General features: G+C 43.5%; 1 protein-coding gene and 8 long non-coding RNA genes across 9 annotated transcripts in view; 5 read left to right on the top strand and 4 right to left on the bottom strand.

The window, feature by feature from the left end:
• Positions 1-5,177, bottom strand: part of STK32A (serine/threonine kinase 32A) — a 110,611-nt gene extending 105,434 nt beyond the window's left edge. Inside the window, exons 1-2 of the mRNA XM_069954894.1 lie at positions 5,073-5,177; positions 1,519-1,678 (exon numbers count right to left, since the gene is read on the bottom strand). Coding sequence (XP_069810995.1) covers positions 1,519-1,573 — 55 coding nt within the window. The 5' untranslated portion in view covers positions 1,574-1,678; positions 5,073-5,177. The remainder of the gene's footprint in view (positions 1-1,518; positions 1,679-5,072) is intronic.
• A 13,190-nt stretch (positions 5,178-18,367) lies between these two features.
• Positions 18,368-19,172, top strand: LOC138774204 (uncharacterized). Its single transcript, XR_011360265.1, has 2 exons — positions 18,368-18,853; positions 18,968-19,172. It is a non-coding gene; the product is annotated as an uncharacterized lncRNA (long non-coding RNA).
• Positions 19,173-25,728: 6,556 nt separating this feature from the next.
• LOC138774202 (uncharacterized) lies at positions 25,729-26,456 on the top strand. The gene is made up of 2 exons (XR_011360264.1): positions 25,729-26,136; positions 26,252-26,456. It is a non-coding gene; the product is annotated as an uncharacterized lncRNA (long non-coding RNA).
• Positions 26,457-34,973: 8,517 nt separating this feature from the next.
• On the bottom strand, positions 34,974-35,671 carry LOC138774197 (uncharacterized). Its single transcript, XR_011360262.1, has 2 exons — positions 35,290-35,671; positions 34,974-35,175 (listed from the first exon to the last, which is right to left on the bottom strand). It is a non-coding gene; the product is annotated as an uncharacterized lncRNA (long non-coding RNA).
• LOC138774199 (uncharacterized) lies at positions 35,596-36,314 on the top strand. The gene is made up of 2 exons (XR_011360263.1): positions 35,596-35,996; positions 36,111-36,314. It is a non-coding gene; the product is annotated as an uncharacterized lncRNA (long non-coding RNA).
• Positions 36,315-47,707: 11,393 nt separating this feature from the next.
• LOC138774193 (uncharacterized) lies at positions 47,708-48,477 on the bottom strand. The gene is made up of 2 exons (XR_011360261.1): positions 48,027-48,477; positions 47,708-47,912 (listed from the first exon to the last, which is right to left on the bottom strand). It is a non-coding gene; the product is annotated as an uncharacterized lncRNA (long non-coding RNA).
• LOC138774187 (uncharacterized) lies at positions 48,340-49,045 on the top strand. Its single transcript, XR_011360260.1, has 2 exons — positions 48,340-48,728; positions 48,844-49,045. It is a non-coding gene; the product is annotated as an uncharacterized lncRNA (long non-coding RNA).
• A 5,940-nt stretch (positions 49,046-54,985) lies between these two features.
• On the bottom strand, positions 54,986-55,688 carry LOC138774183 (uncharacterized). The gene is made up of 2 exons (XR_011360258.1): positions 55,302-55,688; positions 54,986-55,187 (listed from the first exon to the last, which is right to left on the bottom strand). It is a non-coding gene; the product is annotated as an uncharacterized lncRNA (long non-coding RNA).
• On the top strand, positions 55,575-56,313 carry LOC138774177 (uncharacterized). Its single transcript, XR_011360257.1, has 2 exons — positions 55,575-55,993; positions 56,109-56,313. It is a non-coding gene; the product is annotated as an uncharacterized lncRNA (long non-coding RNA).
• The last annotated feature ends 15,776 nt before the right edge of the window (positions 56,314-72,089 follow it).

Here is a 72,089-nt window from a genome sequence, read left to right as displayed (position 1 = left end):
TCAAAACCACACTTCCACTGACACCAATGGGTGTGGATTAATCATTTATTTTACTTATGGTTTAAATATGGTTGTAGGTTATAGCTTTTGGTTTAAAGCATTTTCTCAATATACAGCCCCGTATTCTCCAGCTCCAGCTTTTCCAAATACATAAGCCTGCTGAATATATTGTGCCTCAAAACCCCAAAGTTCAGTCTTGAATCTATTGTTTTAATGTTCATTTTTCAGTACTTAAAAAAGAACTATAAAAGGCTTAAAGGGACACTTCAGAAAATACTTCAGGTTTTAATTAACTGTTGTCAGAAAGTTATACAGATTTGTAAAAGACTAACATTTCAAAATCAGCTGCTGTAGCCCTGCAGGAAGCAGGGTGCTCTGTCCAGTCTGACACAGTCCTCTCTCTGCCACCTCTGTCCCCGTCAGGAACTGTTTAGAGCAGGAAAGGTTTTCTAGGGGGATTTGCTACTGCTCTGGACAGTTCCTGACATGGACAGAGGTAGCAGCAGAGAGAACTGTGTCAGACTGGATAGAAAACATCACCTCATGCAGCAGCTGATAATTACTGAAAGGCTTTATTTTATTTTTTTTCTAGGAAGGGGAGAAGTAACTTACAAATTTGTATAGATTTGAGAACAATTTTTTCCAGTGTACCCCATTACATAAGATTAAAGCTTTATGAAACAAATACAGTCATTGACCTTAACATATACAGTATATATATATATATATATATATATATATATATATATGTGATTTCCTTCAAACATTATATATATATATATATATATATATATATATATATATATATATATATATATACTCTGAAACAAAATGGCACCCAGTTAGCAAGACTTTGAATATCCTCTAATTGTATTCTACCATCTACTCCCCCAACGTTAAGTCAAATGAGTAATATGCCCTATGGCTATGTTCCCACTACGTCATAAAAAGATGTCTGGTATTACCTTGATTTAATAGGTTTCACTGCAATGCATTGAAGTCAATGGAATGGCGGACTTCCAATACACACAATGTATTAAATAATGGACATTCTCTGCGCGGACGTCAAAATAAAAATCATGTCAATTTGTTTTACACATCTATTGCAAACAGCGGACGTTATTTTTTAGTTGTTCACACACAGCTCTTCTGTTTTAACATACGGTCTTTACTATTATATTGAATAGACTTTTCAATTAAAGACACAAAGGCAAATTAGGAACCCAAACTAGAATAATGTACCAACATCTGTCATTGCACTGGTGACCAAACAGCAAAGTGACAGACGTAATTTTTTTCTTTTCAAAAACGGAGAGGAAAATATGTAGTGGGGACATTGCCTATATATAAGGCAGTCTATAAAGCTATTGAAGCACAGAGATAGATAATTCAGGAAGTAGACACAAAAAGCTCACCAAACTCACTCCAAATTATGAAAACAAGAAACTATCTGAATATACTGGTGATAATAGTCAAACTGTTTTAGATACAAGTGTAATTCAGCCATTCATCCCTTACCTTCCTCATTGTCATCACACACAGGGGTTTTGCTTGAGTTGTTGGCTCCCATCATCACTTGTGCAAGGCTCCAAGTCCAGTAGTTACATCCTCATGAGATCCACAGTGCTGGCTGCTCTCATATACCTAGCAGGAAAACCTGTGACTTGTCTTGTTCATCCTGCATAAAAATGAAACACTCATTAGCAAAATAGGGATCCAGCATCTGTATAGTGTATATGTTCTCCTAATGTTTGCCTAGGTTTCCTCCAAATGTCTTGGTTCCAACCTACACTTGAAAAACTTTTTGGGTATGCATGTCTGAAACAGGAAAGTGTACATATACTGTAACATTGGTATATTAAAGGGGTTATTCGGTGTTACTAAAACATAGCCACTTTCTTCTAGAGACAGCACCACTCTTGTCTGCAGTTCAGGTGTGGATTGCAATTAAGGTCCATTAACTTCAATGGAACTAATATGAAAATTCCCACCCAAAATGTCCATGTTTTTGTAGCGCTGGAAAACCCTTTTAATAATATCTTTTATGGTCACCCATTATAACAATGATATATGTCAAATGTTTCAATTATTAAACTTATGAGTTTAAACACAAATCAGAGACTGAAGCACAGAACATGTCTGGCATGGAGGCTTAGTATGATGCCTCCACTCACATAACATATGCCCAGAAACATTCCCCCATACACAAAATAATTTTGTGCAGCTCTGTATAAAACTGGATCTCTATAGCCCCATACAAAAGGTACAGTAACTGTAATAAGCATGTGCATGGACCCTAATGGCTATGCAAAAATAGTTTTGCATCAAATCATTACTTTTCTGACTATTAGTGCCTGGATCTGAAACGCAGTCTTAGGGCCCTATTCCACCAGACGATTATCGTTTGCATAATCGTTAACGATTAACGATCTCAAACAACTGCTATTGCGAAAGACCTGAAAACGTTCACTAATTTCCATGGAACGATAATCGTTTCTTATGATCGTAATTGCGATTGTTTTTCTTTGCTATTTATTCCCTATTGCGTTCGTATCTATTGCGAACGACCGCACTTATTCAATGCGAACGATTTGCGAACGTTTTGCGAACGAGCAACGATAAAAATAGGTCCAGGTCTTATAAAGCGATCAACGATTTCTCGTTCGGTTGTTAATCGTTAACTGCATTTCAACCAAACAATTATTGTTTAGATTAGAACGATTTAACGATAATCTGAACGATAATCGTCCGGTGGAATAGGGCCCTTAGTTTGGCAGAGAACTATACGGTTAGTACATTGAAGCCAATATAACTAGGCATAAATAGGCATTATATAGAGACAGCAGGCTAGATTTCTGTTCTCTAGGAGATCCAGAGGTGGGATAGGTCATTGAAAAATTTGAGCAATTAAATCTATACAGGACTAGTTTTTGATCACAAACGACCCCCATCCTGGCTCCATTATGACTGTAACCCATTATGCTAATTTGGACATGGCCTTGCTAGGCTACTGAGATGGATCCTTGGTCCAGCTTCAATCCAGTGGAAATATTTGGGGTTCAGAAGGTAAGAGATGTGGTAACGTCTGTTCTTTTTTTTGTCTTCCTCTCGATCATCATTTGACAGTAAAACAATGAACTATGGAGGCTTGTATCTTTTTAACCTTTCTATATTGGTTTACGCCTATATTTCAAAACAAAGTAGACCTTTAGACCATATACACATGGCACTAGGGCAGTACAAAGATTCCTTCAGTGCCTTTTTATTACAAAGTGCACATTCAAATATTTGCCCCTCAATGTAAGCCATGTTCATGGCAGGTGCCCTTTCCAGTGGCTCTCTGTTATGGTTACATATACATACCACACAAGCAAAAAGTCCAATATAATACAAAATAATATAAATATATCTCTAAATATAGATACTATATAAAATCCAAAAACAAAGTACAAAAGTTGGTTCATCATATTGTCAGGCACTTTTTATTTAAAGAGACTCTGTCACCTTCAACTCTCCCTCCTCGAAACCGTAAACTAAAGTCATCTGTAAAGGATGCTGTAGTTTGTAGCTTTCTACTCCTTTGTATTACACTGTAGTAAGTCTACAAACTGGGCATGCTGATGCATAGAGAGGGCAACTTAACTCAATAATATAACGGAGAATACTACTTAAACTCCATCATTTGTGGCCTATAGCAAAGGAACGCAAAGATAAAAACTGCACATGTAGAATCAGCATTGTATACTCTACTATGTATAATCCACTAATAACTTTAGCAGGTGTTTGGAGGTGACAGAGTCCCTTTAAGGAGACAAAGAAAAAAAACAATGGTACTACATATAAAATATCACATATTACCCATGCATTTGGATAAAAAGACAAAATAAATGACACACCTAGCTCACATTTTCTTTATACTTGTATTAACAATATCCAGATAGATGGTAACACATCCCAATCTAATGTAACCCCTGATTATATTGCAGATACCTATTATATCACAGATTACCATCAACCATACAGAGATAATTTAATTTCACAGGCCAAATACAGGCACAGCTAAAATCATTGTATGCTCCACTGGATACTGTATTATGGAGGCATTCTCCTTTCTCTGCAATGTGTTGCTGTACAGAGGCACCAAATAACAGTATCTAGAGAGCCTGTGATCCAGCAGTATAGAGAGTCGTAGGTTGTAAAGGAATAAGAAAATGCAACCCATTGTTTAAATGCATTTCTTGATCATCATATTACATGAGTTTCCTAAAATTGCCTACTATAGTGGAGAGTTGGGGTATTTTTCTTGACATTTAACACTTCATAATAACTTGTGGCCTAAACTTTACTTCCTACTTAGTAAACATATTGCAAGCTACAAAGCCTGATGTGTAGAAATAACATAATGTATAGACACGGCAGAGTTGTATTTGGCACAATTCATAGTAATATCACACTGCAGTAAAACCTACTGCATTGTCTTCCTACTGGTCTACACCAGGAACCTTTGCAGTGCAACTGTTGCTGGACACTTGCGGAATAGGAATACACTATATGCACATCTAGGAAACTTTTCAATGAACAGTTATCATGTTATGGAAAAGCTTAAAAAGTTATCCGAGAACTGCAGGACAGTACTAATAAAACTGTAGCCCTGGCATTCTGATGATTCACAATGTGGCGAGTTCATGAGTGCCATATGTGCATAGGGGTATATAGTAGCTATAGTTATTTACAATTAGCAAGACACTGGGATATAACAATATCACACTAATGTATCACAGAAAACTGCAAGAAAAAATAGACTTTCTCTGATATTGTATGAAGCTCATTCAGTGGAGAAAAACATTAATGCTGTATGGAGTATCGGTATAATACAGTGAAGGGTTAAAATGCTGATAGGGATAGATGCTCAATAACCATAACAATAGTAATAACATTAGTATAACAATGAATCATTATTGGTAATAACAATGTAGACACTTATTAAAGTGCTGAAGTCAGGGGGAATAGAAGTAACCCTAAGAGGAGCTCACACTTAGAGCAGCACTGGCAGGCACAGCAGGCAGTCTTACCTTGCTTCTTGGTTAGGATGAAAAAGAATTGTGGCTGGAAGACAAGTGACTCCTAAGAAGATGCTGGAGGAGGCAACAGAGGGACACTGGATGCCAGTCATACAGGCTGCTCCTTCTCATCAGCACAAGTTCACTACAAAGGGAAGTCCCTGGGATGTTACTTTGCTTACAGCTGGCTGAAAGCTTTGGTGCCCTCTAGAGGACACTAAGGAAAAATATATTGTAGAATAAAAAATACAGTGGTACCTCAGTTCTCAAAGGCAGTTTGAGAAAGGAACAGTGTCTTCCCATAGGAACTAATGTAAATGGGTTTATTGGTTCCAGCACCCACCAATAATAACCTACAGTACCCATATATTACATTGAAAAGAGCCCAGTTTAATCACTACACGGCATTACAGAACAGCACTATATACTGTATAGTACATTACAGAACAGCACTATATACTGTACAGGACATTACAGAGCAGCACTATATACTGTACAGTACATTACAGAACAGCTCTATACTGTACAGTACATTACAGAACAGCACTATATACTGTACAGGACATTACAGAACAGCACTATATACTGTACAGGACATTACAGAACAACACTATATTGTACAGGACATTACAGAGCAGCACTATATACTGTACAGTACATTACAGAGCAGCACTATATACTGTACAGGACATTACAGAGCAGCACTATACTGTACAGGACATTACAGAGCAGCACTATATACTGTACAGTACATTACAGAGCAGCACTATATACTGTACAGGACATTACAGAGCAGCACTATACTGTACAGGACATTACAGAGCAGCACTATATACTGTACAGGACATTAAAGAGCAGCACTATATACTGTACAGGACATTACAGAGCAGCACTATACTGTACAGTACATTACAGAACAGCACTATACTGTACAATACATTACAGAACAGCACTATACTGTACAGTACATTACAGAGCAGCACTATATACTGTACAGGACATTACAGAACAGCACTATATACTGTACAGGACATTACAGAGCAGCACTATATACTGTACAGTACATTACAGAACAGCACTATACAGTACATTACAGAGCAGCACCATACTGTACAGTACAGGACAGAACAGCACTATACTGTACAGTACATTACAGAACAGCACTATACTGTACAGTACATTACAGAGCAGCACTATACTGTACAGGACATTACAGAGCAGCACTATATACTGTACAGTACATTACAGAACAGCACTATACTGTACAGTACATTACAGAACAGCACTATATACTGTACAGTACATTACAGAGCAGCACTATATACTGTACAGTACATTACAGAACAGCACTATACTGTACAGTACATTACAGAACAGCACTATATACTGTACAGTACATTACAGAGCAGCACTATATACTGTACAGTACATTACAGAACAGCACTATACTGTACAGGACATTATAGAGCAGCACTATATACTGTACAGTACATTACAGAACAGCACTATATACTGTACAGGACATTACAGAGCAGCACTATACTGTACAGGACATTACAGAGCAGCACTATATACTGTACAATACATTACAGAGCAGCACTATACTGTACAGTACATTACAGAACAGCACTATATACTGTACAGTACATTACAGAGCAGCACTATACAGTACAGGACATCACAGAACAGCACTATATACTGTACAGGACATTACAGAACAGCAGTATATACTGTACAGTACATTACAGAGCAGCACTATACTGTACAATATATTACAGAACAGCACTATATACTGTACAGGACATTACAGAGCAGCACTATATACTGTACAGTACATTACAGAACAGCGCTATATACTGTACAGGACATTATAGAGCAGCACTATACTGTACAGGACATTACAAAACAGCACTATACTGTACAGTACATTACAGAACAGCACTATACTGTACAGTACATTACAGAACAGCAGTATATACTGTACAGTACATTACAGAGCAGCACTATACTGTACAATATATTACAGAACAGCACTATACTGTACAGTACATTACAGAACAGCACTATATACTGTACAGGACATTACAGAACAGCGCTATACTGTACAGTACATTACAGAACAGCACTATATACTGTACAGGACATTACAGAGCAGCACTATACTGTACAGTACATTACAGAACAGCACTATACTGTACAGGACATTACAGAGCAGCATTATATACTGTACAGGACATTACAGAACAGCACTATATACTGTACAGGACATTACAGAGCAGTACTATATACTGTACAGTACATTACAGAACAGCACTATACTGTACAGGACATTACAGAGCAGCACTATATACTGTACAGTACATTACAGAACAGCACTATACAGTACATTACAGAGCAGCACCATACTGTACAGTACAGGACAGAACAGCACTATATACTGTACAGTACATTACAGAGCAGCACTATATACTGTACAGTACATTACAGAACAGCACTATATACTGTACAGGACATTACAGAACAGCACTATATACTGTACAGGACATTACAGAGCAGCACTATACTGTACAGTACATTACAGAACAGCACTATATACTGTACAGGACATTACAGAACAGCACTATACTGTACAGTACATTACAGAGCAGCACTATATACTGTACAGGACATTACAGAACAGCACTATACTGTACAGGACATTACAGAGCAGCACTATACTGTACAGGACATTACAGGACAGCACTATACTGTACATTATAGAGCAGCACTGTACTGTACAGGACATTACAGGACAGCACTATACTGTACAGTACATTACAGAACAGTACTATATACTGTACAGTACATTACAGAGCAGCACTATACTGTACAATATATTACAGAACAGCACTATACAGTACAGGAGATTACAGAACAGCACTATACTGTACAGTACATTACAGAGCAGCACTATATACTGTACAGGACATTACAGAACAGCACTATATACTGTACAGTACATTACAGAGCAGCACTATATACTGTACAGGACATTACAGAACAGCACTATATACTGTACAGGACATTACAGAGCAGCACTATATACTGTACAGGACATTACAGGACAGCACTATATACTGTACAGGACATTACAGAACAGCACTATACTGTACGGGACATTACAGAACAGCACTATACTGTACATTATAGAGCAGCACTATATACTGTACAGGACATTACAGAACAGCACTATATACTGTACAGTACATTACAGAACAGCACTATACTGTACAATATATTACAGAACAGCACTATACTGTACAGTACATTACAGAACAGCAGTATATACTGTACAGTACATTACAGAGCAGCACTATACTGTACAATATATTACAGAACAGCACTATACTGTACAGTACATTACAGAACAGCACTATATACTGTACAGGACATTACAGAACAGCGCTATACTGTACAGTACATTACAGAACAGCACTATATACTGTACAGGACATTACAGAGCAGCACTATACTGTACAGTACATTACAGAACAGCACTATACTGTACAGGACATTACAGAGCAGCACTATATACTGTACAGGACATTACAGAACAGCACTATATACTGTACAGGACATTACAGAGCAGTACTATATACTGTACAGTACATTACAGAACAGCACTATACTGTACAGGACATTACAGAGCAGAACTATATACTGTACAGTACATTACAGAACAGCACTATACAGTACATTACAGAGCAGCACCATACTGTACAGTACAGGACAGAACAGCACTATATACTGTACAGTACATTACAGAACAGCACTATACTGTACAGTACATTACAGAACAGCACTATATACTGTACAGTACATTACAGAACAGCACTATACTGTACAGGACATTACAGAGCAGCACTATATACTGTACAGTACATTACAGAACAGCACTATATACTGTACAGGACATTACAGAACAGCACTATATACTGTACAGGACATTACAGAGCAGCACTATACTGTACAGTACATTACAGAACAGCACTATATACTGTACAGGACATTACAGAACAGCACTATACTGTACAGTACATTACAGAGCAGCACTATATACTGTACAGGACATTACAGAACAGCACTATACTGTACAGGACATTACAGAGCAGCACTATACTGTACAGGACATTACAGGACAGCACTATACTGTACATTATAGAGCAGCACTGTACTGTACAGGACATTACAGGACAGCACTATACTGTACAGTACATTACAGAACAGTACTATATACTGTACAGTACATTACAGAGCAGCACTATACTGTACAATATATTACAGAACAGCACTATACAGTACAGGAGATTACAGAACAGCACTATACTGTACAGTACATTACAGAGCAGCACTATATACTGTACAGGACATTACAGAACAGCACTATATACTGTACAGTACATTACAGAGCAGCACTATATACTGTACAGGACATTACAGAACAGCACTATATACTGTACAGGACATTACAGAGCAGCACTATATACTGTACAGGACATTACAGGACAGCACTATATACTGTACAGGACATTACAGAACAGCACTATACTGTACGGGACATTACAGAACAGCACTATACTGTACATTATAGAGCAGCACTATATACTGTACAGGACATTACAGAACAGCACTATACTGTAAGGGACATTACAGAGCAGCACTATATACTGTACAGTACATTACAGAACAGCACTATACTGTACAGGACATTACAGAACAGCACTATACTGTACAGTACATTACAGAACAGCACTATATACTGTACAGTACATTACAGAGCAGCACTATACTGTACAGTACATTACAGAACAGCACTATATACTGTACAGTACATTACAGAGCAGCACTATACTGTACAATATATTACAGAACAGCACTATACTGTACAGTACATTACAGAACAGCAGTATATACTGTACAGTACATTACAGAGCAGCACTATACTGTACAATATATTACAGAACAGCTCTATATACTGTACAGTACATTACAGAACAACGCTATACTGTACAGTACATTACAGAACAGCACTATACTGTACAGGACATTGCAGAACAGCACTATATACTGTACAGGACATTACAGAACAGCACTATACTGTACAATACATTACAGAACAGCACTATACTGTACAGTACATTACAGAGCAGCACTATACTGTACAGTACATTACAGAGCAGCACTATATACTGTACAGGACATTACAGAACAGCACTATACTGTACAGTACATTACAGAACAGCACTATACTGTACAATATATTACAGAACAGCACTATACTGTACAGTACATTACAGAACAGCAGTATATACTGTACAGTACATTACAGAGCAGCACTATACTGTACAATATATTACAGAACAGCACTATACTGTACAGTACATTACAGAACAGCACTATATACTGTACAGGACATTACAGAACAGCGCTATACTGTACAGTACATTACAGAACAGCACTATATACTGTACAGGACATTACAGAGCAGCACTATACTGTACAGTACATTACAGAACAGCACTATACTGTACAGGACATTACAGAGCAGCACTATATACTGTACAGGACATTACAGAACAGCACTATATACTGTACAGGACATTACAGAGCAGTACTATATACTGTACAGTACATTACAGAACAGCACTATACTGTACAGGACATTACAGAGCAGCACTATATACTGTACAGTACATTACAGAACAGCACTATACAGTACATTACAGAGCAGCACCATACTGTACAGTACAGGACAGAACAGCACTATATACTGTACAGTACATTACAGAACAGCACTATACTGTACAGGACATTACAGAACAGCACTATATACTGTACAGGACATTACAGAACAGCACTATATACTGTACAGTACATTACAGAACAGCACTATATACTGTACAGGACATTACAGAACAGCACTATATACTGTACAGGACATTACAGAACAGCACTATACTGTACAGTACATTACAGAGCAGCACTATACTGTACAGTACATTACAGAACAGCACTATATACTGTACAGTACATTACAGAACAGCACTATACTGTACAGGACATTACAGAGCAGCACTATATACTGTACAGTACATTACAGAACAGCACTATATACTGTACAGGACATTACAGAACAGCACTATATACTGTACAGGACATTACAGAGCAGCACTATACTGTACAGTACATTACAGAACAGCACTATATACTGTACAGGACATTACAGAACAGCACTATACTGTACAGTACATTACAGAGCAGCACTATATACTGTACAGGACATTACAGAACAGCACTATACTGTACAGGACATTACAGAGCAGCACTATACTGTACAGGACATTACAGGACAGCACTATACTGTACATTATAGAGCAGCACTGTACTGTACAGGACATTACAGGACAGCACTATACTGTACAGTACATTACAGAACAGTACTATATACTGTACAGTACATTACAGAGCAGCACTATACTGTACAATATATTACAGAACAGCACTATACAGTACAGGAGATTACAGAACAGCACTATACTGTACAGTACATTACAGAGCAGCACTATATACTGTACAGGACATTACAGAACAGCACTATATACTGTACAGTACATTACAGAGCAGCACTATATACTGTACAGGACATTACAGAACAGCACTATATACTGTACAGGACATTACAGAGCAGCACTATATACTGTACAGGACATTACAGGACAGCACTATATACTGTACAGGACATTACAGAACAGCACTATACTGTACGGGACATTACAGAACAGCACTATACTGTACATTATAGAGCAGCACTATATACTGTACAGGACATTACAGAACAGCACTATACTGTAAGGGACATTACAGAGCAGCACTATATACTGTACAGTACATTACAGAACAGCACTATACTGTACAGGACATTACAGAACAGCACTATACTGTACAGTACATTACAGAACAGCACTATATACTGTACAGTACATTACAGAGCAGCACTATACTGTACAGTACATTACAGAACAGCACTATATACTGTACAGTACATTACAGAGCAGCACTATACTGTACAATATATTACAGAACAGCACTATACTGTACAGTACATTACAGAACAGCAGTATATACTGTACAGTACATTACAGAGCAGCACTATACTGTACAATATATTACAGAACAGCTCTATATACTGTACAGTACATTACAGAACAACGCTATACTGTACAGTACATTACAGAACAGCACTATACTGTACAGGACATTGCAGAACAGCACTATATACTGTACAGGACATTACAGAACAGCACTATACTGTACAATACATTACAGAACAGCACTATACTGTACAGTACATTACAGAGCAGCACTATACTGTACAGTACATTACAGAGCAGCACTATATACTGTACAGGACATTACAGAACAGCACTATACTGTACAGGACATTACAGAGCAGCACTATATACTGTACAGTACATTACAGAACAGCACTATATACTGTACAGGACATTACAGAGCAGCACTATATACTGTACAGTACATTACAGAGCAGCACTATACTGTACAGTACATTACAGAACAGCACTATATACTGTACAGTACATTACAGAGCAGCACTATACTGTACAGGACATTACAGAGCAGCACTATATACTGTACAGGACATTACAGAACAACACTATACAGTACTTTACATTACAGGGCAGCACTATACTGCACAGGACATTACAGAACAGCACTATACTGTACAGGACATTATACACAAGAAACATTCAACAAAACCAGCAATTATAGTACAGTAGTCACCAACTCTTCACTCCTCCTTTACTGTATAGTGCACCCCCACCTCACCACTGTAAAGTATGGGAGATGGTGGTGCACTGACTGTACTACTACTGCACTCCAGCAGTCTTATACAGTACTGTATGTGAAGCCTCACCAGTGCTAAACTCACCAGGTACAACCCACCATCCATGCTCGCAAAAACGTTCAGATACCCAGTACTTCAAGACTGCTTGCCCAAAAAGTGTTTGAAAACCAAGCAAGAGATTGAGAACCAAAGCAAACTTTCCTTGAAAATACAGTTTGAGTTCCAAGCAGTTTGAGAACCGAGGTACCACTGTAGCAGGAAAGTATGTCATGTAGTTGTAAGCATAAGTGTGTCACTATCACTTTAAAAAACATGTCAAAAAATTTTATCAGTCAGGGTCTAGGTCACCTGTGTCAAATTCAGGCCCTCCAGCTTTTACAAAACTACAATTCCCATCATGCTTGGACAGCCAAAGCTACAGCTATGGCTGCCCAGGCATGATGGTATTTGTAGTTTTGTAACAGCTGGAGGGCCTGAGTTTGACACTCCTGGTAGGTGGTCAGTCTAGGTGTTCAGTCATGTGCACAAAGCTGGGAAGAAAGTGCTTGTAGTGTGTTTGCCCTTGCTTGCTCTAGAAATGGCCTGGGTTCACACTACGTTTTTGCAATCCGTTTTTTGCAACAACAAAAAAAATGGATGAAACCCAGATGGAAAAAACGGATGCATGTGTGTGCATCCGTTTTGATCCATTTTTCCATTAAATTCCATTTTAAAAAAAAAAAGGATCCATTTTTTAACACACACAAAAACATAGTCAACCTAATTTTTGTGTCCGTTAAAAAAAACAAAACGGATCCATTTTGATTTTTTTTTTTTTATAATGGAATTCAATGAAAAAACAGATAAAAACGGTTGCACACACATATATCCATTTTTCAATCCGTTTTTCACAAAAAAACGGATTGCAAAAAAAGTAGTGTAAACCCACCCTAGGGTCAGTACACATAGACCTTTACTAATCAGAACTTTTGACATGTACAAAGTTAAATTACAAAGCTAAATCATCTTTAAAGGGGAACTCTGGATAAGAAAAACATTTTCTATTAAAAGTACATTAAAAGTTATATAGATGTCTTTATACAATGTATTACTGTATCTGTACAGTTCTGCCATACTGGTAGCTGACTGAAATCCAGGAAGTGAAGAAAAATGGCCCCCTGTGCCAATTTACATTGTCTCCTGCTCCTGCTGCTATCCCCCTTTTAGGAGACAAATCTTCCATGCTTCTGTCTCACATTGTGTGTGTTTGCTGATGATGCAGACAGGTGGCAGGGCATGATCTCACAGCAGGCGTGGCTGGATCCCCCAATCCCCTGAGTGATTCACCATCTCTGAATGGCCAGAGACAGGTGCAGCACTAATTTTACTGATTGTGATGAGTGGGGGACTGTGATGATCAGCTGAGGGAAAGCATTGCATTCTGGGAACTGCTCAGCCAGGAAGGACAGAAACACAATACAGAACAACCCCCCCAAACAAATGGATTTTTTGGTAGTTTCAAAACTGGCATAGACAGGTAAGTAATGCTACATGCTTCTGCAGAAGTTTCATTTTTTAACCTCTACCTGGAATTCCCCTTTAAGGAACAATTTATACATACAGGATCTCCTGCAGATATTAATGTAACAAATCCATGTAACAATGCCAAAAAAGTTATAGAAAAAATACAGATATGAACAAATGAGAAAATAAGGACATTTGTTCATATCTGTATTTTTTCTATAACTGAGGCCAGTTATATAGAAGCTTTAGCAGGAGCACTATCTCTTTGTTGCTGTCTCTCACTAGAATTGAACCAAAAAAGCCCTCCCACCAGGAACTAAAAGACTTAAAGCGACTCTGTACCAACAATCTGCCCACCCCAAACCGCTTGTACCTTCAGGTAGCTGCTTTTAATCCAAGATCTGTCCTGGGGTCCGTTCGGCAGGTGATGCAGTTATTGTCCTAAAAAAACTACTTTTAAACTGGCAGCCCTGTGTCAAACAGCCGTGGCCTAGAGTATCTGTGCCCTAACCTTGCACAACCCCTCTGTCCCTCCTCCCTGCCCTCCTCATCATTAGGAATGCCCCAAGAACAATTTCTCCTATTCATCAGCTGTGTGAACACTGCACATGGGCTGGATCGTTAAGGCACCTGTGTAGTGTTCACTGCAGAGGAATAGGAAAAATCCTGCCAGTGGCATTCCTAATGAGGAAGAGGGTGGGGAGGAAGGACGGAGGGGTTCTGCAAGGTTAGGGCACAGATACTCTAGGCCACGGCAGTTTGACACAGGGCTGCAAGTTTAAAAGTTGTTTTTTAGGACGATAACTGCATCACCTGCCGAACGGACCTCAGGAAAGATCTTGGATTAAAAGCAGCGCTCGGGATTAACCGGGACTTGGTGGGAAAAGTGCTAGAAAGAAGAAGTTTAAGTGTTTAATAGGTAGAGAAGTGTGAGGCACCTAATGCTGCGTTTACACAAAACGATAATTGGCCCGATCATACAATTAACGATGCCGGAGTAATGTTTTTTTTTTTCATAACGATCAGCGTTTAGCCCGGCCCGCCAGCAGTCCGGCACCCCGCTCGCAGCCCGGCCCCACGGTCAACCGAAGCCCCCTGCACCGCCCCGATCGCCGTCCCGATAGCCACCCCGATAGCCACCCCCACCGCTACCGCCGCTCTGATCGGCACCCCCGCTGCCCCAATCGCCAACCCCGCCGCCGCTCCGATCGCCACCCCCCGCCGCTGCTCCAATCGCCCCTCCGCCCCGGCCGCGAGCATACGTTACCTGCTCCGCGTAGCAGGTCTTCGGAATCCCCGGATCCCCTCTTCAGTGCATTGATTGGCTGAAGAGGTGAGCCGGGAAATTCAAACGGCTCCTCTTCAGCCAATCAGTGCTCCTCTTCTGCACTAATTGGCTGAAGAGGAGCAGTTTGAAATTCCCGGCTCCCCTCTTCAGCCAATCAATGCAAGGCAGCACTGATTGGCTGAAGAGGAGCCGTTAGAAATTCCCGGCTCCCCTCTTCAGCCAATCAATGCAAGGCAGCACTGAGCAGGTAACTTATTCGCCCGATAATCGTTCCGTGTAAACGTAGCATCGCACAGAACAGTGTACATAGTTAACCCTTCAGACCTTCAGCTGTGCAATGAGATTAGGGGAGAGTGAGACACCAAGTGGTGAAAACACAAAACTGCAGCCTTCATTCCGGAGTGTGACGCCTAACAGAGATACCTTACAACAAGTGAAATACAATGAAGTGGCACCCCTGTACTGGGGCACTTCACACTGCTACCCTGTCCACTAGAAATTCTAATGTTGATCCAATAAGCATTTGGCAGAGATTGAAGCACTAAATGCTTTAGATTTAGGCTCCCTGTTCAGGTGTGAGAGGGAATTCTTCTGGAAGTGCCATTGATTGCTTAGTATGTAAAGGGGTTGCCAGAAGAATTCTGTCTCCAGCATGCGCCTGCACAAGGATTTTGACGGCATCTCTTGCTGCCAGTGAAAGATGACAGTTACACTTTACCCCCCCCCCCCCCCCCTTGGTGGCCTGGTTTGGCCTTAATGCTTAGGGGCTATTTTTCAAATCTCGTGGCAAAGCTCCATTGGGGGGGGGGGGGGTATCTACTATGGGCGACTGCATGGGTTTTTTCCACTATAGGGGAATGCATGGGGGGTAAAATGCAACTCAATATTGATTCCTCCTATTCCAGTGTTTCCACAAAAACCCCATATGTGGTGGCAGTGCATCATCTGAAGGCCTAGTGAATTTAGGGGCCTTCTTTTATTTAGGGCTTTTGTTTTAGCAATTATATAAAGTCACAGAAGCCTTGGGGTGCCAAAATATTTTTGCAAGACATTGACATTTTCATCAGTACCTTTCTGGGGGACATGTGACACCCTGATAATTTTTTATTTACATTTTTCATGATAGTATAAATAAAAAACAGTATTTTGCAGCATTTTTTTTTTTACTTTTACTTTTTCATGTCATTTACTTTACATTACATATGACATGTTATTATTGTCAAGTCAGTACGATGACAGTGATATCCATTTTATATAGCTTTTGTTATAGTGTATAACATTTTTACTATAAAAACTGTTTGTGTCTTGCCATGTTGTAAAAGCTGTAATATTTAAATTTTTCCGCCAATGAAGTTATGTGAGAGAATTTTTTTGCAGGATGTGCTGCTATTTTTAGTGGTGTTTGTGTTTTTTTTTACTTCACACTATATATATATATATATATATATATATATATATATATATATATATAAATATATATATATATATACATATATATATATATATATATATATATATATATATTACATTACAACACCTGATCTGTGCTATAATGCATTTCATACACTGTATGAGCTGTCACTGACAGCTCATACAGATCAGGCTGCGGCTTCAATGTCTGCCACAGAATGAAAGCCCTGAGATAGCTAACCCCTGCCAGCTGTTCCCTTGAATAGTAGATGTACTAATTCACAAAAAAATAAATATAAAAAATATATTTTAAGCTTAAAAACAGACCATGGGACCATGTATACTGTACATGGTTCCCTTTGTTGTTGTTTTTTAATTGTTTTTAATTCTGTTTTGGTAGTTTTCCCTGTATAATGATCATGCTAATGAAGACTAGACATTTCTTTTGTATTTTTGGTGTGCCAGTGCCTATCTTTTGCATACTTTCAATCTTCGGCTATTTCTGGCTTCCTGACCACCTGTGGTTGCTTCAAATAGATCAGAAGAGCTAGGAAGCACCCTTGGCTGTAAGAGCTTCCCTATAGACCACAACCAGGGATGAAAGTTTGAAGTTGTAGAATAAATAGATGCGTTTACTGCATTGTGTATTATATTGTAAAAATTTACACTGGGGAGAGATTTATTTAGACTGGTGTATTCGCACACTGGTTTTAAATGGAGCTTCCCCACCGTTCACCCTGCCAGATTTACTAAGAAGCTTACGCTTCTTAGTAGATTAAGCAGGACATGAGCCTACCACAGAGATCTATACCTGCTACAGCGCAGGTATTGATAAATATGCCCCATATCCTATTCCGAAAGTTCCGTTTTAATTTCTATAATAAACCCAGCAAACAGCCTTCCATCTGCTCAGTATGTTTATTTGATGCTGGTGTCCTGCTGCTGCTGATCTGGTGATCTGGTTTATGTTGTTTTGGCATCTTATGAGTCCTGTGAGTTGTTCTGACCCTATGAGCCCTCTGGGTTCTTTTTCTGCGATAGCGGCTTCTTCTGCCTTTCTTCTGAGTAGTAGCCATGATGTCTTGGTGTTACTGCTACACAAGGCTGGAGGTGACTGTCCTGTGGGATGTCAGATGAATGTTATATAGTCAGAGGCTATCATGTCACATACAGCTTTCTCTTTGGTAGCTATGAGGTCACAGGTACTGTATGATGTAAGTGAATGCAGGAAGGAGCTTGTTGGCCTCTGTTTGCAAATATAGTATTGTTAACATAGTAAGTGTCTTGTTGCCTATAGCAACCAATCACAGCTCAGCTTTCATTTTACCAGAGCTCATGGATATTTGAAAGCTGAGCTGTGATTGGTTGCTATGGGCAACAAAGAACAATCCTGTTGGACGATTGATTGATAAAGCTGTGCCAATCTGTGTAACTATGCATGTGACCTCATAGCTACCAAACAAAGAGAAAGCTGTATGTGTCATAATAGCCTTTGACTATATAACATTCATCTGGCATCCCACAGGACAGTCACCTCCAGCCTTGTGTAGCAGTAACACCAAGACATCATGGCTACTACTCAGAAGAAAGGCAGAAGAAGCAGCTATCGCAGAAAAAGAACCCAGAGGGCTCATAGGGTCCGAAAAACTCACAGGACTCATAAGATGCGAAAACAACATAAACCAGGTAAATAGCGCAGGTTCCATCACACCAACTAAATACAGTATAACATCTATTGTAATGATGAGACTTTATGGCGATGATGGCTCTTAGCTTATCCCATGTTATTGTTTCTCCTAGGACACAAGCGTAGACACCGCGCTTCCTACAGGAGGAGACGAGTATAGAGGAATAATGGAGAGTGATCTGCTCCTGGTGACCCTGATAAGAACTTCTCACCTGACCCATCCCCTAGTATCCACAGTGACCTGAGGACATCCTCACCTGTCACCAGATCAGCAGCAGCAGGACACCAGCATCAAATAAACTTACTGAGCAGATGGAAGGCTGTTTGCTGGTTGTTTTTTTATAGGAATCACGGGTGGTTTTAGGTGTGGCGCTGGGCAAAAATTTAAAGTGGTCAAATATGGTACCACAACAAAATTAATTAATTAAATCAGGATTATTAACCCCCCGCCGCCAGAGCGTATACATCACCTTCTCCATGCTCCGGATTGCTTCGGGGGTTCCCCGCCACAGCACACTGTTTGGCTTAGTGTGAAGACGCTGGGAGCCCCAAAGCAAGCCGGATCAGGGAGCAGATGAAGTATGCACTCACGCTGTGGGGGTATTAACGGGGCGGGCTGCTGGCATACTCACAGTAGGAGTAGGAGGTGGGATCTGTGAAGGAGGCCGCAGGGACTGTAGGATAGGGTGACAGCATCGCTGCGGTTGCTGGAGCTGTATATCCAATCCTGCTGTACAGCTCTAGCACCTGCAGCAACGTTATCACCTCTGCCCCAGTCACCCAAACCCAGCTGTCCCTGCGGCTTCCTCCGATGGAGCTCCCCTCCTGTGCGGCCAGGAGTGAAGCTCATGCTCTCGGCCTGCTATAGGGGACAATACCAAACGTCTGTCCTCAAGGTCAGAGAAAACTAGCTATTTATAATATATAGAAGATATATATATAGATATAAGATTAAATGCCTGATTATTAAAACAAAGAGGTTTTTTTTATATATCTTCCATATATTATGTATGGCTAGTTTTCTCTGACCTTGAGGACAGACGTTTGGTATATTGGTTTGTGAATCAAAATAGTAAAACATTAGAAAAGCTGAAAACATGCATATCGCTGTATTCAGACTGACCTATAGAATGAAGATGGCAAGTCAGTTTTACTGTAAAATGCATTACGTAAACACGGAAAGCCCCAAAATTTGCGGAATTGAATTTTTGTCCTAAATTCACTAAATTTATAAATGATATTTTGGAGCTTACGTCTAGGGATGGTCCGAACCTGCCGAGGTTCGGGTTCGTATGAACCCAAACGCTCGGCAGCAGATTCCCGCTGTCTGCCCACTCCGTGGAGCGGGCGGATCCAGCTGGAGTAACGCCTGGAAAACTGGGATACAGCCTATGGCTGTGGCTGTATCCCAGTTTTCCAGGCGGTCCTCCCGCTGGATCCGCCCGCTGCACGGAGCGGGCAGACAGCGGGAATCATTACCGAGGGTTCGGGTTCGTACGAACCCGAACCCAATTCGGTTCGGACCATCCCTACTTACGTCATTTATTTTATGGTAGATTGAAAGGCGGCATTACATAGTACACCTGTTCTTTAAAAAAAACAAGCCCTCACATGGCCCTGTAGATGGAAAAATCAAAGAGTTATAGCTCTTAGAAGGCGAGGAGGAAAAAATGAAAATGGTAAATTAAAAATTGGCGCGGTCCTTAAGGCCATTTTAGGCTCTGACCTTAATGACCCAAATTCACAAAATCATTTGGTTTGGCGAGGTGGTGGGAGTGAGAATGGAATGCAGCTGTGCTTTGCTGAATCAGCACCACTGATCCCAGATGACTCCAGGGACTATACACAGGGGGAGATTTATCAAACTAGTGTAAGGGTACAAACACACAGGCCGCATCCGCAGCGGAATTCTTACTGTAAATTCGCAGCGAAATCCGCTGCAGATCCTTTGCCTGTAGTTTGAATGGGAAGACATACCCGCAGTGGGATTGACATCCCACTACGAGTATGTAAGGAGACTGCCCTGTTAACCCCCCGCCGGCTGAAGCATACTGTACCTGCTCCACGCTCCGGCTTACTTCGAGGGCTCCCAGCATCTGGATGTCCCTCTCAGCCAAACAGTTCACTGCGGCTGGGCAGCGCACTGATTGGCTGACCGGGACGTCCAGTTGGAAACCCCTGAAGCAAGCCAGAGAATGGAGCAGGTACAGTATGCTCTGGCTGGCGGGGGGGTTAACAGGCCGGTCTCCCTACATACTCGCAGCGGGATGTTAATCCCACTGGGAGTATGTCTTCCCATGCAAACTACAGGCAAGGCATCCGCAGCGGATTGTGCTGCGAATTCTCAGATCTGCACTGTGTGTTTGTACCCTGAAGTAAAATTGTCTTAGTTGCCCCTAGCAACAAATCAGATTCCACCTTTCATTTTTCAAAGAATCTGTGGCGAAAGAAAAGTGGAATCTGATTGGTTGCTAGGGGAAACTGAAAAAAATCTACTTTACACCAGTTTCATAAATCTTCCCCACAGTCCCTAGAGGGGCCAAGGATCTTAATGAAAGACATAAAAGCTGTATATTATACTAAGCAGCCCTCATCCGGGTCTTGGCCACCAAGTAAAGTCACAGCCCACCTACCGATCAGTGGAGAGCAGTATTCAGGAACCTAGGCAACTAGTCAACTACATAGAGATAGAGAAAGCCAAAAAGCAAAACTAATGCAAAATTCCTTACTCTGACACAGCACTACTGATTCACTAGCAGACTGAGCAGTGGTAGTAATCAGAAAACATTCACTCTCATTTCTGAAAAATGTGGTAGGTGAATTATTAAATTCTAGTCAATTGTGTTATTTTTCCAGCAGTACCTACTGTATACAGTAGATGGAGCCCTAGGATTTTTCTGCATGCTTGCTACTGTATAATTTGCTGCAACTGTATTCTCTATTGTTTCAATATTTTTGCATTTAGAACCGCACCTGCCTTACTGAATATTGGGTAATGCAGATTTTTTGCCTTAGGTATATTAATACAGACATCTTTAGAAAGCATAAAGATTCTACTAATATTTTATCTATGTGTAGTGCAGACCGGTGATGCAGGGCAGATTAAACCCCATTCAGATTATAACCGGGTATATTTTGGCCTAGGTCAGAGTATACTCCAGCGTAAAAAATAGCCTAGGCCAGAGTATACCCCTCCAGGCCAGAGTATACCCCGGGGTATAAAATGGTCTAGGCCAGAGTATACCCCAGGGTATAAAATAGCCTAGGCCAAACTATACCCCGCTGTGTAAAATAACCTAGGCCAAACTATACCCATCCAGGCCAGAATATAGCCATCTAATGTCGAACCAGGCCACAGTATACCCCAAGGGATAAACTCTATATCTGGGGGTGTAAAACAGCCTAGGCCATACTATATCTCTCTGGGGCTATAATGTTACTACTTCACTGTTTTTTTCACCTCTGGCCCAGGCCACAGTATACCCCAGGACATAAAGTTTCGTACCCAGGAGGGTAATAAAGCCTAGGCCATACTATAAACCGGGGTATAGTCTAGCCTAGGCCAGTATACCCTGAGGGATAAACTCTATATTTGGGGGTGTAAAACAGTCTAGGCCAGACTATATCCCTCCAAGTTATTATGTCACTGGTTTTCTTACTTCTGGCCCAGTCTACAGTATACCCCAGGGGATATATTTTATACCGGAGTGTAAAATAGCATAGGCCAGAATAAATCCTTCTAGCTCATAATGTTATCACTTCAATGGTTTTCTCACATTATCTCTAATTTCTTGAAAAGTGCGCAGATCTTTTTTTTTTTTTTATACATACATAGCTGCTTCCTCTTGTTAGGAAATACACTACACTGCTTGCATTGGACTGACAGTAGATGGCGCTGTCCCGTCAGTGCGTCATCTGCACTATTTTTTTTAAAAGGAGGAGCTTTGTATGGGCTGCACAAAATTTTACAGTTGTGGTGCAAAAATCATCATTAGACGCAAGTGCCTTGATACATCTTGCACAATTTATGCCTAAGGGTATTTCCACACTAAAGAATCCCAGCTCGCCCCAGCTCACTGCTGCTGGTGGCCGCTTGCATCTCCGCTGGTCCCATAGCCTTCATTCTATAGTTTGGCAGATTTCACCGTCTTTCTGAAGAATGAGCGGGTCCATTCTTCGGGCGGACTGAGGAAAATGCCAAAAAATATAAAGAAGCCTATGTGACCAGTGGAGATGCATGCGGCCACCATTGGCCATGAGTGGGGGCGAGCAGTAGAGTCTGCCGCAGGTGATCCGCCAGTATTTCATAGTGGGTCCACACTGCGTTTTTTGCAGTCTGTTTTTTTTAATCCTATTTTGCACACATAAAAAGTATTTAAAAAATGTGGTCAGACACGTTTTTTGTGTACGCTAAAAAAAGGGATCCGTTTTTATCTTTTTTTATCTGTTTTTTATTATGGAAGTCAATGGAAAAACGGATCAAAATGTAGTCCCACAAATGCATTCATTTTTTTCATCCATTTTTCATCCGTTGTTTTTGTTTGTTTTTTTTGGGGGGGGGGCGGACTGCAAAAATGCTGTGTGAACTAAAACACACAGTCTAAAACAGCTTGGCTAAAAAGCTACGCTAGGGTAGGATTTTGCACAAAAACTGAAAATTTGCACATGATAAATCTAATGAAAAAAGTAATTAATAGAAAACCTTGCCCCTGCCAGTGTAAGCATCGAAAATAACGCAAAGCCCTTAATAAATCCTGCACAGATTTCCTTATTAGACAGAAAAAAAGAGTGCAAACACAATCATAAATGTCCCCGATGTGTTTAGACTTTTAAGATTTACATCAGTCAGCTTCTAACTTAACTTACGTAATTCTTGTGTATACTGTATGACTCAATGCTACTGATTTAATGGGGGGTATAAAATGGCCTGAGGGGGTATGAATTGGCCTAGGCCAACATATACCCGGGGTATAATCCGGACTGGGGGTATACTCTGGTCTGTTACACTGGGCCAGAGGTGAATCAGGGACATCAGTCATTAATAGTATTATGCTGCCAGTAGAGATGAGCGAACCTGAGTATGTGGCATTTGATTACTGGTGGTTGAAGAAGATGGATGCAGCCCCAGGGAGTCCTGAAAAACATGGATCCAACTTCCACTGGTAATCAAATGCAGTATATTCGGATTTGGACAAACCTGAGCATTCTCAAGGTTTTCTTATCCCTAGCAGCCAGTATGACATGCTACTATACAAAGCCCAAGCCACCAGTAATGCCTTTCCTATAGACCACCACCACCAACACTTCCCTATAGACCAGTCATGTCAAGCTCTGGCCCGCGGGCCAAATCTGGCCCGTGGTGCCATTATTTTTGGCCTGTCTGGCAATTCAGAGTTGGAATTACATCTGGCCCACGATGGCTACAGTATAAGAAACTAAGAGGGAGGCCTAGCTACTATATGAGACTACTGGAGATGGCTGGCTACTATATAAGAGACTATGGGGGGGGATCTGGCTAGTATATAAGAGACTATTGGGAGGGCTGGCTAGTATATGAGACTACTAGGGAGGGCTGGCTACTCTATGAGATTATTGGGGGAGGAATGGCTACTATATGAGACTATGGGGAGGGCTGGCTACTATATAAGAGACTATTGGGGAGGGCTAGCTACTATATAAGAGATTATGGGGAGGGCTAGCTACTATATGAGACTACAGGGGAGGGCTGGTTACTATGAGACTACGAGGGAGTGCTGGCTATTATATGAGACTACTGGGGACGGCTGGCTACTATTTTGGTTTAGTTGGCTACAACATGGGGCAATATTGGGGGTGGGGGCTATTACATGGGTTTGGGTTTAATCATATCATAGCAATTTATCATGCACACCACTGATAGTGCCAGGAACACCGCACGCTACTCTGACAGTGCCAGGACCGCCGCATTCGCGATTTATTAATTATCAAGGTTGGCCCGCAATTTTTTTTATTTTGGCCCACTGTGTGTTGGAGTTTGACACCCCTGCTATAGACCATCATGGGAGCTTCCCTTAGAGACCTTCACCAATGTTTTCCCCATAGATCTCTACCCAAGTTTTACCTAGAGACCACCACACAAACTTCCCCTTCAGACCACCATCACCGTTGCTGCATTTGCTGCATAATATATCACTGTATATAAAAATGTATAATATTCTGTATATTAATATATTAATTCCTATAATAAACCCAGCAAACAGCCTTCCATCTGCTCAGTATGTTTATTTGATGCTGGTATATCCTGCTGCTGATCTGGTGACAGGTGAGGATGTCCTCAGGTCACTGTGGATACTAGGGGATGGGTCAGGTGAGAAGTTCTTATCAGGGTCACCAGGAGCAGATCACTCTCCATTATTCCTCTATACTCGTCTCCTCCTGTAGGAAGCGCGGTGTCTACGCTTGTGTCCTAGGAGAAACAATAACATGGGATAAGCTAAGAGACATCATTGCCATAAAGTCTCATCATTACAATAGATGTTATACTGTATTTAGTTGGTGTGATGGAACCTGCGCTATTTACCTGTTTTATGTTGTTTTCGCATCTTATAAGTCCTGTGAGATGTTCGGACCCTATGAGCCCTCTGGGTTCTTTTTCTGCGATAGCGGCTTCTTCTGCCTTTCTTCTGAGTAGTAGCCATGATGTCTTGGTGTTACTGCTACACAAGGCTGGAGGTGACTGTCCTGTGGGATGCCAGATGAATGTTATATAGTCAGAGGCTATTATGTCACGTACAGCTTTCTCTTTGGTAGTTATGAGGTCACAGGTATGATGTAAGCGAATGCAGGAAGGGGCTTGTTGGCCTCTGTTTGCAAATATAGTATTGTTAATAATGTTAATATCTTCTTGCCCATAGCAACCAATCACAGCTCAGCTTTCATTTTACCAGGGCTCATGAATATTTGAAAGCCGAGCTGTGATTGGCTGCTATGGACAACAAAAAACACTCCTATTGGAGGACTGATTGATAAAGCTGTGCCAATCTGTGTAACTATGCATGTGACCTCATAGCTACCAAACAAAGAGAAAGCTGTACGTGACATAATAGCCTCTGACTATATAACATTCATCTGGCATCCCACAGGACAGTCACCTCCAGCCTTGTGTAGCAGTAACACCAAGACATCATGGCTACTACTCAGAAGAAAGGCATAAGAAGCAGCTATCGCAGAAAAAGAACCCAGAGGGCTCATAGGGTCCGAACAACTTACAGGACTCATAAGATGCGAAAACAACATAAACCAGGTAAATAGTGCAGGTTCCAATCACACCAACTAAATACAGTATAACATCTATTGTAATGATGAGACTTTATGGCAATGATGTCTCTTAGCTTATTCCATGTTATTGTTTCTCCTAGGACACAAGCGTAGACACCGCGCTTCCTACAGGAGGAGACGAGTATAGAGGAATAATGGAGAGTGATCTGCTCCTGGTGACCCTGATAAGAACTTCTCACCTGACCCATCCCCTAGTATCCACAGTGACCTGAGGACATCCTCACCTGTCACCAGATCAGCAGCAGCAGGACACCAGCATCAAATAAACATACTGAGCAGATGGAAGGCTGTTTGCTTTTTTTTTAAGTATGGCCCTGGGCGAAATTTAAAAGTGGGGCCCCACATGCTTGAATATGGTATCATAGTTAAAGGAGAAGTCCGGCCAAAAGTATTTTTTTAATATGTTATTACTTATGGAAAATAATGGAGCATTTACACAGAAATATTTAGCTGACAGATTTTTAAAGCCAAAACCAGGAATGGATTTGAAAGGAAGAGAAATCTCAATGTTTTCTTTATTACCTGTTCTCTGTTTATACTCTGTTCCTGGTTTTGACTTAAAAAATCTGTCAGATAAATCTTTCTGTGTAAACGCACCCTTAAACAAATTTCTAATGTACATTAATTATGGGAAATGCACATATACTGCTATACTTAATTTATTAGATCATGGAGTGTTAGAATTCTCTCAGAAACTGTGACGTCACGACGAAGGGTGTAATTCCTATGGAGTGTCCAGCAGGGGGCGCACTATATATTTAGAAGTCAATGAGTACCATTGACTTCTATATATAGTGCACCCCTGCTGGGCACTCCATTGATGCAATGGATGTGTATGTAAAAATGTTATGTACAGTACGTTTTGATTGAATGCATTTATGGAATACTTTGGGGAGTAAGTGTTCTTGCTTCCCAAAGTATCCCATAAATGTATTCAATGAATACATTTGGAGGGCACAGAGTAGGGAGGGAGAGAGGTGCCTGTGCATCTCCCTCCCCCTTCTCTCCCTGTTTGGTGCTGGGCAAATATACACAGTACTACTCCTCCCATCACATTTATCTCACCTGTATCTTGCTCCTCCAAAGGAACATATGGAGTACCTCCCGGAATGCTGAGATTCAGCCGATGCCGGACGTGATCCGTTAAAGCCTCTGCTTCTATGCACTGGGTGATATTTTGTTGCTTTTCATAAACTAATGTATGGTGCAACTTTCCATGTACAGTTTGAAAAAGTACTAAAAAAACAATAAATTTAAAAGACCTTTTGTGTGTGTCTGCTTGATTATCCGTGATTGCCCTACTCCTCCCATCCTCTGCTCATAGTATGAGCAGAGGATGCTGGAGTAGTAGCTGTGCTATCCTCATTACGCTGCCTCCGCACAGCTGCTCATCACAAGGGCTTTATCATGCCCTCTCCTCCGCTCCTCCTCCTCCCAGCTTCCAATTTCTAACTATCCCGCCGCTTACCGCCGCCGCTCTCTGCTCCGACATACCGCCTCCCAGTCCGCACTGCATGCTGACCGGGGACAGAAAGCACCGGGAGCGCCGTGCTCCCTGTGGGGTGGGGGAGGGCTGACGCGCCCGGCATGCAGTACGGACCGGGAGCCGATATGTAGGAGCAGAGAGCGGTGGCCAGCGGCGGGGAATCAGCAGCAGGATAGTGTGAGGAGCTGCCCTTGTTAGAGGAGCGGCGGCGATGTGATGGGGATAGCACAGGTACTACTCCCCCATCCTCTGCTCATACTATGAGCAGAAGATGGGAGGAGTAGTACTGTTTATATGTGCCCAGCACCGAGCAGGGAGGGAGGGGGAAGTAGATGCACAGGCACCTCTCTCCCTCCCTACTCGGTGCCCTCCAAATGTATTAATTGAATACATTTATAGGATACTTTGAGGAGCAAGAACACTTACTCCCCAAAGTATTCCATAAATGTATTCAATCAAAACGTACTGTACATAACATTTTTACATACACATCCATTGATTCAATGGAGTGTCCAGCAGGGGCGCTCTATATATAGAAGTCAATGGTACTCATTGACTTCTGTATATATAGTGCGCCCCCTGCTGGACACACCATAGGAATTACACCCTTCGTCGTGACGTCACGGTTTCTAAGAGAATTCTAACACTCCATGATCTAATAAATTAAGGGAAATAGCAGTATATGTGCATTTACCATAATTAATGTACATTAGAAAAATTGTCTAACTTTCCATAAGTAATAACATATTAAAAAATACTTTTGGCCGGACTTCTCCTTTAAATCAGGAGCACAAGCCCCCTACACAGGCACACAATATATGTCCATGCATCGGTGCCAAACAATACAGCTTTAAAGTGACACTGTCACCCCCTTTTGTGCATTCTGACATCTCTACACAGGTGTAATGGGTAAATTTAGCAGTTTTCATACCTTGTTCAAGTAAAAAGTGATCTTTTATGAACTGCAGATTGTGTTAAGTGGGCGGGGCCTCGCGGCATTAACGCCACTTAGCCCCGCTCACAACGCCACCGTTGGTCCCGCCTCCTTGGCGGCCATCGGTGGACAAACCTAGAGGGGGTGGGGCTTAGACCTTTAGGCCACCCTGTTCCAATTGCTGGTGAGGGGGGGGGGGGTCAATTGTGGCGTTGTGGTCGGGGCTAGGTGGCGCTAATGCCGCAAGGCCCCGTCCACTTAACATCATCTGCAGTTGATAAAAGATGACTTTTTACTTGAACAAGCACCATGACGTATGATATAAAATAAGGTATGAAAACCACTAAATTTACCCTGTTCACCTGTGTAGAGATGTCAGAATGCACAAAGGGGGTGACAGTGTCACTTTAAGGATGTCTTTCTTGTGAAGAAAGAATACGTTTATGCTAAGTATGAACATTCCCCCCGTACTGTTCAATATTGCACCCAAAGGGTTAAGTGAGGATTCAATGCACCCATCATTTAACCCCTTGGGGGAAAGATGGTAAGCAGCTATCTGTACAGATACTGTTTACTTGTAAGAAACCGAACACCTGTCACAATGATGGCCTTTTTTGTGTGTCTCTCCTTTTTATTTTTCAGATATCAGTATCCAGATGATTACCCTAGAGTACATTGATGACCAGCGGATATATATATTTTTTATATAAAATGGTCAACAAGGGATGTTGTGTTTTTTTTCCTTTCATTTACAGGCTTAGTAGTGGAAGCTGTCTAATAGATGGCATCCATTACAAAGCTGGGGCTTTGTGTTAGCCTGTAATATGATTAACACTAACCCTCCCCATTATTACCCCTGTATCCACTGCACCAGGAGTGCTGGGAAGATCCAGGTACCAGTAATCCGAGAGCATCAAAAATGGCGCTCCTGGACTGGATTGTGGCAGGCTGGTATTATTGGACTGGGGAGGGACACAATACATGGCCCTTCCCACCCTGGTACTACTAGGCTGCTGCTGTTTGGTTTTTTAACCTGGCTGGTTATGGAAATAGGGGGAACCCCTCCACAGTTTTTACACCAAGGCAGTGTCCCGCCTCTGACGCTGATTGGCTGATTGTGTAAACACAAGGAGAAGCCCTGAAGGGTAAGTTCAACCTCCCAAACGGTTCACAGTTTGCCCCAGAGGGGGTTAACTTAACTTTTTTGGCCCAAAGAATGCCACTAAAAACGCTATACACATAAGCTATTGCATTTTTGGGTGGAGCAGAAGACTTTCACTGAAGTCTATGGGAGAAAATAAACATGTTTTTTGGCGCTTTTTGAGGTGTTTCTCTAAGATATTAAGGCAGTGTAAAGCCAGAAAATAGGGAAATATGGTACACCATACGCCACATGGCTATTTAGGTTTTTTTTTAGGGCACTTTGGTGTTTTTCTCCTCTTGTTTTTTTTTTTTTTTTTTTTTTTTAATAGTGGCGTTTTTCATCCCAATAGTGGCGTTTTTTTCTGGCATTTTTCCACCCAATTCTGGTATTACATGATGAAAGAATCATATGACTGATAATGAAAAAGAAAAACACAAGGGATAAAATGACCAAAAAAAAGCCTATATTAATGAAAAAATGCCAGAAAACTGCCAAAAAGCAGGGAAAACTGCTGGCAGTTTTCTGGGAATTTTATGGCATTGTTTTCAGCCTAAAAAAAAGTTTGACTGTGTTCATTCCATCATTTCCCTGAAAGGGGTCAGGCATTTGATCAAATCCCGAGGGAAATGAGGGAACGGCGCGTTCATTTCATCATTACTCGGGATTTGGTCAAATCCCTGGATTCTATCATTTCACTGCAACATATATATGTGCATGCATATGTTTATTTTCCATGCAGGCTGCCCATCCCAGGGACAGCAGTTGAGGTGATAGCTTAAGAAATGGTGTGTGTGTGTGTGTGTGTGTGTGTGTGGGGGGGGGGGGGGTTAGCTTCCTTTATAGGGGTACTCTAGTGTGAAACAAAATTTTCATCAACTGCTTCAGAAAGTTATATAGATTTGTAAATCACTTCTATTTAAAAATCTCAAGTCTTCCAGTACTTATCAGCTGCTGTATGTCCTGCAGTGGTGTATTCTTTTCAGTCTGACAAAATGTCAGTCTGACTTGGACTGCCACCTCTGTCCATGTCAGAAACTGTCCAGAGCAGTAGCATATCCTCATAGAAAACTCCTCCTGCTCTCCGGAGTGGAAAGAATACCACTTCCTGCAGGACATACAGCAGCTTGTAAGTATTACAAGAGATATGACATTTTTAGATAAAAGCAAATGAAAAATTTTAAAGGAGTTATCCAGTGCTACAAAAACATGGCCACTTTCCCCCTACTGTTGTCTCCAGTTTGGGTAGGTTTGAAACTCAGTTCCATTGAAGTAAATGGAGCTTAATTGCAAACCGCACCTGAACTGGAGACAACAGTAGGGGCAAAGTGGCCATGTTTTTGTAGCGCTGGATAACCCCTTTATGGTGCATTTACACAGACAGATTTATCTGACAGATCTTTGAAGCCAAAACCAGGAGCAGACTATAAACAGGGATCAGGTCATAAAGAAAAGACTATGATCTATCCTCTTTTTAAATCCATTCCTGGCTTTGGCTTCCAAAATCTGTCAGATAAATCTTTCTGTGTAAACGCACTCTTACTTTCTCAAATTAACTTTCTGATGCTGTATGGCAGGGTAGCTGTGCGGCGTTGTGGCTGCTGCATGGGTTTAGGGTCACTTGGGCACTTGTCACAGTGGCCAGGAGTGATGTTGGAACCCACACCTGGACAAACGGGCACTGCATTTGAGGTTTGAATAACCCAAGTGTAAACAGGTATATAGGTGCAGGTGCAAGAAATAATTGACCAGAGTCCAATGACTTAACCAGGAGAACTTGGTTTACTGGTAAGAACTTCAGTGCAATACAACATAAATACACTTTCAGCAACTGCAGGTGCAGGCAGGTGGTAGCAGTAGTAAGAGTTGTAACAACAAGGTAGAGGAACGTCTTGAGGGCCCTGTCAAATGTAGTAGTGTACTCTGCCAGGATGTGTAGTTGAAGATAGAAGTAACAGGAGAAGAAGATGCTCATACTCACATATAGATATTGTGGATCTGACGGCCTTTTGCCCTACAGTATCGGGTTACCCATCCTGCTAGGGTAGTACAAGGTCCCAAGTCCCTGTGCTGGGCTGAGCAGACTTTCCAAGACTTCCCAGAATAACCGTGTGTTACAGTAGGATACGTAGGCTTAAACGCTGCTTTATCCTACTGGGGTCTGTACCTAGCCTCAAGTATGCTGCCCTGTGTGTTGCTGAAAGTATCCCTGGTGTGGACAAGGTTTTCCTCAGAGGAAGTCACTCCCTCCTAAAGGTCTAGCACTGCATGCTAGCGGTAGTAAGTTGCATAGAAGAAATCTCTATGGCTCTGTGGTGTCTCTCTACACCTCTACTAACTAAAGAAGGCTCTCCCAACCAGAACTAGCTTCTTTTTATTGGGACAACTTAGCTAGCCTGTAATTGGTGGGGCTGTTTGTGTGTAAGAGAGGATAAAGAGGATAGGTAGAAAAGTGAGGAAAACAAGCCTGCACCTGTGATAGGATGGGACAAGGCAGGTGACACGAAACAGTTAACCCATGAGACCACCAGCTGTGCATAATACAGTACATATAATAAATAAAGCCACATCTAGTGCGAAAAAATACCCAATACGCTTTCCTTCATTCCCTTCTGTGAGAACCTGAGTGAGTTACTTTGCCCAGGTACATAAAGGCTTAGTGGCACACATTGCTGGGATACTACACTGACACCAATTCATTTAAAAGAAAAAAAAGTGCCGGATTACCCCGTTAAGAACTTCTTCCTTATCACACTGACCCAGCTGCTGCATGTGTCACACAGCAGGAGGAAGAAAGATGCCCCAAGGAACCCTAATTCCCCCTCATACTTTACAGTGCAAGACCCCCATATTTCATAGCCTGGTGCTGCAATTGAGACCCAAAGCCCTGCTGCATCTCCTCTCACTTTCTGGTTTGGCGGGGGGAGTCAGGATGGGATGCAGCAATGCTGGGCTGAATGAGCACTACTGATCCCAGATGACCTCAAGGACAATACACAAGCCCTAGAGGGGCCAAGGGTCTTAGTGGAAGACCTAAAATCTGTAGATTATACTCACCAGTCCTCAACAGGTCCTGGCCACCACCAAGTGACATCACACCCCACCTACCGCTCAGTGGAGAGCGGTGGTCGGGAACCTAGGCAATGAGCTAATCAGAAAACATTCACTCTCATTTCTGAAAAATGTAGTAGGTGAATTATTAAAGCAACTCTGTACGCACAATCTGACCCTCCCAAACCGCTTGTACCTTCAGATAGCTGCTTTTAATCTAAGATCTGTCCTGGGATCCGCTCGGCAGGTGATGCAGTGATTGTCCTAAAAAACAACTTTTAAACTGGCAGCCACCGTACCCCCAAACGGTCGGGGCTTAGATTGTGTATGCATTAGGCTGGCACACCCTCTTTGTCCCTCCTCCTTGTCCTCTTCATCATTAGGAATGCTCCAGGCAGATTGTCTCCTATTCATCAGCTGTGTGAATAATGAACATGGGCTGGATGGTTAAGCACCTGTGCAGTGTTCAACATGGAGAAAATGTTCCAGTGGCATTCCTAATGATGAAAAGGGTGGGGAGGAGGGACGGAGGGGTGGTGCAAAGTTAGAGCACAGATACTCCCATTTGGCATGGACTTCAAGTTTAAAAGTATTTTTTTAGCACAATAACTACATCACCTGCCGAACGGACCACAGGACAGATCTTGGATTAAAAGCAGCTATCCGAAGGTACAAGTGGTTTGGGGGGGTCAGATTGTGGGTGCAGAGTCGCTTCAAAAAGTGTACCTAACTTTCAAAACCTAAATCAATACTAGATTTCATATAAAGCAAGTTTGCAATATAGATTTTTTTTTTTTTTTATCATGGAAAAAAACAGCATTTCCTGTGTTCTGACTTTTTTTGCAAAGAGTCTAAAAAAAAAAAAAAAAGAAGGATGTTCAGTGTTTGCTAGGTCATCTCAGCACTTACAGAGAAGGCAGTCATGTGATTGATGGACACATTGAGCCGTTACTCTCTATACTGGCCGGAATTCCTATATTTTTATTGTTTTTATCAACCCGCACAAGTCAGAAAATCTGCCTTCTGGGGACTGGACCTGGATTTCTGCTAAATTCAGTTTTGTTTTACAGCCTAAAAAAAAAAAAAAATTATGTAAATTACAAACTTGCTTTATTTCACATCTACTGTTGATTTAGATTTTGAAAATTATAAAGAAAGGTACACTTTAAAACACAATTTTTTGGAATGAGCATTCTCATGAAGAGGGTGGGGAGGAGGGATGGAGGGGTGGTGCAAAGTAAGGGCACAGATACTCTAAGCCACGGCCTTTGGGCACAGGGCTGCAAGTTGTTTTTTAGGACAATAACTGCATCAACTGCCGAACGTACCCCAGGACAGATCTTGGATTAAAAGCAGCTATCCGAAGGTACAAGTGGTTTGGGGGGGGGCAGATTGTGAGTAGATTGTGGGTACAGAGTCGCTTTAAATCCAAGTAATTTGTGTTATTTTACCAGCAGTACCTACTATACACAGTAGATGAAGCCCTAGGATTTTCCTGCAAACTTTCAACTCTATAATTTGCTGCAATGGTATTCTGTATTGTTTGCCCAATAAATAACTTTCAAAGCAGAATTTTTGCCTCAGGTTTGCTACATACAGACATGTTTAGAAAGCATAAAGATTATACAAATAGTTCATCTATGTGTGGTGCAGGCCGGGCCAGAGGTAAATCAGGGACATCAGTCATTAATAGTATCATTCTGCCAGTAGAGATGAGCGAACCTGAGTATGTGGCATTTGATAACTGGTGGTTGAAGAGTATGGATGCAGCCCCAGGGAGTCCTGAAAAACATGGATCGAACTTCTTCAGCCAATGGTATTCAAATGCAGTACATTCGGGTTTGGACAAACCTGAGCATTCCCGAGGTTTTCTTATCCATAGCAACCAGTATGATATGCTACTAGACAAAGCCCAGACCACCACTAATGCCTTTCCTACAGACCACCACCAATAGCACTTTACTATAGACCACCATCCGAGCTTCCCTTAGAGACCTTCACCAATGTCTACCCCATAAATCTCCACCCGAGCTTTACCCAGAGACCACCACAAGCATTGAGAGTTTATAGTTGTAAAATAGACGTGTATACTGCATTATATATTACTTAATATAATAATGTATAATAATAATCTGTATATTAATATATTAATTAGTAAAATAAAAAATAAAAAAAAAACAGCAAACAGCCTTCCATCTGCTCAGTATGTTTATTTGATGCTGGTGTCCTGCTGCTGATCTGGTGACAGGTGAGGATGTCCTCAGGTCACTGTGGATACTAGGGGATGGGTCAGGTGAGAAGTTCTTATCAGGGTCACCAGGAGCAGATCACTCTCCATTATTCCTCTATACTCGTCTCCTCCTGTAGGAAGCGCGGTGTCTACGCTTGTGTCCTAGGAGAAACAATAACATGGGATAAGCTAAGAGACATCATTGCCATAAAGTCTCATCATTACAATAGATGTTATACTGTATTTAGTTGGTGTGATGGAACCTGCACTATTCACCTGTTTTATCTTGTTTTCCCATCTTATGAGTCCTGTGAGATGTTCGGACCCTATGAGCCCTCTGGGTCCTTTTTCTGCGATAGCTGCTTCTTCTGCCTTTCTTCTGAGTAGTAGCCATGATGTCTTGGTGTTACTGCTACACAAGGCTGGAGGTGACTGTCCTGTGGGATGCCAGATGAATGTTATATAGTCAGAGGCTATTATGTCACGTACAGCTTTCTCTTTGTTTGGTAGCTATGAGGTCACATGCATAGTTACACAGATTGGCACAGCTTTATCAATCAGTCGTCCAACAGGATTGTTCTTTGTTGCTCATAGCAACCAATCACAGCCCAGCTTTCAAATATCCATGAGCCCTGGTAAAATGAAAGCTGAGCTGTGATTGGTTGATATGAGCAACAAAGAACACTCCTATTGGACGACTGGTTGATAAAGCTGTGCCAATCTGTGTAACTATGCATGTGACCACATAGCTACCAAACAAAGAGAAAGCTGTACGTGACATAATAGCCTCTGACTATATAACATTCATCTGGCATCCCACAGGACAGTCACCTCCAGCCTTGTGTAGCAGTAACACCAAGACATCATGGCTACTACTCAGAAGAAAGGCAGAAGAAGCAGCTATCGCAGAAAGAGGACCCAGAGGGCTCATAGGGTCCGAAAAACTCACAGGACTCATAAGATGGGAAAACAACATAAACCAGGTGAATAGTGCAGGTTCCATCACACCAACTAAATACAGTATAACATCTATTGTAATGATGAGACTTTATGGCGATGATGGCTCTTAGCTTATTCCATGTTATTGTTTCTCCTAGGACACAAGCGTAGACACCGCGCTTCCTACAGGAGGAGACGAGTATAGAGGAATAATGGAGAGTGATCTGCTCCTGGTGATCTGATAAGAACTTCTCACCTGACCCATCCCCTAGTATCCACAGTGACCTGAGGACATCCTCACCTGTCACCAGATCAGCGGCAGCAGGACACCAGCATCAAATAAACATACTGAGCAGATGGAAGGCTGTTTGCTGGTTTTTTTAATAGGAATTACAAGTGGTTTTAGGTGTAAGTGTGACTCTGGGCAAAATTTTAAAGTGGGGCCCCAAATGTTTGGATATGGTCCCAAAATATAAATGGATCAGGACGGCAAGCCCCCTACACAGGCACACTATTTATATGCATTGGTACCAAACAATACTGCTTTAGGCTATGTTCACACTGCGTATGAATCCGTCCGTAGTGCGAACCACGAATATACGCACGTAGTTTTGAGGTTGATGCGTTCGCTTGAAAGTATACGATATACGCCAGCACAGTGCACACTACGTATGAGCTTACGGCCGGATCGAATACGGCGCCGTGAAAAATGAACAAGGCCATTGTTTAAGAGCGCAAATGTTGAAATTCACGGCCGTGGATTTCCATGCGGTCCCGTACGGAGTACTTATTTCAGCCAAATTGAACTTGATTTTTCGCTCCAAAAGGTTCTGTGTGGTTTATGGGGCTGGGCGAAGATTTCCAAGTAAATGACCTGTTTAAGATCGCTTCGAATCAAGCTAGGGAAGCATAACTGTACTGCGGGCGTATGTTCGCGGTTCGTAAGCATTTCAGCCGCACATGTACGGTGGCGTACGATCTACGGACGGATTCATACGCAGTGTGAGCATAGCCTTTTAAAGTGTCACTGTCGTTATCAAAATGTAAATCAACAGTAGATGTAAGATAAAGCAAGTTTGCAATTTACATTCATTATTCATGTTTTAGTTACCATGAAAAACACGGCACTTCCTGTTTCCTGACTCTTTTTTTTCCCTCAAAAACTGGAAACAGAAAACAGGAAGCCTGTGTATCCCAGGCCGTCTTAGCGCTCACAGAAAGCAGGCAGTCATGTGATTGTCTGACACATTGAGCTATGACCCTCTTTTAACCAGCACAAGTCAGAAAATCTGCCTTCAGTAGACTGGACCTGGATTTCTGGTAAGTTCAGCTTTGATTGACAGCATAATAACAGCAACAAAATAACGAATGTATATTACAAACTTGCGTTATTCCACATCTACTGTTGATTTAGATTTTGAAATGTATGATGAGAGTGACACTTTAAGTATGCCCTCACATACATTTTTTAGTGGCATTTTTCTGGCCCACATTAACGCCAGTGGAGAGTATGGCACCTTTTGGTGTTTTCAATTGTATCTGTGAAAAGTATTTGTGGCAACAATGACATTTGGATAGTTTGGTCAGCGCTTGGATCCTAACACAGACTTTATTAGGCTGGGTTCACACTGGGTTTTGCAATCCGTTTTTTTCATCCGTTTTTTTTCCAAAAAACGGATGGAAAAAGCGGATGCAACTCTGTGCATCCGTTTTTCCATTGACTTCCATAATAAAAAAAAGGATTAAAAACGGATGCTTTTTTTTTTAACGGACACACAAGTAGTGTCAGCTAAGTTCTTTTTGTCCGTCCAAAAAAATGGATCCGTTTAACGGATGCTAAAAACGCAGTGTGAACCCAGCCTTACTGATTAAGAGCCCCTTTTCTTGCTGGGGGGTTCGCAAAGGGGGAGATGGGGTCAAAGAGTGACAGTCTGTTCCCTAATGAGTTAAGTTAACCCTCTGTGGGCCAGACAGTGCTCCATTAAGGGTGGGGGTAGGGTTAAACTACCTGCTGGTGTCAATACAGTGGGATCCTGCTGCAGCCACTGATTAGCTGAGCAAAGACTTATGCAGTTTCTGCTCAGCCAATCAGCGGTTGCAGCGATATCCCGCCACAGCCGCTAAATGGCTGATCAGACATTTCAAGAACCAGCGCCCGGCACATTTCAATATAAGTGTGCCGGGCTCTTGTGAAGAACGAAGATGTCTATGCTTAGTATGAACGCTCCCCCCCATACTCTTTTTTGTGGCACCCAAAGGGTTAAATGGAGATGTAATGCAACCCCCTAGGGGGCAGACGGTAACCAGCTATATGTACAGATGCTGTATACTGTTAAGGAGCAGAACACCTGTCAAAATGTGTCTTTCCTTTTTATTTTTCAGATGACAGTATACAGAGAATTATGTTGGATTACATGGAGTATGTCAATAACCAGCAGATATTTATTTATTTTTTAATAAAAATATTTATTTAGACTGCGTTCACACTACGTATATTTCAGTCAGTATTGCAACCAAAACCAGGAGTGGATTAAAAACACAGAAAGGATCTGTTCACACAATGTTGAAATTGAGTGGATGGCCACCATTTAATGGCAAATATTTGCTGTTATTTTAAAACAATGGCTGTTGTATTGAAATAATGGCAGTTATTTACTGTTATATGGCGGCCATCCACTTAATTTCAACATTGTGTGAACAGATCCTTTCTGTGTTTTTAATCCACTCCTAGTTTTGGTTGCAATATGAGGACCACAATACTGACTAAAATATACGTAGTGTGAACCCAGCCTAAGACTGCGTTCACACTACGTATATTTCAGTCAGTATTGCAACCAAAACCAGTAGTGGATTAAAAACACAGAAAGGATCTGCTCACACAATGTTGAAATTGAGTGGATGGCCGCCATATAACAGTAAATAACGGCCATTATTTCAATATAACAGCCGTTGTTCTAATATAACAGCAAATATTTGCCATTAAATGGCGGCCATCCACTCAATTTCAACATTGTGTGAACAGATCCTTTCTGTGTTTTTAATTCACTCCTGGTTTTGGTTGCAATACTGAATGAAATATACTGACTGAAATATAAATATACTGACTGAAATATACGTAGTGTGAACATAGCCTAAATGTGTATTGTGTCTTTTTTTCTTTACTTTACAGGCTTAGTAGTGGAAGCTGTCTAATAGATGGCTTCCATTACTAAGCTGGGTCTTTGTGTTAGCCTGTAAAATTACTAACAATAACCCACCTGTTATTACCCCTTTACCCACATCACCAGGGGTACTGGGAAGAGCCAGGTACTAGTCCCAGAGCGTAAAAAATAGCGCTCCTGGACTGGATGGTGGCAGGCTGGTATTATTGGACTGGGGAGAGCCACAATAAATGGCCCTTCCCACCATGGTACTAGTAGGCTGCTGCTGTTTAATTTTTTAACCTGGCGGGTTAAAGGGAACCCTACATGCTTTTTCAGCGGCTGTCTCAACCGCTGATTAGGAGAAAGAGAAGCGCTGAAGGGTAAGTTTAAACCTCCAACGCACCGATAGATGAAATATGAAAGGCCATACACCACATGGCTATTTAGTTTTTTCGGACATTTTGGCATTTTTCTGCTCTTTATCACAACATCACAGCATTTTCTGACCCAATATTAATGAAAAAATGCCAGAAAACTGCCAAAATGCAGGGAAAAATGCTGGCAGTTTTCTGTGATTTTTTTATGGCATTGTTTTCAGCCCCCAAAAAACACAAGTTTGGCTGTGATTTTCTTCATGCAGTACCATATGGACTACAAAGTGTAAACCACTACGGATTTCTGCACAAAAAAAACTCAAGCAAATCCGCTGTGTCTGGACCCAGCTATGTGTTTATTAGAAACATAAACAAGATCATTTGTTTCTCTACTTCAGGTGAAAGTGCACTTTAAAGCATTGGTGGGGGGTTGTGCTATAAAGCAAAAGTGTAGCTAGGCATTTCTTCATCAGGGGACAAAGACTTACCTTGGGTCCCCCACAGCCAACTTAAAAATTAACTGCACTTGGTGCCTTCCCCCCTAAATATAAATAACACTCCTTTTTTAAGCTGGTGTGCATGCCTTTTCACCCTCATAGCAGAAAGAATTGCAACCATTCATTCTCTGCTTGGAAACAACAGCTGATGGTTCTGCGATGCCCTGACCCGTGGGGGCCACTCTGCAGTGCAGGTGTTACTAGCAGGCAGGAACCGGGGCAGCTGCAGGGCATAGAGTTGTCACGGTACTGGCACGAGGGTGGCACAGCTGTAGGCCGGTCTGCGGTACTATGCGGGATACTGGGCATGCGATTCTTCGCTGTACCTAGTCGGGGCACCAGATAAGGGACACCAATGCCAGGGTTCAGTAACAGCGGTGGTTACAAGTTTATTGTAACTGAGGTAACTGGTAGCAACAGTCTCTTCCGGATGCAACCGAGTATATAGCAGGTTTGTACAGACAGAGCAAAGGTTGTGCTGCATAGGCTGAGGTGAAACGTGCCAGATGATGGGAGTAGTAGTGATAGAGGAATAGTGAGGCTGGGTGGATTAGAGTACTTGCGGTGAATATCTTGAGTTGATGAGGAGATAGAGAGCAGGAATGACACCCAGATGAGAGGATACTCCAGGCACTTGAGCAGGCGGACAGCCAGGAACTGCTGCAGCAGAGCACCGAGTCCACTCTTCTGAAGGTGAAGAGGGACACACACGCACAACCTCCTTGCTTGGGAGCAGGGGCCGGAACTGCGCAGCAAGGGGAAGTCACATGGTACCCCTGGCCAAAGCTCGACGGCCATTGGAGGAACCATGGTTACGGGGCACGGTCACGTGATCACCAGCCTTTGCATACCACTGCACATAGTTATGCACTCAAGATATACACATGAACCTGAGAGTAATAGGGACGACACAGTAAACAGTTGCAGTGCATATAGTTTCCAGGACAGGCATGGCTATAGTAATAAAAGTAAACTTAAAGTGAGAAACAGACAGCCTGTTCTGGGACACTGCAGGTCCCTAACTTGGTGGTACAGGAATTAGGAGATCCCCATACTAGAAAAATAGTTCCATCTCTAGGACTACCATATACCTATACCCTGTGGATATGCAATAATCTCTAAGATGAAAATATAACTTATTATTTCCATGTTATAAAGAGATGGTAAATTATTGCTGCTGGGCCCCCTACTGTCACTGAGAGTAAAGGAGCCGCACTGCTCAATTACCAATGTGTCCTATTCAAAGTCTTCCCCTAATAGTGACTCTCCCAGTCACATGGCTATGTAGAGAACTGCAGCCTGCCCCATTTAGAAGAATGGTACAATGTGGATGGAATACCTATATGCACAGTGTCGGACTGGCCCACCAGAGGATCCTTCGGTGGGCCCCCAGTTTTAGAACCTGCACAAACACTAACTGACATGTTGTTTCTCACTGGTTCTTCATTGGTGGGCCCCCCAGATTAATTTCCTCTGGTGGGCCCCAGATACCACACTGTATATGCACATACACCTGTATGCATATGCGTATACATACTATTAAATATATACACTTATAGACAAACACACACACTCTATATATGTGCATGCAGGCTGCCCCTCCACATCCCTGGGACAGTAGTTGAAGTGATATCAAAAATAGGGGGCAGGCCACAGAGAGGACAGAGAGTTTAGTTTTCTTTAAAGGGGTACTCTAGCGGAAAAAATCTTTATCAACTGTTGTCAGAAAGTTATATAGATTTGTATATCCCTTTCTGCGGAGTGGAACACTGCCTCTGCTTCAATGAGATCCCGGCCGGAGCATACACACATTGTATACGCTCTGGCCGGGATCCCGTGCTGCGCCGCAAAGAACTGACATGTCAGTTTTCTGTGTCCCAATTCAATGAATTGCAGCCATAGGAAGCCCTGTCAGTTCACACAGTGAAGTGAGCGGCTCCGGCCGCTCGCTTCACTGTGTGCTATGGGAAGCTCTGATGTGGGCGTGCGCTGATGCACCCGCATCAGAGCTATGCGGCCGGAAAAATCATCCGGCCGGTACTTAAGTACCGGCCGGGATGATCCGGGCAGAGAACGGCTGTTCCGTGACCTGGCCGGGGTCACTGAACGGCCGGTCTCATATGTAGTGGTAACATAGCCTTACACAGATTCTCTAATGTTATATATTTTTTTTTATAAAATCTTTTTTTTTTTTTTTTTGCAATTAATTATTAATAAAATGGGCCTATTGTGATTCTTAAAATGGTTTTAGTTTTTCACCTACAGGGCTTTATGGGATGTAATTTTTTGCGCCATGATCTCTAGTTTTTATTTATACCATATTTGTGTAGCTCCATGCCTCCTCACCCCCTTCCTTTACAGTGCAAGACCCCCATATTTCATAGCCTGGTAGTCACTCACAATTCAGGAGTCACTCAGGCTGGGTTCACACTGTGTTTTTTCTATCCCTTTAACGCAGTGGTGTAGCTAAGGGGGCCCTGCTGCGGTTTTCCTCCCATCCTGTCTGTCACCTGTGTGGAGGGGGCACCCTGGGCGTCAGCACAGCAGGCAGGATAATGTACTGAGCCTGGGAGCTTAGTCAGGTCCAGTCCACAGAGCCTGCAGCGGGAGGGAAGGGTTCCATGATTTTACTTCAGAGAAACAAGGGCCCCATGCAAGCAGTAAGGATCACTCCTTTACTGAACTAAACTCCTGGGGCCAGCTCTCTCCCCCGACACTCTCTGTGGTGTCCCAGCCCTGGCTCCCCACACTGACAGAGGTCAGCAGAAACATTACAACTGTTTCCAGGCTCAGCCCCTATGACCCTTCTCTCTCTGTGCAGGCACCAGGCAGGGGCAGCAACTGCTGACAGGACCTGAGAACAGCCATATAGCAAGATGTCTGCCTGATAGTTTACTCCAGACAGCTCAGCAGCACCCCTGCCCAACTTCTGTCACTCAGCTCTGCAGCAGCTTCTATCCACAGAGCAATCACTGTGTGAGAAGGGGAAGATGATTGCTCTGTCTGTGTATAGAACTGACTGCTCTGCTTGCTGGCGCCCCCTTGGTCTCTGGACCTGAGGCAGCTCCCCCCCCCCCCCTGCTCTCCCCTCGCTACGTCCCGGCTTTAACGTATACGCTTTATGAGGAAAAAAAAGATTCAAAATGGATACAAAAACAGATGCAATTGTTTACAAAATTAGGGTTGACTACGTTTTTCTGTCAGTTAAAAGTAACCTATTAAAACTGGATACATTAACCCCTTAGTGCTGCAGCTAGTTTGGGCTTTCATGACCAAGCTAAATTTTATGTGGTTATAGCGCAGTAATGCATTAATGTATGCTAGCCATTCTGAGATTTTGACACAATAGAAACTATCTTCCTGAAAAAAAGGATAAAAACTGTCACCACATTACAAGATCCATAGCGTTCTTATCTTTCCCATGACAGAGCTTGCTTTGGGCTCATTTTTTGCGGGAAGATGTATAGTTTTTATTAATACCAAGTATTACATACAGTATATATGGCGTTTTAAACACTTTTATGACGTATTTTCGGAAGCGGGTTGATAAATTACAGCAATTCTGGCGCTGTTTTTTTTATATTTTTCTTTTACAGTGCGTGTCATGTGATATAATTAATAAAATAGTTTTATAGATTAAGTTGTTACGGCGTTACCAAAAATATATAGATTTTATGTTTTTTACGTGGTTTTATGTAATGTTTTATTATGTATAGGGAATATAATGCATTTTTATTATTGGGGGGGCTGGGGGGATTTTTTTCTATGTGTTTTGGTGCAAACTTTTTTTTTACTTTTAAGCTTGTCCACATTACTGTACACTAGTGTATACTAAGCAGTGATCTTTTGATCACTATTTCAATACACTGCACTATTTCTGTAGTGCAGTGTATTGCCTATGTCAGCAACTAGCTGACAGGCAATCTGCACAGCCATGCCTCTCGCATGGCTGTGTAGAGGCTTTAACTTGGCAATCTCGGGGGCCTTTAGAAGGGCCTGAGTGGGGTGTTAAACCGGGTGCAGTTGATAAATCTGCCCCATTATCTATCCCAGTTGGTAAACATCATTACAAAAAGAATTCAAAACAATTCCAAGATTGTTTCCCCTGCCTCCTTAAAGACAGAAGTCAATGTACTACAACCAAGTATCTTGGCTTGACAGCATATTTAATGATCCAAACTAACAAAATCATAGAACCCTACTCTGTGAGTTAAAGGGGTTTTTCCATCCGCTGAAGTTTAGCCCTGCTGCATCCCCTCTCACTTCCGAGTTAGGCGGGGTGGGGGGAGTGAGGATGGGATGCAGCAGTGCTGGGCTGAATCAGCACCACTGATTCCAGATGACCCCAAGGACAATACATAAGCTCTAGAAGGGCCAAGGATTTTAGTGAAAGACATAACAGTTGTAGATTATACTGAGCAGCCCAACTCCAGGTCCTGGCCACCAAGTGAATCACAGCCCACCTACCACTCACTGGAGAGCAGTGGTCGGTAACCTAGGCAACGAGCTGTCAACTACATAGAGTGAGAGAAATTGGCCAAAAAGCAAAACTATTGCAACTAACTTTTGCTAATGCAAAATCTCTTACACTGCCCCTGACGCAACACTACTGCCACTGACACATCCACTAGCAGACTGAGCAAAAGTGGTAATCAGAAAACATTCACTCTTATTTCTGAAAAATGTGGTAGAATTATAAAATTTTTGTCATTTTTTATTTTACCAGCAGTACCTGCTGTATATTTGCTTAGCTTTGCTAAATACAGACATCTTTAGAAAGCATAAAGATTGTACTAATATTTCATCTATGTGTGGTGCAGGCTAGGCCAGAGGTAAATCAGGGACATCAGTCATTAATAGTATCATGCTACCAGTAGAGATTAACGAACTTGAGCCTGTGGCATTTGATTACTGGTGGCTGAAGAAGATGGATGCAGCCCCAGGGAGTCCTGAAAAACATTTATCCAACTTCTTCAGCCACTGGTAATCAAGTGCAGTGCAGTATTCGAGCATGCCCTAGCAGCCAGTATGACATACTATTAGACAAAGCCGTGACCACCACTAATGCCTTTTCTATTGACCACCACCAACACTTTCCTATAGACCACTATCCAAGCTTTCCTTAGAGACCATTACTAATGTCTTCCCTTGAGACCTTCACCAATGACTTCCCCATAGACCTCCACCTGAGCTTATATGTGTGGTGTCCCACCACGGGTGTTACTAGTATGTTACACCTCTCGCAAAAGCCTGTACTTTAAGTAACTGTGGTAATGAAGTAGTACCTAAGTTTTGCTGCAAGTAACTCAAGGGTTAATGTTTATTGTGACCTGTACACCAATGAGGACCTTCTTTTCTTCTCTACCTATCCCTCAGCTCCTTTCTTTCTATGCTTTTTTCTCCCCCACTCACAGGGGACATTACTGCTCCTGTAGGAAGTTGTCATATGGGGAGAGGGAGTATACACCCACACTTAGTCAGTCTTAGTCTGGTTGTTGAGCAGAGAAGACGCAAAACAAGTTGGTCCCTGTTGTGGTCCAGCTGGGCCCTGGCTTTGCCAGGTCCCCACTCCATAACTAATCCGCAGTCTTAGTCAGGTTCCTGTGCAGTACAGACGCACATGGGAGACGCAGACACCACTTTCTTGAAAGCAGCACTTCTACACACTATGCAGTTTTAAGCTACTCCAAGGAGAGGACAAGTCAGAGAAACCCCAACCCATGCCAAGAACCAGTCTAAAAGTGTAAGACAGTATCCTGATAACAAGAGGAACTGATCTGGATAGAGCAAAGTTGCTAGAAGCCTACGTACTCTATCTGACAGCACGGGTGTAACCAGGAAACCTTGGCCACTCTGCTCTACCCAGGTAACAAGGTCTAAGGCTTGTGTCACCCTCATAGTGTCACCGACACTGGTGGGCAAAAGGTGGTATAGTGACAAAGGTCGAAACACTGGCACAAGTAAACTTCTATTTTCAAGTCTTCAGCATTCTACTAGTTCTTCTTCTTCCTAAGTTCCAATAGAGCACAGTACTACATTGGGTTGGGAGTTTCAAGACAAACTTCTCTTCACTACTCTGAACCCTCACGACCTACTCCTCCCTACTACTCTGAACCTGTAGTACATACTCCTCTCAACTATTCTCAACTCTACTACTCTAAAGGTCCTCAGTACAGCTTCTATCTTGTCAAGTCTACAGTCTGCTATCCGCTATTGTACAAAGTATTGTATCTATTTATATTAACTGTGATTATTACTCATACATCTACATGGTAGATACCACATCCTTGGGTCATCTTCTTTTTCTATGGGTGGCGGTACTGATAGTACGGGTGGGTCAAAACTCCACTCCGGACCACCGTGATAGGTACGCAAGGGACCCCCTCACAGCCCAGCAGGTCACCGACCACAGGGGAAAGGGTATAGCTCGCCACTATAAAAAAAAAGCAGGTGTGCCCCCATACCTGAGTGCCCTCCTGGCACTGGCATTACAACAGTATACCATCTGGCTGAGCTATATCTCGACCAACCGGTTGAGCTTCACAGTGACTGGTCGAGCCTCACAGGAATGCACAACATATGCACATGGAGTACTTGTCACCTAATTCTTGGGCGGATTCTGCAGTCCGCCCATAGTCAGTTCTTTGGGTGGACAAAGAAATCAGCCCAAGCATATGATGGAGCCAGCAGATTACGCACAGAGTGTTCAGGAACAATTACTCCGTGTGCATATACCCTTAGGGTGGGTTCACACTACGGAATTCTCGCAGATAAACTCAGCGGAATTCCGCAGTATGTCCGCACACGGCCGCGCGCCTTTCCGCCGACTCCATGGACACAATTCTATGGGCCGGCGTATTCCGCTATCCGCCGAAAGAACTGACATGTCACTGGTGGAAAGGAGCGCGGCCACGCACGCGGACAGCTGACGGAATTTATTTATCCATGAGAATTCCATAGTGTGAACAAACCCTTACCAAGAGACCACCACCTAAGGGCACTATTCCACGGGAGTGATAATCGGCCAAAATCGGCCCCATTCAGCCTGATTTGGCCGATTATCGCTCGGTGGAATAGAGAGAACGATCAGCCGATGATCGTGTCATCGGCTGATCGTTCATTTAGGGCCAGACCTAAAATCATCGGTCCCCCACCGCAAATCGCTACGGTGGAATAGCAGTGTGCGGCGGGTGACCGACGATTTGAGAAGCAGCACCAAACTTTTCCTGTCCGGGCTTCACCTGCACTCCGTCTTCCTCCCCGGGTCCCGCTCGCAGCATCAGCAGCTCCAGGGCGGCCTGACTGAGCTGTCAGACCGCTCAGCCAATCACAGGCCGGGACCGCCGCGGCCAGTGATTGGCTGAGCGGTCTGACAGCTCAGTCAGGCCGCACCGAAGCTAATGCTACGCCGCGGGACCCGGGGAGGAAGACGGAGAGGAGGAGAAGCCCGGACAGGTAATGTATTGCTGCAAGGGCTGCAAGGACATCGGTAACGATGTCCCTGCAGCCCTCGCTTAATCATCATCGGGGCCGTGGAATAGGCCCAGTAAACAAGCGCTGATCTAGCAGATCGGCGCTCGTTTACATCGTCGCTCGGCCCGTGGAGCTTCACCCAGAGATCACCATCAGCGTTGAGAGTTTGTAGCTCTAAAATAGACTTCTTTACTGCCTATGGATATAAATATGTATAATAATCTGTATATTAATATATTAATTCATATAAAAAAAATAGCAAGCAGCCTTCCATCTGCTCAGTATGTTTATTTGATGCTGGTGTCCTGCTGCTGCTGATCTGGTGACAGGTGAGGATGTCCTCAGGTCACTGTGGATACTAGGGGATGGGTCAGGTGAGAAGCTCTTATCAGGGTCACCAGGAGCAGATCACTCTCCATTATTCCTCTATACTCGTCTCCTCCTGTAGGAAGCGCGGTGTCTACGCTTGTGTCCTAGGAGAAACAATAACATGGGATAAGCTAAGAGACATCATTGCCATAAAGTCTCATCATTACAATAGATGTTATACTGTATTTAGTTTGTGTGATGGAACCTGCACTATTTACCTGTTTTATGTTGTTTTCCCATCTTATGAGTCCTGTGAGATGTTCGGACCCTATGAGCCCTCTGGGTCCTCTTTCTGCGATAGCTGCTTCTTCTGCCTTTCTTCTGAGTAGTAGCCATGATGTCTTGGTGTTACTGCTACACAAGGCTGGAGGTGACTGTCCTGTGGGATGCCAGATGAATGTTATATAGTCAGAGGTTATTATGACACTTAGGTAAATATGAGGTCACAGGTATGATGTAAGTGAATGCAGGATGGAGCTTGTTGACCTCTGTTTGCCAATGTAGTATTGTTAATATTTTTGTTGCCCATAGCAACAAATCACAGCTCAGCTTTCATTTTGCCAGGGCTCATGGATATTAGAAAGCTGAGCTGTGATTGGCTGCTATGAGCAACAAAGAACACTCCTATTGGAGGACTGATTGATAAAGCTGTGCCAATCTGTGTAACTATGCATGTGACCTCATAGCTACCAAACAAAGAGAAAGCTGCATGTGTCATGATAGCCTCTGACTATATAACATTCATCTGGCATCCCACAGGACAGTCACCTCCAGCCTTGTGTAGCAGTAACACCAAGACATCATGGCTACTACTCAGAAGAAAGGCAGAAGAAGCAGCTATCGCAGAAAGAGGACCCAGAGGGCTCATAGGGTCAGAACAACTCACAGGACTCATAAGATGCGAAAACAACATAAAACAGGTAAATAGCGCAGCTTCCAATCACACCAACTAAATACAGTATAACATCTATTGTAATGATGAGACTTTATGGCAATGATGTCTCTTAGCTTATTCCATGTTATTGTTTCTCCTAGGACACAAGCGTAGACACCGCGCTTCCTACAGGAGGAGACGAGTATAGAGGAATAATGGAGAGTGATCTGCTCCTGGTGACCTTGATAAGAACTTCTCACCTGACCCATCCCCTAGTATCCACAGTGACCTGAGGACATCCTCACCTGTCACCAGATCAGCAGCAGGACACCAGCATCAAATAAACATACTGAGCAGATGGAAGGCTGTTTGCTATTTTTTAAAATAGGAATTAATATATTAATATACATTAGTGAAGGTCTCTAGGGAAGACATTAGTGATGGTCTCTAAGGGAATCTGGTATAGGGGTCTATAGGGAAGTGTTGGTGGTGATCTATAGAAAAAGCATTAGTGGTGGTCTGGCCTTTGTCTAGTAGCATGTCATACTGCCAACTAGGGTTATGCATACCTTGAGCACGCTCAGGTTTGTTCGACCCCCAATGAATTTGAATACCAGTGGCTGAAGAAGTTGGATCCATGTTTTTCAGAACTCCCTGGGGCTGCATGCATCTTCTTCAGCCTCCAGTAATCAAATGCCACAGGCTCAGGTTCGCTCATCTCTACTGGCCGCATGATACTATTAATGACTGACTGATGTCCCTGATTTACCTCTTGCCCGGCCTGCATCACACATAGATGAAATATTGGTAGAATCTTTATGCTTTCTAGAGATGTCTGTATGTGGTTAACCTAAGGCAAAAATTCTGCATTAGCCAATATTAAGTAAGGGTGGTGCAGTTCTAAATGCAAAAATATTGAAAATTAATGTATTGGCAAACCAGGGTCGGCGTCAGCACCCGCCTTACTCAGGCAAGTGCCGGGGTGGGTGCCCTTAAGGCATTGTTGGCCCGGCACTTGCTTCCCCTGGAATGCAGGGCCATCGGGCAACCATCGAGTAATGCCGCAGCCTCCCCCCACCAGTTTTGTGGGGAAACTACCAACAAATTAATGCCCGACAAGACTCGCCCCGACACCTACCGTGAGTGAAGGATTAGCCTGAATGTGCAGGGCCTCAGCAGGAGAGAGGGGCTGTACAGCAGGAAGGATGGTAACTCATCACTGCCAGTTAGAGGTCACGCAGCTTTCCCAGAATCTTGTATAATAGGTATAATAGAAGTCACCCAGCTTTCCTAGTATCTTCTATAATGGAGGTCACCCAACTTTCCTAGCCTCTTCTGTAATGTAATCACTCAGCTTTCCTATCATCTTGCATAATGGGATCACGTAGCTTTTCTAGCTTGTATAATGAAGGTCACTCAGCTTTCCTAGCATCACATATAATGGAAGTAACTCAGCTTTCCTAGAATCTCGTATAATTGGGTCACTTAGCTTTCCTAGCATCTTATATAGTAGTAGGGGTCTGTTGAGACCCTCTAACAATGATGTCACATGATTTGCTATACAAAGGGGCCCGCTGCGGCTCTGTTGCCCAAGGACCCACAAAAGCCTATAGAAGTCCTGGGGCAAACAATTCAGAATACCACTGCAGCAAATTATACAGTAGCAAGTATGCAGGAAAATCCAAGGGCTCCATTTACTGTATACAGTAGGTACTGCTGGAAAAATAACAATTGACTAGAATTTAATAATTCACCCACAACATTTTTTTAGAAATGAGAGTGAACTTTTTCTGATTACTACCAGTCCTCAGTCTGCTAGTGAATCAGTAGTGCTGTGTCAGCGGCAGTGTAAGGGATTTTGCATTAGCAAAAGTTAGTTGCATTAGTTTTGCTTTCTGGCCTCCTTCTTCCTCTCCATTTAGTCGATAGCTCATTGCCTAGGTTCTCTGCTGAGCGGTAGGTGGGCTGTGACTTCACTTGGTGGCCAGGAGCTGGGGGTGGGTGGGTGAGTATAATCTACAGCTTTTACGTCTTCAACTAAGATCCTTGGCCCCTCTAGGGCTTGTGTATTGTCCCTGGGGTCATCTGGGATCAGTAATGCTCATTCAACCCAGCACTGCTGCATCCCATACACACTCCCCCCACCCCGCCAAACCAGGAAGTGAGAGGGGATGCAGCGGGGCTGAACTTTAGTGGATGGAAAAACCTCTGTAACTCAAAAAATAGGGTTCTATGATTTTGTAAGTTTGGATCTTTAATACACCTCCCAACTTTGACTGAGTGGACAAAGGGACATGGACACGCCCCTAACCCCACCCAAAGACATGCCACTAATCCCCCTCTCCATATCGCGTCCCACTGTTTTTCACACACACTTATACAGGAGGAGGATAATAAGTATATAATACACTGCTGTATACCTACACAGCATGGAGAGACATATACACACTTTTACAGGAGGATAATAAGTATATAATGCACTGCTGATCCTCTACACAGAATAGAGAGATATGTACACTAATACAGGAGGATAATATCTTTCCATTCTGTGTAGGTATACAGCAGTGTATTATATACTTATTATCCTCCTCCTGTATGAGTGTGTATATATCTCTCCATTCTGTGAAGGTGATCAGCAGTGTAATATATACTTATATACACACTCATACAGGAGGATAATAAGTATGTAATACACTGCTGATCACCTACACAGCATGGAGAGATATGTACACACTCATACAGGAGGAGGATAAGTATATATTACACTGCTGACCACTTACACACCATGGAGAGATAGATAAGCCAGGTATGTAGTGGTCAGCATCACTCTGCTCCCTCCTCCCCTCTCCTTGTATTACAAATGCTAATGTCGGCCCTGGGAGCAGAGATGAAAGGCAGTGGCACCATCGGGGCTCCCTCCCCTCTCTACAGCAGCCCCGATGGTGAACAGTATCATTGCAGCAGCGAGGGTCTGACAGCGGAGACCCTCGCAGAGATGACACAGAGACAGCTTTCCTGCGTCTGTGTCATCTGAGAATTGTAATTAATGTCGCTGCAGCATTGGGGCATAGGCTGCAGAAACCTTAATTATCAGGGCAGCAGGGGCAGGAGGGGGTAACTTACCATCAGCTCCCACCTGCTGGGTGACTCTGGGGGTCCCTGTCAGGCTGCTGGAGCTGCTCCCTGAGGTAACTTCCAGCCCAGCTAGGTCAGTTCTGAGGGGTCCTGGTGGCGGGCTGCTCAAACTTCTAGCACCTGGAGAACGTCTGCTGATTTGCTGGTGACCATCACATGACCTCCAGCCACCTTCATTCATTGGTGGGGCTGGGCCGTGATATCAAAATGCTTTAAAACTGGCAGCAACATATTGCAGGGACGCTGTAGATGAAGCGGGACGCTGTAGATGAAGTGGGACACTGTTCCTGCTGTTTCGGGATGGCGGGACACCACCCCGAAATAGGGACTGTCCCGCCGGATCCGGGACAGTTGGGAGCTATGCATTAAATATGCTGTCAAGCCAAGACACTTGGTTGTAGTACACTGACTTCTGTTTTTTTAGGAGGCAAGGGGAACAATCTTGGCATTGGGATAGATAATGGGGCAGATTTATTAACTACATCCGGTTTTACGCCCCCTCTGCCTAATTTATCATGGTTTACACCTGCCAACAGGCAGAAATCTACATCTGCCTCCCTTAAAGGGAACCAATCACTTAAAAAACTGCTATAACGCTATGGGAATGTGCTAGAGCAGCACCCAGCACACCTCCCAAACCTGCTTCTGCACCCCCCATCCCTGGAGTGTACAGCCCGAAAACTTACTTCATAAAGTTGGCGCCCTGTATGTAGATTACCCCCAAGTAGTTACAGTGGGCAGTGAGCTGCGGCAAGTAGTCACGGTCCCTGGGCATTCCAGAGTGGTAATCACGCCCCTCTGGGGGTGATTAGCCTGCATAATTGTGGCGACGTCACCGAGAGGCGTGCTGTCCCTAACATCAGCACACCTACTTTCTTTCTGTGCCGCTCATGCGCAGTACAGCGGGTACGGTCCGCGCCGTACTGCGCAGGTGCAGAAAGCCTCAAACTCATTGCTTTCTGCTAAGTCTTTGTCCCTTGATGAAGAAATGCCTAGCTACACATCTGCTTTATACCACAACCCCCTGCCAATCCTTTAAAGTGCACCCTCACCTCAAGCTAGGTCCAAACAGAGAGGTTTTCTGTGCAGAAATCCGTAGTGGTTACACTTTGTAGTCCATAGTGTACTGCATGTAGAAAGTCTACAGAAAACACAGCATTCTGTCCATTTTGAACAGTCAAACTTTTTGGGTGTTTTTTTTTTCTGGGCTAAAAACAATGACTTTTTTTTAATATAGTCTTTTTTTTCTGGCGTTTTACCCCTTGTGTTTTTTTCATTATAAGTCATATGATTCTTTCATCATATTATTCCAGAATTGGGGGAAAAAATGCTAACATGCATAGTCTATGAAATGAAAGAGGCCACTATTTCTTGAAAAAAAAAAACACCAAGCGCAGAAAATTCAGTGATTTTGCATAACTGCCAAAGAGCAGAAAAATGCTAACATGACCTAAAAAATAGTGGTCATGTGGCATATAGCATTTCATATTCCCTTATTGTCTGGCTTTACACTGCCTTAAAATCTTGAAAAAATGGCACAAAAAACACAATGGCGTTTTTTTTCTCTCCCATAGATTTCAATGAAAGTCTTCTGCTCCACTATAAAACGCAGTAGCTTATGTGTATAGCGTTTTTTAGCAGATTTTTTGGCGGGGCCAAAAAAGCCACAGACTTGCTTCCCCTGTGGAGTTAAACTTAACCTTTAGGGCTTCTCCTTGTGTTTACACAATCAGCGGCTGAGATGAGACACTTCCTCGCTGAAAAAGCGTGTAGGGTTCCCCCTATTTCCATAACCAGCCAGGTTAAAAAAGACAGCCTAGTAGTACCAGGGAGGAAAGTGCCATTTATTTTGGTCCTCCCCAACCTAATAATACCGCTGTTGCCGCCCAACCTAATGTTGCCGCCCAGTCCAGGAGCAACATTTCTGACACTCTGGGACTTTTGGTATCCAGCTCTTCCCAGTACCCCTGGTGCGGTGGGTACAGGGATAATAATCGGGGGTTAGTGTTAGTCATTATACAGGCTAAAACAAAGCCACAGCTAAGTAATGGATGTCATTTATCAGACAGCTTCCACTACTCAGCCTGTAAAGTAAAAAAAAAAAACATTTAATAAATATTTTTATTTGAAAAAAAAAAAACACCCCGCTAACTTTTATTAAAAAATAAACATCCACTGGTCATCGACGCAGTCTGCATAATTTAATGTAATCCTCTGGATACCGAAATCTGAAAAACAAAAAGGAGAGACGCACAAAAAAAGGCACAAGCAGAACACCCATCATTTTGACAGGTGTTCTGTTCTTTACCAGTATACAGCATTTGTACAGATAGCTGCTTACCGTCTGGCCCCCATGGTGTTAAATAAGGATATATTGCATGCTCACTTAACCCTGTGGGTGCCACACAGAACACTATAGGGGATGTGTTCATACTCAGCATAGGTGTCTTCTTTCTTCACAAAAGCCCTGCACACTAAGCTAGAAATGTGACAGGCTCTGGCTCTTTAAATGTCTGATCAGCCAATTAGCGGCTGAGGCGGGACATCGCTGCTGGCTGAATAGAAACTGCACAAGTCTATGCTCAGCCAATCAGTGGCTGCAGCAGGGTCCCAGTGTCCGGACACCAGAGGGTAAGACTAACCCCCCACCACCAACCTTAAAGGAGCACACTCTGGCCCCCAGTAGGTTAACTCAATCCTCTAAGGAAGAGACTGTCATTCTTTGCTCCCATCCCCCTCTTTGCGATCTGGCACACAGAAAACTCTGTGTACCGGGTCTGGCAGCCGTCCCAGCAAGGAAGAGGTCTCTTAACCAGTGATGAAGTTCGTGCTTGGGTCTAAATGCACACCCGAAAAACGTCATAGTTGCCACAAATACTTGTCACACATAAATTCAAAAATGCCATGCAGTGGCATTTTTGTGGGCCAGAAAAACGCAACTTAAAATGTGTGTGTAAGGGCATCTTTAAAGCAGTATTGTTTGGTATCAATGCATAGACATATTGCGTGCCTGTGTAGGGGGCTTGCCCTCCTGATTTTACTGTGAATGTATTGTGGTACAATATCCAAGCATTTGGGGCCCTACTTTTAAATTCTGCTTAGGAACACACCTAAACCTAAAACTGACCCTCATTCCTATAAAAAAAAAAAACAAAACAGCAAACAGCCTTTCATCTGCTCAGTATGTTTATTTGATGCTGGTGTCCTGCTGCTGATCTGGTGACAGGTGAGGATGTCCTCAGGTCACTGTGGATACTAGGGGATGGGTCAGGTGAGAAGTTCTTATCAAGGTCACCAGGAGCAGATCACTCTCCATTATTCCTCTATACTCGTCTCCTCCTGTAGGAAGCGCGGTGTCTACGCTTGTGTCCTAGGAGAAACAATAACATGGGATAAGCTAAGAGACATCATTGCCATAAAGTCTCATCATTACAATAGATGTTATACTGTATTTAGTTGGTGTGATGGAACCTGCACTATTCACCTGTTTTATGTTGTTTTCCCATCTTATGAGTCCTGTGAGTTTTTCGGACCCTATGAGCCCTCTGGGTCCTTTTTCTGCGATAGCTGCTTCTTCTGCCTTTCTTCTGAGTAGTAGCCATGATGTCTTGGTGTTACTGCTACACAAGGCTGGAGGTGACTGTCCTGTGGGATGCCAGATGAATGTTATATAGTCAGAGGCTATTATGTCACGTACAGCTTTCTCTTTGTTTGGTAGCTATGAGGTCACATGCATAGTTACACAGATTGGCACAGCTTTATCAACCAGTCCTCCAATAGGCGTGTTTTTTGTTGTCCACAGCAGCCAATCACAGCCCAGCTTTCAAATATTCATGAGCCCTGGCAAAATGAAAGCTGAGCTGTGATTGGTTGCTATGGGCAACAAAAATATTAACAATATTAACAACAGCCTGCATTCGGTTACATCATACCTGTGACCTCATAACTACCAAAGAGAAAGCTGTATGTGACATGATAGCCTCTGACTATATAACATTCATCTGGCATCCCACAGGACAGTCACCTCCAGCCTTGTGTAGCAGTAACACCAAGACATCATGGCTACTACTCAGAAGAAAGGCAGAAGAAGCAGCTATCGCAGAAAGAGGACCCAGAGGGCTCATAGGGTCCGAACATCTCACAGGACTCATAAGATGCGAAAACAACATAAAACAGGTAAATAGCGCAGCTTCCAATCACACCAACTAAATACAGTATAACATCTATTGTAATGATGAGACTTTATGGCAATGATGTCTCTTAGCTTATCCCATGTTATTGTTTCTCCTAGGACACAAGCGTAGACACCGCGCTTCCTACAGGAGGAGACGAGTATAGAGGAATAATGGAGAGTGATCTGCTCCTGGTGACCCTGATAAGAGCTTCTCACCTGACCCATCCCCTAGTATCCACAGTGACCTGAGGACATCCTCACCTGTCACCAGATCAGCAGCAGCAGGACACCAGCATCAAATAAACATACTGAGCAGATGGAAGGCTGTTTGCTGGTTGTTTTTTTTTTTAAAGGAATGAAAACTGAAATTCATTTTACTGTGTATTAAGGTAGAATAGGATATAATGTATATTTTTTTATTATATTTCCCTCTGTGCCCTGTACTTTTATAAAAATTATATATTATAAAGTAAGCACATTTATTCTAACAATTGCAAACTATCAATGCTGGTGGTGGTTTCTAGGTGAAGAATTGTTGTTGGTTAAAGAGGAACAAGCACCAAAGTACTTGAATGCTTAGTACTCAAGTCGATCATTTTTCAATACTTAAGTCAAGTAACGATTCAAGTAACGAGCCCCATTAAAATCAATGGGAGACTCGAGTTTGTAACCAGGTGCTCAGCAGAGCGGAGGGTACCATTTTATTCTGAAAGTGACAACCTGGCCCCCAGGGGCTAAGTTTAATTATTTATTTAAGTATAAAAATTATTCTTACACCCCCAGTTTGTTTTCACTATTGCCATCACCACCTGTCTTCACTATTGCCGCTCAGCCAATCAGTGGCTGAGGTGGGACACCCCTGCAGCTGCTGATTGGCTTAGTGGACCCGTCTCAGCCGATAAGTGACTGCAGTCCCATCTTAGCCACTGATTGTCTGAACTGCAATAGTGAAGACAGCTAGAAGACCACTCTGGTAAGTATACTTTTCCCGCTCCCCTCCCCCAATGAGGTTTAAAGAATCACAATCGGACCTGCCGGATTAGAGGAGAGATCCTCTGCTAATCTAGAAGGTCTGGCCTCCATGGATACAGAGACACAGTGAGACAATAATGCCTTTATTTAGGCTGTGGAAATGCCTACTAGAATGATATAATGGCAGCATGATACAGGTAGTGACTGATTTCCCACAGCAATAGTCCTATGTGCCTCTGGCCCTGTCTGCATCACAAAGGTCACTGGAAAGCAGGAGACAGCCGCAGTTAGTTGAGCCTCCTGTAGTGCAAGGTCCTTTTTAAAATGCCTCTATTTAATAGGTCACCCCTGATGCTTGGTAAATGCAAAAAAATATTGAAAATGTTTTTATAGCAAGCAAACAATTTGAATTACTAACAACAAATTATAGAGCTGAGGCCGGGTTCACACTACGTGAAACACCGGCCGTTCTGTGACACAGCCGTGTCACAGAACGGCCAGTGTTGGTGAAGTTTATCTTCATTTGTGCTGATTTGGGATGTGGGTGCATTCGTGTGAGCCCGCATCTCAGTTCACCATAGCACATGACCAGAGACACACTCTCCATTGTGTGACTTGTCAGGCTTGTGTGGCCGCTATTAAATGAATAGAGGCTGCCCAAAACTGACATGTCATTTTTTTGTGCGGCCGCTAAGGATCCTGGCCGGAGTGTATACTATGGGGGAGATTTATGAAAGGGTGTAAATATACACCTGATGTAAACTGCCCACAGTGACCAATCACAGCCTCTCTTATATTTTACCAGAGCTGAAAGCTGATATCTGATTGGTTGCTGTGGGCAGTTTACACCAGGTGTATATTTACACCCTTTCTTAAATCTCCCACATGTGTATATACTCCAGCAGGAATTCACTCTGACTGCAGTGCAGCGTAAACTTTTGTATTAATCAAATCGGCAATTGCAAATCAGCAGCAATGGCTGTGATTAATACAAAAGTTACGTTGTGTGAACATGGCCTGAATATGTAAGAAAATAGTTTTGGTAATGCTCCAACTACTGCCCACAGTAGATACTGCTGGTTAAATTACATAAGCAACCTAATTACTTACCTTGTGCATTTCTAGTGTAGTGTAGTGCCAGTGTCACATTGCAAGCAGGAATAACACAGGACAATGTATTGCAGTGCATTATAGAGGTGATTATATAAAAGTAACCTACTTGGCCTAAAAAAAGTCATAACATTCAAAACAGTATTTAGAATAATAAAAAATAAAAACACAGTTTATCTCTTTCAATAATTTTTATTGAAATTTTCTTTAATAAGAAAATACAATAGATACAACAAAACGTATAAGAAAGTATCAAACCGGATACCAAGAAATATTAACATAAATTAGATTTTTTTATCAAGATATCTAAAATAATCATAGTATGCTCCTGTGTGGTATGTGTGGAATACAACAACTCCCAGCATGCTCCTGTGTCGTGTGTGTGGAATACAACAACTTCCAGCATGCTCCTGTGTGGTGTGTGTGGAATACAACAATAACTCCCAGCATGCTCCTGTGTGGTGTGTGTGGAATACAACAACAACTCCCAGCATGCTCCTGTGTGGTGTGTGTGAAATACAACAACTCCCAGCATGCTCATATGTGGCTGTGTGTGGAATACAACAACTCCCAGCATGCTCATATGTGGCTGTGTGTGGAATACAACAACTCTCAGCATGCTCATATGTGGCTGTGTGCGGAATAAAACAACTCCCAGCATGCTCATATGTGGCTGTGTGTGGAATACAACAACTCCCAGCATGCTCCTGTGTGGTGTGTGTGGAATACAACTCCCAGCATGCTCCCGTGGTGTGTGTGTGTGGAATACAACAACTCCCAGCATGCTCCTGTGTTGTGTGTGTGGAATACAACTACTCCCAGCATGCTCCTGTGTGGTGTGTGTGGAATACAACAACTCCCAGCATGCTCCTGTGTGGTGTGTGTGGAATACAACTACTCCCAGCATGCTCCTGTGTGGTGTGTGTGGAATACAACAACTCCCAGCATGCTCCTCTGTGATGTGTGTGGAATACAACAACTCCCAGCATGCTCATGTGTGGCTGTGTGTAAAATACAACAACTCCCAGCTTGCTCCTGTGTGGTGTGTGTGGAATACAACAACTCCCAGCATGCTCCTGTGTGGTGTGTATGTGTGTCTGTGTTTGCGGGATATATGTACTGTGTGTCTGTATGTGTCTGTGTAAGCAGTAAATAGACTGTACAGGGGGAGATTTATCAAACATGGTGTAAAGTAAAACTGTCTCAGTTGCCCCCGGCAACCAATCAGATTCCACCTTTCATTTACCAAAGAGTCTGTGAGGAATGAAAGGTGGAATCTGATTGGTTGCTAGGGGCAACTGAGCCAGTTTCACTTTACACTATGTTTGATGAATCTCCCCCGTGTGTCTGTATGTGTATACAGTATGTGACTGTATCTGTTTGTGTAAGCAGTATATACAGTGTGTGTCTCCAAGAGATAGGCTTGGGATGGGCTACAATCAGCCGGGAAGGGGGGGGGGGGGGGGGGGGTGCCAAAAAATATTGTGCACAGGGCGCCATCTACCCTAAGGCTGGCCCTGCTCACTTTCCCCTCTCATTAAGCACTGCCGCCAATGCAGCGCTACTGATTCATCAGCAGAGTGAGCAGTGGTCGTAATCAGAATCTCCTTCAATGTAGTATACTGTGTGTGCTGGGGATAACATTTACAATATTAAAAGAGAATGAATGGACAAGGTGGATGCATTATTAAATTCTAGTCACTTGTGTTATTTTTTCTGCAGTACTTACTGTATACAGTAGATGGAGCCTTAGGATTTAGCAAAACTATTTTCCTATATACTTGCTACAGTATAATTTGTTGCAGGCGTATTCTGTATTGTTTGCCTAATGTTAAAGAATTTTCAATAATTTTTGCATTTAGAAGCACACCAGCTTATTGAATATTGGTTAAGGCAGATTTTTCCATTAAGTTTATTAAATACAGACTTCTTTAGAAAGCAAAAAGATTTGACTAATATTTCATCTATGTGTGGTGCAGGCTGGGCCAGAGGTAGATGCGACACTTCCTGTGGGACATCAGTCATTGATAGTATGTCAGTATGCCAGTATGTCATGCTACTAGCTAAAGCCAAGACCACCAATATTGCTTTTCCTATAGACCACCATCAGCGTTGACAGTTTGTAGTTGGTAAAATAAATATATGTGTTTACTGCATAATATATTATTTTTATAAAAACACAGGCTGTAGAGGGAAATATTGTAGGTTCAATAACACAAACTAAATAAGGTATAACATCTATTGTGATGATATTTTATAGCTTATCCCATATTACAGAGCTCTAGTGAGGCCACATCCAGTTCTAGAGACTTCACCCAGAGATTTCACTAGAGACTTTGCGTGGGTTTCCTCTGGGTACTCCGGTTTCCTCCCACACCCAAAAAAAACCATTAAATATATATATATATATATATATATATATATATATATATATATATATATTGTAGGGATCTTCCCGGGGGATGGTGTGTTTGGACACAGTTCACAGCAGACTTGGACTTGTAAAACAACAGCTTGGCGTTTATTTTCAGCATAAACAGTCCGTAACAGAAATATAGCAACACTGTGCTTTAAGAACAAAATAAAAAGGTCTTGCCCGTCTGGGCGCTAACTAACAACGCAGGTTACCTCTCTGGCACTTCAGTGGTCAGTTTTGCGGGGTGTGAACAGGCCCCAGCAGCTGCTGTCTTCCCAGCTCTCACCAAACAGCATGCAAGCTGTTCACTCCTGGCTGAGAGAGAGAGACCTGTACACTGAGCACAGCTTTTGCCTTCTCAGGCTGATTGGGATCAGAGCTCACCTGATCCCAAAACCCACACTGGATCGAGGGGGAGGGAATGGCAAGTCCCACTACCAAAACCTACCTGCCATTCCATGTAAGTCCAGGCCCGGCAATAATAAATAATAGCTCAGCAGCATAACACTGCTGAGCACAGATGCCTCCTGGACTCACCATCTCACACTGTGTATCAACCTGGGTGAGATGTACATCCCCTCGAGCACTTTACCAGTGACATGTCCACATATCCCCCCCCTCTTCTTCAGACCGGAGGGCTGAGCGTATTGTCCCCACAGACAGTGTACCCTTGATAGGGCGTCAGCATTTGCCTGTAATTTCCCTGGCCGGTGTTCCACAGTGAAATTAAAGTTTTGTAGGGACAGAAACCACCTAGTCACCCTTGCATTCTTCTCCTTGTTTATTTTCATCCATGTTAGGGGGGCATGGTCTGTCACTAACTTAAACCTCCTGCCTAGTAGGTAGTACCTCAGGGATTCTAGGGCCCACTTCACTGCCAGACATTCTCGCTCAACTATGGCGTAGTTTTTCTCGGCCGGGGATAGTTTCCTGCTTAAGTACATCACCGGGTGCTCCTCGCCATTCACGACCTGTGAGAGGACGGCACCTAACCCTGTGTTAGAGGCGTCTGTCTGTACCAAAAACTCTCGCCTAAAGTCAGGGGTAACTAGCACAGGCTGTTGGCACAGGGCAGACTTGAGGCTTTGAAAAGCCTTCTCGGCCTCTGGAGTCCATGTCACCATTGCGGACTTCGCACCCTTTGTCAGGTCAGTTAGTGGGGCTGCAACTGAGGCAAAATTTGGCACAAACCTACGGTAATAGCCCGTAATACCCAGGAAAGCTCTGACCTGTTTCTTTGTGAGGGGTTGAGGCCAATTCTGTATTGCCTCGATTTTATTTAGTTGTGGTTTCACTAACCCCCTCCCAATAATGTAGCCCAAGTATTTGGCCTCCTCTAAGGCTAGTGCACACTTCTCTGCATTGATGGTTAAACCCGCATCACTTATGGCATCTAACACCGCCTGGACCTTACAGAGGTGACTTTCCCAATCCGTGCTAAAAATAACCACATCATCGAGGTAGGCAGCGGAGTAATCACGATGTGGTCGCAGAATCAAGTCCATCAACCTCTGAAAAGTGGCAGGGGCTCCATGTAACCCGAATGGCATCACTACATATTGGAAGAGCCCATCAGGGGTGGAGAATGCAGTCTTCTCTCTAGCCTTAGGAGTGAGTGGGATCTGCCAGTAGCCCTTAGTGAGATCGAGGGTAGTTATGTACCTGGCATTACCCATCCTTTCTATCAACTCATCTACCCTGGGCATGGGGTAGGCATCGAACTTGGAGATCTCATTTAACTTTCTAAAATCATTACAGAACCTCCAAGTTCCATTGGGCTTTGGGATTAACACAATCGGGCTGGACCACTCGCTCTGGGACACCTCAATGACTCCTAGGTCAAGCATACGTTTTACCTCGGATGATACCGCCTCCCTCCGGGCTTCTGGTATCCTATAGGGCTTAAGGTTTACTCTGCTTCTAGGCTCAGTTTCAATATGATGACTAATGAGATGCGTACGCCCTGGTAGGTCAGAAAACTTGTTTTTATTTTTCTGCAGGAACTCCTTAGCTTCCTGCTTCTGGGATACTGATAGGGTGTCACCAATCCTGACCGGAGGGATTGGTGGTGACAGATGACCAACAGGCTTTGTCGCCACCAAGGATTCCCTGTCTTTCCAGGGCTTGATCAAGTTTATGTGATAAACTTGGAAAGGCTTCCTTCTACCTGGTTGGTGTACCTTGTAGTTGACCTCACTGATCTTCTCTACAATTTCATAGGGACCCTGCCACTTTGCTAAGAATTTGCTTTCTACCGTGGGAACAAGTATGAGTACCCGGTCACCTGGGCTAAATGTCCTGATTCTTGCAGAACGATTGTAAATTCTGCTTTGGCCCTCTTGCGCCCTCTGGAGGTGTTCCCTTACTAGGGGCATTACAGTGGCTATACGGTCCTGCATTTGTGCTACATGCTCTATAACACTCTTGTATGGGGTGGACTCACTTTCCCATGTCTCTTTCGCTATATCCAATAAACCCCTAGGGTGACGACCATAGACTAATTCGAAGGGAGAGAACCCTGTGGACGCTTGGGGTACTTCCCTAATAGAAAACATCAGATAAGGTAGTAAGTGATCCCAATCACGACCATCCTTTTCCACCACTTTTTTTAACATATGTTTCAGGGTTTTATTAAACCTCTCCACTAACCCGTCTGTCTGTGGGTGATATACAGAGGTACGTAGGTGTGAGATTTTAAACAGTTTGCATAGCTCTTTCATCACCTTTGACACAAATGGTGTACCTTGGTCAGTCAAGATTTCCTTGGGGATCCCCACCCTGGAAAACATATAAAACAATTCCCGTGCAATTGTTTTAGAGGTAGTGTTTCTTAGGGGTACAGCCTCAGGATAGCGGGTCGCGTAGTCCAACACCACTAGAATGTACTGGTGTCCCCTAGCCGACTTTACAATGGGACCCACCAAGTCCATTGCGATCCGGTCAAAAGGTACCTCTATGATGGGGAGTGGGACCAAAGGACTGCGAAAATGCGACACTGGAGCGCTAAGCTGACATGTGGGGCACGACTCACAGTATTTTTTTATGTCAGCATAAATCGCAGGCCAATAAAACCTCTGGAGGACTCTCTCCTGTGTTTTATCTGTCCCCAAGTGTCCCCCAAGGACATGATTATGGGCCATGTCGAGTACCTGACGCCGGTACGACTTAGGCACCAGAAGCTGTTCCACCACCTCATCATTAATTTTAGTGACTCTGTAGTAGAGATCATTAGTCATAGAAAAATGTGGAAATTTTTTCTCAGCTTCTGGTTCCTGAGGTACCCCATTCATAACAGTGACCTGCTCTCTCGCATTTTTGAGAGTGGGGTCCTGTAATTGTGCAGTACCAAAATTATCCCTAGACACCTCTAAGTCTGGAACATTTTGCACAGTGGGAGGAGCCTCTTCCTCACCAGCCAGGACCTGCAAAGGAAAAGCATCATATTCCTCCTGTACATTTTTATCATTTACCGTGGGTAATGCAATAGGCTTAGGGGTCTCCTCACTCCTTTCAGGGGATTGTTGTTTTCCCCATAGAGCCCAGAACAAAGGAAAATCACGCCCCAATATAACATTATGCATAAGGTTTTTAACCACACCCACTTCATATTGTACAGCACCTAGTTCAGTCCCGACATTAGCCCGTACTATAGGGTAAACCTTTGTATCGCCATGTATGCATACCACACTCATATGTCTTGCTGGCACAAAGTCCCCAGTCACCAGGCTGGCATGCACCAGGGTGACAAGGCTTCCTGAGTCCAGCAACGCCTTAACAGGAAAGTCATTTACAGTAATGTTGCAGACTTGTGGTTCAGTCTCTAGTCCAGTGACTGCAACAAAAGACGGCTCCGCAAATAGCGACTGACGCCGGCTAGCGTCACACTCCATGGGCTCAGAGGTAAGAGGGCAATGGGCAGACATATGTCCCGTCTCGTGGCATCTCCAGCACTGGATAGGGCCTGGTCTCCTTGGCAGGGAGTCCTTTTTAGGGCCACTTAGCCACCGGGGTCCCCCACCAGTCTTTTGCCCCTGAGACACCTCCTGAGCGCTCTTCCCTCTATCAGCACCCCTCCACACTCCCCCAATAGATGGAAGTCTCTTACCAGATGATGGCACAGATCTGGCACTCCGGGGAGGTGACGGTGCTGCAGGAACATCACGGAGGTAGTCCTCGGTCGCCTGGAACCTCTCCACAAGGCTGACGAGTTCGTCGGCACTCCTAGGGTCGCCTTGTCCCACCCAGCGTTGTAGATCAGCAGGAAGGGCACGGAGGTAGCGATCCATCACGACCCTCTCTAGGATCTGGGCAGGAGTAGAGGTGTCTGGCTCCAACCATTTTCTTGCCAGATGAATCAGGTCGTACATCTGGGACCTCGCTGACTTGTCCAGACTGTAGCTCCAGTTGCGGACCCTCCGGGCACGGACAGCAGCAGTAACTCCTAGTCGGGCGAGTATCTCTGCTTTTAGCCGAGGATAGTCCTTGACCTCTTGCTCACTGAGGTCATAATAGGCCTTTTGAGGTTCGCCTGTTAAATAGGGAGCAATGACCTCTGCCCACTCAGTGGAGGGTAACTTTTCTCGCTCAGCCACACGCTCAAAGACAGTTAAGTAGGCCTCAACATCGTCATCAGCAGTCATCTTTTGCAGCGCACGCTGCACAGCTCTTCTTACAGACAAAGTCTCTGGCGCGGCTGCTGCCACCAGCTGGGGATTAGCACCTGCAGACGCCTCTTGCTTTGCTATCAGGTGCTCAATAAGTCTCTGTTGTTGAGCCATTGCTTGCTGATGTGCAGCCATTGTCTGTTCATGGCGCAGGTTAGCGTCTGTTAGAGCTTGTTGTTGCTGCATATTAGCCTGCTCATGGCGAAGGTTAGCGGCCTCCTGATCCTGTTTAGCGGCTGCCTGAGCCTGTTGTTGTGCGGCCAATGCCTGTTGCTGTTGCAGACTCACTTGCATTAACTGCTTCATCATCTCCTCCATGTTGCTTGTCTGTTTTTGGAGTGAAGCAGCAGCCTTCACCCAGGACATACGCAGCTGTAGCCAAGTTGATGCACACCGTTGCCCCTAGCAACCGTTTTGCCCGCTCCGCAGCACCAATTGTAGGGATCTTCCCGGGGGATGGTGTGTTTGGACACAGTTCACAGCAGACTTGGACTTGTAAAACAACAGCTTGGCGTTTATTTTCAGCATAAACAGTCCGTAACAGAAATATAGCAACACTGTGCTTTAAGAACAAAATAAAAAGGTCTTGCCCGTCTGGGCGCTAACTAACAACGCAGGTTACCTCTCTGGCACTTCAGTGGTCAGTTTTGCGGGGTGTGAACAGGCCCCAGCAGCTGCTGTCTTCCCAGCTCTCACCAAACAGCATGCAAGCTGTTCACTCCTGGCTGAGAGAGAGAGACCTGTACACTGAGCACAGCTTTTGCCTTCTCAGGCTGATTGGGATCAGAGCTCACCTGATCCCAAAACCCACACTGGATCGAGGGGGAGGGAATGGCAAGTCCCACTACCAAAACCTACCTGCCATTCCATGTAAGTCCAGGCCCGGCAATAATAAATAATAGCTCAGCAGCATAACACTGCTGAGCACAGATGCCTCCTGGACTCACCATCTCACACTGTGTATCAACCTGGGTGAGATGTACATCCCCTCGAGCACTTTACCAGTGACATGTCCACAATATATATATATATATATAAAAAGATATTGATGAAATAGAACGGTTCTACAAAAAAAAGACAGGGTACAAAATTGGTGAAGAGTCTGATAGCATGAATCAGAAAAGACTTAAGGGGACATGATGGAAACATTTAAATATGGGAAAGGAGTAAGTAGGGTTTAAGAGGGAAGTGTTTTCAATTAAATAAAACTGAGGGTCACAATCTGAGGTTAGTTGGGGAGAAGGTCAGAAATAACACACGAAAATATTACTTTACTGAAAGAGTAGTAGATGCTTAGAACAAACTTCCAGCAATGTGGTATTTACATCTACAATAACTGAACTTAAACATGCCTGGGATATACATATAATAGATAATAAGAAAGTAAGCACTAAAAGGCCTAAGGCAGTATCCATGTTTTTCAGGGCTCCAAAGGGCTGCATGCAACTTCTCCAGCCACCATGACATTCGGCATGGTGGCATCATATGACATGTGAATGAATTTGGCACATGTGACTTTGGAAATGTTAGAAAAGTGAAGTAAAAAATATCACAAATGATAAGTTTCTCCTTTAGGCTTTGTTCACACTATGTAAGAGACCGGCCGTTCCGTGACCCCGGCCGGGTCACGGAACGGCCGGTCTCTGGCCGGATCATCTCGGCCGCTACTCAAGTACCGGCAGGATGATCTTTTGGCCGCGGAGCTCTGATGCGGGCGCATCAGCGTGCGCCCGCATCAGAGCTTGCCATAGCACACAGTGAAGCAAGCGGCCGGAGCCGCTCGCTTCACTGTGAGAACTGACAGGTCTTTCTGCGGCCGGAATTCACAGAATTCCGGCTGCAGAGAACTGACCTGTCAGTTATTTGCGGCGCCGCATAGATCCCGGCCGGAGTGTATACGATATGTGTACGCTCCAGCCGGGATCCCATTGAAAGTAAGGTTATGTTCCACCCCGCAAAACTACGTCCGTAGTTCTACGGCGAGAACTACGGCCGTAGTTTTATGTAGTGTGAACATAGCCTGGCATAGTGTATTGAAATATAGAAATATAAAAGCCAGGTAAGCATGCTTGTCAGTTTTAAGAGGTAGTTTAGCAAAAAAAAAAAAAAATCTTTCAAATCAACTGGTACCAGTCTTCCAATACTTATGAGCTGTATACCCTAAGTCAGGGTTCCCCAAACTAGGGCTCGCGGGCCACATGCGGCCCTTTGAGGCCATTTATCCGGCCCTTGGCGCGACAGAAACTCCCTCTCTCCACCTTCTCTAGGGGGCGCCCGGCCACCCAGACTCATGGCATCATCGCAATGCCAGACCCCCTCCCCCCCCCCCCGCGGCGGGTACAATGGACCTCAGACCCCCCTCCTCTGTTCCGCCACCTTCTCTCCGGATCTCACCTTCCACATCAGCCTCTCAGCAGAGGGATCCTCCAGCAGGCGCAGTGATGACGTCATTGCTCCTGCTTGGGGATCCCTCCGACGGCTGGAGAGGTGAGAAGAAGCCAGAAGAGAGGAAGGCCGGCTCCATGCCAGGATTGGGTGAATATAATGGGGGTTTTTTTATGTGTTGGGGCAATGCTGGGGGACATTATCACTATGGAGAAAATGCAGGGGGACATATGGGGGCAATGCAGGGGGACTTTATTACAATGGGGGAAATGCAAGGAGACATTATTACTATGGGGGACACCACATGGGGACATTAGGGATGCTTTTTTCAAGATTTGTCTATTGCCAAAAAAAAACCTAGATACTGCCCTGTGTGTATGTCTGAGCGCGATGGAGGGTGTGTGTTAGTGCTCATGTGTGGCTGAAGTAGAACTACAATTACCACCATTATCCTGTTTGGCTTTGGTAGAACTTTAACTCCCAGCATGTTCCTGTGTGGCTGTGGTAGAACTACAACTCCCTGCATGCTCCTGTGTGGCTGTGGTAGAACTACATGTCCACCATCCTAAGCCACCCCCAATACTCCTCCCCCAGACCAGACATAGACTGGCAGTATGATCCTTTACTCCACCTCCTCCTCATGGGCAGAGACAGTGTCACCCTCCAGCGGGAACGGCTTCCCGCGGACCAGATACAGCAGCGGCATATAGTCCAGCCCTCCACCGCTCTGAGGGACAGTGAACTGGCGCCCAGTGTATAAAGTTTGGGGACCCCTGCCATAACTGGTGTATTGTTTCTAGTCTGACACATTGCTCTCTGCTGACACCTCTGTCTGCGACAGGAACTGCCTAGAGCTGTAGCGAATCCCCATAGAAAACCTCTCCCGCTCTCCAGACTGGAATAAATGCCACTTGAGATTTTCTTAATAGAAGTAAATTACAAATCTCTGGCACTTTCTTTTACTGTATTTAGTGCACATGTAGGGCCACCTACCAAGCTATCAACTACATAGGGCATATGAAGAAAGAAAAAGAGACATGACTGTTCAACCACCTGCTATACACTGATCCCATGCTTCTCAGCAAAATCAGAAGTTAGTATACATTTTCATCAAAGTGTAAAAGCCCACACACCACCTCAAGGTTCGTGATTCATGTGGGTGGCATATCACATTATTGGTTAGTGTGGCAGAACCTATTTAAAAATACATTTTGAGTTTAAATATACTGATGTGTAAAAAAAAATATGCCTGGAATCAAATTAGTATATCCAAATCTCAAATTCCACAAGATTACTGTTACTAGATTAAAAATCCAGACAGAACTTTTAGCATGGAAAGTCAATTCTGCTGGGACATCCCTTGTTATGAAAATCTATGCAATCCCAACATGAGCCCAACAAATTAAACATGCCTTCTGCCAGAGCCAATGGAGTCTATGGTGTTTCATGTGTCTTACATAAAATAACCAGAATGTAAAAGAATGTAACTAGCCGGTGATATTTCCTAGCAGAATATTTAAGATTCCTATAATTGCTGTTCTTATAAACTTGTGCTTTCTCTTGAATGTTACAAAGTGAAGAGAAGTATAGACCATAGAGATTCAGAGATTCATGGTGTATTCTTTGAAGTTAGCTACTTTCATTCTTGTGTAAAAAAAAAAAAAAAAAAAAAAAACTTTTCTTACAACACGCATAGGGACATAGTAGCTGATGCTCCTTAGATCAAAGGAAATCAATTTTCCGCAAAATTCAAAGTGAGTATAAAATAATTTAAGCTCTCAGTGTAAAATAGCAATATCTACTTTATTGTCTTTAAGTGTTTTATGTTGACAGCTTGTGCTTTGCTGTCAGAATTTTTTGGGAGTAATGATACCATTTTAGATCTTCTTTATGATGTTTATACATTCCTTATGTATAATAAGATCAGTAATCTTAGATTAGTATATTTTTATGTTGTTATATAATGATTGCTGTCATGGAATGATTTTATTATCAACGTTATTGGAGGCAATTCATTTTCATATGACATCTGTTCTAGTTAAAGGAATCTTCCTTAGTCCTTAGTCTATTACTTATTACAGCAGTGATGTCCACCTGATATCCCATTAATCCCTGTAAATCTGCAATGCAGCTCAGGACCTAAGGGAAGGCATCCGAGTTCTCTCAGTTAGAAAGTGGCAGCAGTTATTGTGGTTGCCACTGTTATTAAGGCGCTGCAAATCCATTGTTCTCATCTATGCTGAACATAATGGACTGTCAGGGCCACTCTTGCAGCCAATTATTTCCAAGCTATTACTACTGTTTTGTATAATAAAAAGGCAGTGGCGCAGCGACCATGGTCTCCGCCGCGGCTGGGCCGCTACGAAGGGGGGGGCACTGCCCCTCTCCCTCTTGTGACTGCAAGCAGTGTCCCTTATCCCATCCCATCCCAGCCCCCCCTTCCCCCTTTCCACCACCTCCTGCCTGACTTGATGTCTAGCCCGAGTCTCTTTGCTTGCCACTAACTCCTGTTCTCACCTCCCCCCCTCTCCACCCCTTCCAATCAATACATTTAAAAAAAATTGGATGCCAGCTTCAAGAACACAATGTACAGCGGGCTACCCTCCTTAATGCCGGGGCAGCTTACTGTTTCTCATTTTCCTGCGTAGCGAGTCCCTCCCTCTCCATCCACTCAAAAACCTCCTGGGCCAAGTGGAAGAAGAGGGTGGAGTCGCCACGCTGTACCCTGAGTTTAGAAGGAAATAACAGTGAAAATGGTATCTTCAAGATAAACATCCTTCTTTTACCTTCCCTATATCATTCTCTTTTCCTCTGCGTATTTCTAGAGTAATCAGGGTAGTATGCAATTTTTGCTCCATTAAACCTAAGATGCTTTTTAATCCTTGCAAATTACAGGATAGAATCTCTGTCTTTGGACAATACAGTTTTAAGTAGGAAGGTTCTCGGGGTACTCCCGGTGGTGGTTTCTTGAAAGGAACCCTGTGTGCTCTTTCTATTTCGAAGTCGGCTGACAGGGTCTCTACTCCAACAACCTCCTTGATTCAGTTAGATTTCAGGAAGACCTACCACCCTAATATTTGATCGCCTTGAGCGGTCCTCCATCTCTGTAATTTTGTTTTCCATACCTAAATTGTTCTTTTTTAGAAAGCCCACAGACTCTGTTACCCTACTTCGAATTTTGTGCAAATCATCTCGAATAAAAGACAGCTCAGAGGCAAATCCTCCCATCTGCGTGTAGTATTGCTGGGCGCCACCATCTTAATGACGTCACTTGCGTTCCAGCGGTGCGCTCCAGCGGTGGAATGCAACTGACGTCATGAAGATGGCGGTGCCCGGGAATACTGCAGCGCTATACAGGATTAGGTAAAGTATAAGATACAGACTGCAAAGGCAGTCTGTATCTCCATAAAGTCTACTTATAAAGATACAGACTGCCTTTGCAGTCTGTATCTTATACTTTACCTAATACTATGTAGCGGTGTAGTGTGCCGGGCGCCATCTTGATGACTGGAATGCACCGCTGGAATGCACGAATCAAACGGCGCCGGCACGCCGTTTTTTGGACCGAGGCCCGATTCCCGTGCACGGCGCCGTTCTATGCACCGGAACCGGACGGTGCTCAAGCACTGGAGGCCGGCCGGGCCGCCCCCAGTGGGAGGGAATTCCCTCCCCTGTATGACGCGGCTCCATTCATTTTAAGGGAGCCGCGTCATACAGGGGAGGGAATCCCTTCCCATTGGGGGCGGCCCGGCCGGCCTCCAGTGCTTGAGCACCGGCCGGTGCATGGGAAACGGGCCTCGGTCCGAAAAACCGACCGCGGCACCGGCTTCCCTGTGCCGGCGCCGTTCGATTTGTGCATTCAGATTAAACCTGGTACATCCACCTGGTACATCCTCTTTAAGCACATACATTTTGTGTCGTGGACTATATATATCAAAGAGTGTAGACTTTGTTTTCCTGCTCCTTCTGTTTGTGCTTTCACCGTGGCCTCGCTTCTCCTATATAGTGGAGCTATAGGGGGAGAAGCAGAGCATTGTGTTCCATCAGAGTTTACATTCGGAGGATAGCAGGCGGTTCAGGAAAATCATAATCATATAAAAGATGTTTGGAGAGTCTTAAGCATAGAAAAGATGTTTGGCTGACAACAGCTATATTACCAGGATTATTTTTCCATCCCGTTATAAACATACTAAAAGACTATCGGCACCGGCATTTTTTCCAAGGTGTAGTCACAGTGGCGGAGGGTATTAGTCTTTAGCTGATGCTGGTATTGCCGTGCATACTTTCCTCCTGGCCAGACGCCATGTAGCGTCCCCGGTCACGTCCTTGTCTGGGCAAATCTACTTGTTGCAATGGTGCCTGGGAGGGAGAGGGGAGTATACGGCATCCACGGATTGATCCGTCCTGTGTGGCAGCTTGCTGGACTCTCGTCCTGCGATCCCGTCCCCATCTGCCCATTCGTCTGATCCCATACCGCTCCCCTGAGCCCTGGTTCCGCCTGCACGCGAGAATGCCGCGCCACTCAGGAGCCGCGGGCCAAGCAACTCTCCT

Source organism: Dendropsophus ebraccatus, chromosome 1, assembly GCF_027789765.1.
Source record: "Dendropsophus ebraccatus isolate aDenEbr1 chromosome 1, aDenEbr1.pat, whole genome shotgun sequence".
Lineage (NCBI taxonomy): Eukaryota > Metazoa > Chordata > Amphibia > Anura > Hylidae > Dendropsophus > Dendropsophus ebraccatus.
Note: the sequence above shows the minus strand (reverse complement) of the source record. Positions and strands in the feature narration are given on the sequence as shown.